Genomic DNA, 72,089 nt, shown 5'->3' on the forward strand with positions numbered 1-72,089 from the left:
TTTTCTGTTTGATTACTGATCTAGGGTCCATGACCTAGGTGCTCCACAGGCAGAACTTATGCATTGATTTTGCTTTAAAAAACACATGACTTTGGCACATCATTTCCGTGAGAGGGTTATTATGGTCAGCCAGGCATCCAGGCTTCACCCACAGCCATTCCTTGATCCCTTTTGGAGATGATCCATGCTCCCTTTTGAGCCCCATAGATGCAGATGACAGCAACTGGAAAAGCATGTACAGACATGGCTGAAAGGAGCACATCTCTTGTTGCATACAGTTCCTCCAGTCTACTTTTTCAAGGAGATAATGAACTCGTGTGTGTGTGTGTGTGTGTGTGTGTGTGTGTGTGTGTGTTGCACGTGCACATTTGCAGGAATACATTTCTTATTAAATACGAATGTTGAAAGAAAATTGTGAGTGCCTCATGCTTCCTCTTTGAAAATAGCTAGAATTCACTCCCTGAAATTAAAATGTGGGAACATGATTGGGGTCAGGGAACTGGAGAACTTGGGTTAGAAATAGCGATAGTGATGACGATCATGCATTGTTCTATGATGCATAAAACCAAAGTGTCACAGGAAAGAGTTTAAAAGTAGACTTGACAAACTGGTCTGAGAATGGAAGGTATAATTAAAAAGGACATTTCTCTACTACTTAGTATTCTGTGCTGATAAAAGAAGTGGAAAGGAAATAGGGAAATTTAATTTCTGGTCCCAATATTTTTCCTAATTGATGGACTCTATAACCCACAACAATGTGTCTTTGTCCCCTCATCTGCTTAACTAGTTAGTACATGCAAAGTCTTAGCATAAAGTCTGACAAATAAGGAATACTCAGTATGAACTATGAATAGTATCAACTATTAATATTAACTTCTTAAAGCCCCACTTTATCATAAAGGGATGGATTTCCAGCTTTAGAAATATATGGTCATTGTATAATTTCTTCAACTTTGAAGAATTGGTTTCAAGAACTAATTAATTCCCTCCCTTCTCTCAGAAACTGTCTAAAAAAGTATAAATACTCATTACTTATAGAATAAAAACCAAACATCTTACCCAGGCATTTAAGAGTTTTTGAAATCCAGGCCTATCTAAAAGTTCCAATCATGTTTGTTCACAAAACCTACCCATCAGAAAGGTTGGCCTCATCAGGCTCTTTCTTACATGTACTATGTGCAGCCTAATACTTCGATGTCTGCCTTCTCCTCAACTCATGATCTCAATTTTTTAAAATTAACCATCATTCAAAAGTCTAATGCTCAAATACCAACTCTTTTGGAAAAACCTTTTTGAATTTCTCACATGGAAGTAATCTTTTTCTTTAAAACCTTTTCCAGTACTCATTTGTGTCTCTTTTATGAAAGTAATTGTTTTCTACCCTGCCTTACAGCCAAGTTTAGGTTATAACCTTCTGTGGTTCATTAAAAATGGCCACAAATTCTTGACATTCTTCCCATTGTGAGGTGGGGTTTATATTCCCTCTCTATGAAACCATGTGGGCTCAGTGACTGCTTGACCCACAGACTATGTTGGAAGCGATGTGTAATCTTGTGCCAAATTTTACCTCCAGACCTTACAAGACTGGTAGCTTACACGTCGTAGCTTTTGAACACTTCTTCTGGGGAAAACCAGCCACCATGTAAAAAGTCTCATTCTGCGGTTACCATGTTGGGAAGGACATAGAGCTGTTCCTGCTGACAGTCCTCACTGAGCTCTGTCTTCCGGCCATCCTTTCCAAAACTACAGACCTGTGGACACAAGCCCACACACTGGCTAGATCCCAAGGTACCTCTGCTAGTACTAAGCAGAATAAAATAATCACATGGCTGAGACCTATCTGAATTCCTGACTGTGCATGTATGCCTCTACCATCTTGCATTTTATTAAGATCTATGATAATGCACCAAAAAATTTTTAAAATAAAAATAAAATAAGAAATAAAAAAGCAGTTAAAAAAAAAGAAAAATAATTGTTTTAAGTCATTGTTTGGGGTATCTAGATGTACCTTCCAAAATACCCTGTTGAAACTTCACTGCCAATGTGGCAGATGGCACAGAAAAGGAGGATCTTTAAGAGATGATTAAGTCATGAGTGGAGATTTCAGGAAGGAGATTTAGGCCTTGTAAAAGGACTTGAAGGAGTGGGTCTTCTAATTTTCCACCATGTGAGGACACGGAATTTGTCCCATTCTCTTTACTGTTTTGTCCCTTCTGTCAAATAAAGACATCGAAATGATGTCATCAATCAGAAACAAGTCCTCACTAAATACCAGATCCGCCAGCACCTTAGTCTTAGACTCCTTAACCTCCAAAACTGTGAGAAGTAAGTTTCTATTCTTTAGATATTACCCAATGCCAAGTATTTTTTTAAATAACAACACAGATGGATTAAGGCCAGGTGGTGTGATGCAGCCAAAGATAAATGCAATCCCTTTCTCCTGGGTTCTGAGCTCGCTCGCTAACATCAGGAAATCTATTGTGTTCACCCTTTATCTCTACAGCAACCACCAGTTGGCCCAGGACTTGCATAAGACTGGGTTCTGTTCCAGAAGTGTCCCCAGACTCTCCAGTGTTTTTCTAAGGCAGAGGTTTATATTCTTGGCTGCACATGAGATGCATAGAGATGTTTAACTCCTGGAGTTGGTCCCAGACAATTGTGACATATATGGTTATTCCTTTATAAAGTTGAGAAAGAGAAGAGTGAAGTAAAAAAGCAAAAACTTCTTTAACTTTTGTTTGAAAGACAGGCGAAATGACGAATTAAAATGTTTCCATTTGATTTCATGGAGGTCTGAGTGTTTCTTTTAAATTAGTAATTAGTGAAGAATCTCATTTTTCTCTGAGCTTAGCTTTTCTCATTACAGGAGATAATGGGTATTGCATTTAAGTTTCATAGATACAAATCCATCATTGGTAGACATTCATGGATTGTCTAGGAACCATTTGACCCTATAACAAGTGCAGATGGAAGATAAAGAAAATACCTGATACTGATCTTATCCTCAAGATGCTTATAAGTAGGTCTCATAACTTACGTTGAGGAAATAAAGTTCCTATACTTGACTCAATAAAAATGGTATTAGTCAGAATATAATTTTTTTTGTTAAACTTTGTAGTATAAGAATTGAAAGATCTCAGGGAAAAGAAGGTAAATAAAGGATAGAATGGTTAAAGATGTGAATGATATAAATAACTGGGCCAAGACAAGGGAATTTCAAGCAAAGAAAAATAGATGAAACAAAAAAAAGACAAAGTAAGATTGTATGTTCCTTTGTCAAAAGAAAACAAAGACCTGCTTGGAGAATGAGCATGCTGAGAGGAATGGGAAAATAAAGTCAAGCTGGTTGCATAGGATAAAATTATGAGAGACTATTCACCATCCTTTGGGTCTTTTACAGTGATACAATCCTACAATTCTATCATGTTATGGAATAGCAAATAAATTGTTTTACCCCTAAGTATTCATATAAAGGTAACCTTTTGCACAAGCAAATTAAACCTTTCTTAGCACAAGTTTTTTACTTCTTTTGCTTCACCTTTTGCCTCTTATGCCAACGAGGTAACTCCCTCACTCAGGTACAGCTTGTCAGGGACTGAGAGGGGACAGGTGCAGAAAGCAATTGTCCCACTTGGACAGTTGATCATCAGTCCATTGTCCAGCTTCTAGCAGATATCTACTTTTGATAGGAGGGCACATCTTTCCCAAGACACTGAGACCCTGAACACTAGGAAAATCCTTTAGGAATCCAAAGTGTAAGAGGCTGAGAGGATCTTTTATCTAGAAATCAAGATACTAAGGGGAGAATTGAGAATTCCATTAATTTTTAAAACATATTCAATTATTCGGTTACATTTGGGCTAAACAGCAATCAGATGTCATACATCAATTTTTCAACCGCTGTTAAGAACTCCAGCACGTCACTATCATTCTTGTAAGTGTATTTATGTGTACTTGAGTGTGTTTATGAATTTCAAGCCCCACATTTGCTGACAGTAGATCATGAATCAAAATAAACAGGATTTCTGTCCTTGTGGCACAATGTTCTGTCACAGAAATAAAGCATCTATCTCTGAGCTCTTTAACTAAAAATTTGGTAAGTGCTTTAGAGAAATATAAAGTACTAATAAAGTTTGCCAAAATGATCAACAGGGCAACAATACTAGTCCGCGTTGGAGATAATACATAAATGTAAATAAATTGCCATTCCGATTTCACATCACAATATCTGGGAAATCTTTTGTACTGTTCCTTGGGAGAGGGACCTGCTCACCTGCGCACATATAGTTGGGGAAAGGCAAATATGCACAGCCTAATGTAGGGGAGTGATCATGTCACTTTCTTTGGGGACCGACTTTGCACAGCAACAAATTAATCAGCCTTTCTCTACATGTGTCTATTCATTTACCAAGAGGGGAAAAACCCAATACATTTTTAAGAAAACTGATGGCAGCAAATGTCAAAACAGAAAAATGTTTTTATTCAGATGAATTAACATAAAAATTTAAGAAACCCAAATCTATGTTCTTTCAACATTTTGATTGATTTTTTTTTAGAATTTCTTCAAGATATTCGTCCTCTGAAGAATGAGGTGATACCTAAATAATTCTCATAATTACTAAAATTTAGTAATCTTTTAAAGAGATCTATATGGCATCTGAAGAAGTTGGAGGGTGGCTTTGACAAATGAACTCCTTTGCCTGCGAAATTAATACTATGCTGGCATTAGCAAGGATTCATTTTTTAAGCTCTGGTTTTGAACATTACCTATGAATATCATTAGAAAAACATTAAAGTATTGCCACTGTTTTTAAAAACAAAAAAAGTGTTATTTCTGTCCAGGGATAATGCATTCATTTGGGGAAGATTTGTGGTTCTTGTCAAAATATAATTTTATCTGACTTAACCTAAAGGTTATTTGAAAGACTTCGTATTACAAAACATGTAGGGCTTTAAAAGTTTGGAAATAATTTATAGGTAAAGGGCAAGGCAAATCCTAAAAGTAAATATTAAAATTGGCTGCTGCCCTAAGGGACACCTGTTAGGACTTGGATCACCTTAACCATAACTTGAGAGCCATTAGCGTTTGAATTGGTCTCTGTGTACTTCAGAACCCTTCCTCCTTACTCCATCCACGAATCCATGCCCTGGGCTTTATTTCCTTGAGCTCTTAAAGAAAAACCTCTCTCTCCCAGTATGTTAGTTTTCTGTGGCTGTCATAAGAAATGACCACAAATTTGGTGACTTGAAAGAACAGAAGTTTATTGGCTCATAGCACTGGAGCAGAAATTGTTTTTTTGTTTTTTTTTTTTTTTTTGGTTTTTTTTTTTTTGGTGGTAGTGGGGGTGGAACCCAGAGGCCTTCTATCTCCGGGATATACTCCCAGACCCATTTTATATTTTATTTGGAAACAGGGTCTCACTAAGTTGCTGAAAGCCTCACTAAGTAGCTGAGGCTGGCTTTGAACTCGTGCGATCCTCCTGTCTCAGCCTCCCAAGCGCGGGGATTACAAGCGTGCGTCACCATGCCCGGCTTGGAGACCAGAAATTTGAACTCAAGTTAGCAGCAGGGTCCTGATCCCTCTGGAAGCTCTATGAAGAATTCTATTCCTTGCTTCTCCAGTTTCTGGTAGATTCCAGAATTCTTTGGCTTAGGGTCATAACCTTTTAACCTTTGCCTTTTTCATCATTTTATACCCTCCTCTTTAGTTCCTTTTGTTCAGTGGGTCTGTCCATTCCTCTCTCATAAGGATGCAATGCTGTCTAAGAACCTCCCGAGGATAATACTCATCTCAAGATCCCTAATTTAATTCCATCTGTAAATAAGGTAACATTTACAGATTCCAGAGATTTGACATGCATGCCTTTTGGGAGAACCACTATTTTGACCTCCAGTGCCCACAAACAGAAGTTGGCACTCTTTCCTGTGGGTAAGTTTGTATTGCTTCAAAACTATAAACTTCTGGGTGATCAGAGCAATACATTTTTTAACTCCTTCACAATGTCTTGTATAGTAGTGAACACATAATGAGGAGCTAATGAATTCTTGCTAAATTCTAGGTAATATATTAAATAATCTTAGATACCATATATGAAGCTTATCTTCTTGGAAAAAAAAATAATTGTGTGTGTTTGCAAGTCTAAGTACCAGAAACCAGAATTGAGCATCTATCCTAGGGAATACTCACTAGCTTACAAAAGCATGATATATGAGGATTCTAAAACCCAGCTCGTTAAGCCAAGCCATTCTCATTCCAGCCATTCTGCTTTCCAAGTTCTCCAAGTGCTGCCACCACTTTGGGAGTGAAGTTTTATTCCCATTCACAGGTACCTTCTACCTTGGACTTTTTACTACTGTACCCCACCAGTGAAACTTACCCAACCTGACACTTAGCTGCTTGGATTTCTGCTAGCTAATCTGATAATCAAATCTAACAGAACATTTTGTTGATCAACTACTAAACCCCATCAGTAAGAAACTTCCAAGTAATTTTGCTTTGTAATCGCAGTCAACTTGGAGCAGTGGTGCTCCATTGTCAAAACGAGGGTCTCAGAGATACGTGGCCTTGGGATATTGTCAATGAATTTTCTAAAACACATCTAGTAAGTGGCAGGACTGGGTGTGGATTTTTTTTTTTTTTTTTGTACTGGGGACTGAACAGGAACATTCTACCTCAGAGATATACCCTAGATCTATTTTAATTTTATTTGGAAACAGGGTCTCACTAGGTTTCTGAGAGTCTTGTTAAATTACTGAAGCTGTCCTCAAAACTGTGATCCTCCTGTCTCAGCCTCTGAAGTGCTGACATTACAGATGTGTGCCACCGTACTGTGGATTTTTTGATGCGTGTTTCCCCATTTTATAGCAACTCCTTCTTATCTCTCGGCAGATAACAAGGTGCTATTAATCAGTCACGCTAGAGGATGACTCTGATTCAAAATTTGGGTTCATTTAACTTTCTCTTAGTCAAATATGCTTTCTCCTCCCTTCAGTGGGTTTAACATTTTAGTAGGGCATGGCTTCCTTTCTTCTTTTTACTTTGCAAGGACAGAAGGAAAGGAGGGGAATTGGTGTCCTGTGGTCTTGGTGGAAATATATTGCCACACCCACTTCTTAACATTTGAAGTGAGAAGTACAAAGAGAAACTTTGGGTCAAGTCAAGTCCTTTTTATGACACTCCCCCCTTTCAGTCATGTCATCTAACTTTAAAAATGCCCTAATCTATTTATTTATTTATTTTCCTTAAAAAAGTAGTAGAAAATTCCCTTCTGGACTTATTTTCCATGCGGTGTGTCTGAGCCTGGAGCACATTTTTTTACTGCTGGAAATAGGTCTTTATAATGAACATGCTAACACAACCTCCACCGCAGAGGTGCTAGCAGGCACCGCTGCAATAAATAATGTGGGAAATATTTTACACTTCAAGGCAATTACATGTTCAGCCATCTTGAGGATAGCTGGCCCATGAAGGGTAGGGATTAGGTTTCTCTGACAAGTGTAAAAGAACCATGACTCATGAATGCCAGGAGGTACAAATGAATTACAAGGGCGGAATGAAAGCCACAGGATCACCTACCATAGGCAAAATAGATTCTGTTTATTTGTAGGGGAGAGAGATGGCAGAATGAAGTCAGAGAGTTTTGCCCAAAAGGGTTTGGGTGTCAAAGGCTGGGCAGTCCTCTCGATGAACTCAGCGGACTCTGGTGTTACACCAGGAAGCTGGTTTTTATTCTTGACCTTTTATTCATCTGAATATGTTTTCAATGGACTGTGAAGTGTTGATTTATTTCTCTCAAAGGATGAGCGTAGTGTCTGTGCACCTGTGGAGAGTAGCGTGGCTAGGGGGGGCCTCGAGGCATCCACACGTGCTCCCTGGGCTCAGTCCTACTCCACTGTGCCCTGTCCAGCATGCCCCGGCCCATTTCCAGATCACTATATCCATACCTCCTGCTGCAGCTGAGAGTGACGGTGGTGGCTGTTCTGGTGCCTCCCCCAGAGGCAACTCACCTGTAAGTGGGGGAAGTTTGTTTTATTCTTCTTCCTCTTTAAGTGCCTTGAACAAACATGGGAATACAGTAACGAGTTCAATTGTGTGAGTTCCAGAGTCCTCCGTCTGGGTCAGATGCTCCATACGTTTCTAATTCTGAAACGTAGCACTTAAAACACGGGGTTCCTACAGTTTGTGGTCTGAACCTTCCCTTGTAGATGTGAGCTTCATGAATATAGACTACACATGCTAATAAAGCCTAGAAAAAGTCTTTGCATGTGGTCGTGTTCCAAATAAATAAAGGTTCAAGCATCTAGAATGTCCATTCAGTTTACAGACATTTTGCCTGATCCTGCGTGCAGGCATGGATTCAGTCGTTCTAGAAGAACTCTCACTGTAGAAGGGAGAGTAATTTAACAATCACAATATAGGCCAACAAAGGCATAAACAACAGTGGCACAGAAAGGAGCGGCCATTGTTAACTGTAAATGCTTGGTATTAGGCCTTGTATTATTAGTACTACTTTATATATGTGTTCTATCTCTCGAAATAACCATCAGCCTGTGTGTGTGTGTGTGTGTGTGTGTGTGTGTGTGTGTGTGTGTGTGTGTGCATGTACATCTGTGTGAGTGTGTGTGCATGCATGCGTGTGTGTTACCAACGATTCAACCTAGGAATGTTTTATCTCTGAGCTATACTCCCAGCCGTATTTTATTTTCGGTTTTGACTGGATCTTACTAGCATACTGCACATTGGCCTCAAACCTCCAATTCTTCTGTCTCAGCCTCCCAAGTAATAGGATTACTTCTGCGATACCTAGCACAGAGCTTGTTACCTCTGGGTACTGACTAAGACATTGTGATGAGAGTAGACAATGTCCCAGTCTGTTTGGGATGCTATAAAGAATACCACAGACCGGATGGCTTGCAAACAATTCATTATTCACAGTTCTACAGGTTGGGCAGTCCAGGGGCAAAGTTCCGGCAGATTTGGTGTCTGGCAAGGGATTGCTTCCGGATTCATGCACCGCTCTGTTTTTTTTTTTGTGTGTGTGTGTGGTACTGGGAATGGAACCCAGGCGCATTCTACCTCTCAGCTATACCCCAGCCTTATTTTTTAGTCTTTTTTAAATTTTTTGAAACAGGGTCTCACTGAATTGCAAAGGGCCTCACTAAGTAGCTGAGACTGTCCTTGAACCACGATCCTCTGGTCTCAGCCTCCCGAAAGCTGGGATTACAAGCGTGCGCCACCATGCCTAGCTGGATCCTCTTTTACAAGTGTACTAAGTCCATTCATGAGGACTTTGCCCTCATGACCTAATTGCTTACAAAGGCTCTCCCTCTAATGCCATCATTTTGGGGGTTAAATTGCAATATGCACATTTTGGGCAGGACAAAAGCATTTAGTCTATAGCAATGGATAATATGACTTTTATAGTGAAATAAATTACTTAGGAATGAAAACCAACCTCACTACTTACAGTCTTTTAACCTTGAGTTTATGGCTAACCTGGGCTAAACTTTTTGAGCACTATATTCCCTAAAATGATGTGATCGATTCCACAGGAGATGAATTATGTTTAGAAATTGTGAGTGTGGTGATGGCCTCAGAATGGCTTAGTGTCTTAGGGTGTTTGATAGTTTGGTAGTACTTAGTTTCGAATACATTATGTGATAGAATAACATTTGTTTAGATTCAGGATAGGTAGACTTATTTGGGTAATTCTTTTCATAACAGTGTACCTATAACTTCATCAAAACTCTCCTTTCAAGTTATAATTTTAAAAAATCACGAAAGAGGTGGTAATGTTGAGACACCATCACCACCTTTATCACTGTATTCTCTTTTTCTCTCTCATGCATAGGAAAGTATGGCTAATCCCAGGACAGAGAAGAGAGATCTTATTTCATTGACTAACTTCCTCCTCTTCTCCTTCTTCTCCTTCTCCTTCTCCTCCTGCTTCTCCTCCTCCTCCTCCTTCTCCTCCTGCTTCTCCTCCTCCTCCTCCTCCTCCTCCTCCTCCTCCTCCTCCTCCTCCTCCTTCTTCTTTTTCTTCTTCTTCTTCTTCTTCTTCTTCTTCTTCTTCTTTTTTGGTGTTAGAGATTAGACCCAAGGATATTCTACCTCTGAGCTACACCCCAAGCCATTTTGTTTCTTATTTTGAAACAGGGTCTGACAAAGTTGCTGAGTCTGGCCTCAGCCTTGCGATCCTCCTATTTTAGTCTTCCAAGTATTGGGATAATAGCACAAAGCATTGGGCCCAGATCATTGACTGATTTTTTTTTTTTAAGTTTCTGCCAGGTTTTTAGCTGCATTTGTTTTGTTTTGTTTTGTTTTGTTTGTTTTCAGTACTGGGAATGGCACCCAGGGGCATTCTACCTCTGAGCAACACCCCCATCCCTAATTTTTATTCTTTATTTTGGAACAGGGTCTCACTGAGTTGGAAAGGCCTCACCAAGTAGCTGAGGCTATGCGCAAACCGTGTTCCTCCTGTCTCAGCCTCCCAAATGCTGGGATTACAAGCATGCACCACCACACCCAGCCTGTTTGTTTGTTTTGTGTGGCACTGAGGATTAAGCCCAGGGGCATATTACCTTCGCTCTACACCCCCAGCCCTATTTTATTCTTTATTTTGAAACAGGGTCTCACTAAGTTGTGGAGGGCCTCACAAATTGCTGATGCTGGCCTCAAACCTGCAATCCACTGGTCTCAGCCTCCCCAAGTACTGAGATTATAAGCGTGTGCCACCACACCCGGCCGCTGCAGTTCCTATACTAGTGAGTCAGGACAAATGGGAACGGTGCATGGTGTGTGTGTGTGTGTGTGTGTGTGTGTGTGTGTGCTATGTATAACTGTTTATAGCCAGACTCAGAAAAAAATAGAAGGCCTGTGGATTTAATGACAAAAGTATCCATTCAGTTTATCCAACGTGGTGACACAGCTTCTGAGACTTCTCCATCCTGAACCACTCAGTTTGAAGCCAAGCAGGCTAATTCCTCAAAAAAGCGATTCTGTATTCAAGCTTCTTCTGGAGAAGAATAAGTGAAATCCTAGGAGCCACAAAATCATATTTATTATATTTTAACTTTGCATGGACACATGTAGTAGTTAGTTGTAATACACAGTTTGATTACCCACCCATTTTATGAAATGCACGATTTTTGAAAGCAGAGCACCTAGGAAATTAAATTCTAGTACTTTTCGTTTTTCTTCTATGAGTGGATTCCTTTATAAGCACTGTATTAAATTTTTGCTCAATAAAATTCTGAAAGTGAGCCAGAATATCTCAGAAAAGGTCCTCTTTAAATATTTGCAAGGCTGTAGGAACATATTAAAGTAATGCATTATTGCATATGTATACATTTTTCATTCCCAGATAAAACCATGATTAGTCAAGAGGTTTAAAATAACATGCACTAATTTATTTTTGCTAGTTATAAAGACTTTGGAAAAGTGCACTGAACATTATGTTAGCATTGATGTGTCAATCTTTTCATTGAAGGATGGCACGTCTGAATCCCAGAACAGCCTTAATTAACAGAAAATAATTAGCATTCATTTTCCCAGCAGAGACTATGAGGCTTTTTTTTTTTTCCAACAGAATCCATTGATTGATAATTAAGGAGGAGTTAGTTGTAATAAAACTCCCAGTATTGCAATTTCTAATTGGCCTTTCAGGACATTTTACAGTTACAGTTACTTTGTTCCAGGCGTTTTTCTGCCTTTTGAAGAGTTTTAATAAGAATCTTTCCTTTCCGAAGCCAGGCACTGCAGGTGACGCGGGGAGAGGAGGTGGCGGCTCGCAGGAGCACTTGAGTATCAGGTGGGCAGAGCAGCCACTGTGGAGCCTTTCATTTTCTTTTAAGTTTTTTTGTGGCCACCACACTTTGTTCCTTCAGGGCTAAACTTGTTTGTGGGACAAGGAGGACCTGCCTGAGGGTTCCTCTCTCTTTCTCTGCAGGAAGCATTCTGCAATCTGGGATCCTTTCTGTTGCAGAAGACTATCTAATAACTTTGTTTTGAGAAGCTTTTTTTTTTTTTTTCTTATTTAACACAGAGACCCTTTGCTGTTCTCAGTCTGATGCACAAATTCCTACCATCCCCTTTTTACGCACTTACAGCTTTCCTTGAAGACCTACAGACAGGAAACTGCCACCACACCAACTCTCTGTATATTCATTTTTATTCAGGGCACCCACAAGAAGACATTTTATATGTCTATTGTAGAAAAGTTGGAAAATGCAGCAAAGCAAATGAAAAATAAAAAATGCTTTCCGCTGGATATGTCTATATATAAAATTCTTAGAATTTTGGGACATATCCTTCTGGTCATTTCTTCTATGCCTACTTCTACAAAATTGAATGTGTGTGTGTGTGTGTGTGTGTGTGTGTGTGTGTGTGTGTGTGTAAGAGAGAAAGAGAGAGATTAATTTATTTATAATAAAATATTTTAATTTTGTTATCCTTCAAACCTGCAAAGCTATACTAATTTTTTTTGACTGAAGCAATTATTTGCTGTTTGAATTTGTTCTTTCATGATCCATTTGATTGAATGTAAGAATCCTGCTTTTCTTTCAAATATAATGTTTATATTTGTTTTTGTTTTAGATGTGAGACTTTAATTTCTCATAAATACAGGTATGCATAGAAATATAAATTACAGGTGAGATAAATAAATGTCAGAAGAAGAAGCATGATATTAGCCTTGTAACCATAATTAGAAGATACTTGTTATTTGTTTGAATTTTAAAAATCAAATGATACAATACAAAATTTATATGAGCCATTGATTTTTGAAAAGATAATAATCCTCCCATAGGAAACTGCTTGAAAGAAAAAAAAAAGAAATTAAAAATGAAGAAAGTTTAGGCATTTGATAGTTTGATTGAAGATAGATCCTCATAAAACTTCTCATAGGCTACAACAGATATTCAATTTTAACAAAAGGAAAATAAAAATTTTAAAAATGAAAAAAAATGCCCTAAAGACACAAATGCAATAAATGTATTTATTTACTATATGATTAAATTTTGTCATCTATAAATATTGACAAATGTACGGAAGTATTAAAAGAAAATAAAGTAGATGAAGTCTATATAATGGGACACACTGATGCAATAAATATTTAATGTTTTTTTGCTTTGATTAGTTTTGCAGAAAAAATATAATTCAGCAAAATGTTGATTAGAACACATTTGAGATCTGAATTAACATTCAATTTAAAATGTCTACTGAATTAAAATGCACATGTATTATTTAAGTGCTTAAGACTTTTTTCTTCTTTCTACACATAAACAAATGGTTAAATATATCACAGAAATCTACATAAAGGAACAGGAGGCAGTGGTTGATTGGGGCCAATGTGGACTGGAGGGTGTTAGCAGTAGTCTTCCAGGGCCATGAAGATATCTTTGTAATTTCCTTCTATCATGCTAGCTCAGAGAAACACAGATTATCTGCTGAATCTACAGGATGCAGGATGAATTAACTACAAAAGGTGTCTATATGTAATTGAATAAATTTGCTGACCATTATTATACATAATCAGTTGCATTTTTGAGAGGACCTCTACCCACAAATAACAAATAGCAATCATTGTAATTTCTATTGACCCACTTATTTAGGGCCTCAGTTCACCTCCTATTTTTGTAACTTATATAGTTGAGAACAATTTAAACCTGAATGTTGATTTTGCCTGTGTGTGTGTGTGTGTGTGTGTGTGTGTGTGTGTGGTACTGGAGGTGGAACCCAGGGACTTTTCTACCTCTGAGCTAAGCTCCCAGACTTATTTTATATTTTGTCTGGAAACAGGGTCTCACTAAGTTGCTGAGAGCCTAAGTAGCTGAGGCTGGCTTCGAACCTGTACAATCCTTCTGTCTTAGCCTCCCAAGGGCTGGTATTACAAGCATGCGCCACCACGCCTGGCAGTTTTGCCATTTTGATTAGCAAAAAATAAAGGATAAAAAATATAGCCAGGCATGGTGGTGCACCCTTGTAACCCAGCATTTGGGAGGCTGACAGGAGAATCACAGTTTGAGGACAGCCTCAGCTACTTAGTGAGGCTCTTTGCAACTCAGTGAAGACACTGTTTCAAAAATAAAGAATAAAAAAAAAAAATAGGGCTAGGAGTGTAGCTAGGAGGTAGAATCCCCAGTTCCACACACCCACACACACATACACATACACACACACACACAATATCTACACACACACACACACACACACACACACACACACATATATATACATAATGTCTTTGTTTTAACATTAGTATATATAAATATCTCACTTAGAATACCTTTCAAAAAGAGTTATGTAATGTGTACATGTACAGTACTTTACTGAATATGATTCTGTCAGTCTTTTAAGATGAATGCAGATCACCCAGTAAGAGTTTACCTGTTAAAGCACACAAAGTTCAGGTCAAGATTGTTAAGTAACCTTATCATAACCTTTTTTTTTTACTAGTGAGTCTAAACCATACTATCTTGAGTTCTCAATGATCTACAAAATGTGATGTTTATTTTTCTGCAGCTCTATCTCTTTTTACTAGTTGTTTATAGATATGTCAAATATTTTGGAACCATAAGGGCTGACAGAATTTTGCTGTCACAATTGTAGACCTCTTTCTCTCTCTTTCTGTCTCTCACACACAGGTATGTACATATGTATGTATGTGTGTGTGTGTGTGTGCGCCTGCGTGTGTATAAACACACATATACATTATGGTTAGATTACACAGTATAATATTAAGAATCCCAAATGACAGTGGTTTAAATACAACAAAATCTTATTTTCTGTCAGAAAATTTTCTAGAGTTTCTCAGCCCAAATCTGACATGAAACTCAGTTTTATCAAGTTCTCAGAGACCTGAGCTCCATTCTCCTCACCTCTCTGTCATGGCTAAGTTGTAGACTCCATCCTTGTGGCCCTAGGGGATGGTACCCATGCCAACATCTGGGAAAATGAATAAAAGGACAAGTAGTGTACACAAAAATGTTAATTCCTCAAAGCTACCAAAGGACAGGTTTCTTTCCTCTATACAAAACACAGTCCCAGGGTGAATTCATTTCGAGTCACCCCTCCATGCCAGTCTGGTATGGAGCTGTATTTCTATTTTCTGTATTTCTATCTTTCTAATAAACTTCTTTAAATCTTCAAAAAAAAAAAAAAAAAAAACCATCGTCCCATAGCCACATTGAGCTTCAAGGGATGACATGAAATGTAATTCTTTTTCTTCGTCACATTTTTGGTTTTGGAACTAGGGATCGAACACAGGGGTAATCTACCTCTGAGCTACACCCCACTTTTTATTATAAAACAGGGTATTGATAAGTAGCTGAGGCTGATTTAGAACCTATGATACTCCTATCTGAGCCTCCCAAGTTCTGGGATTACAGGTTCATACTCACCACGCCCAGATGAAATATAACTCTTTATACCAGGTGGCCCCATGAAAAGTTAAAAGTCTAATACTACTCTGCAGGAAAAGGGAGAAGGGGCATTTGAGGCCGCAAAATGCTTCAAAGGAACAAAAAAAAAAAAAAAAGAACCTTGTTTCAGATGTCTTAGAAGCAGAGCTCAAGACAATGAGCACGTGGATTAGAATAGGCGGGTCTAGGGAGAAACAGAAGGAGGCGAGGTGAAGAGAAGAATGAGAAGAATGTGGTGTCATTTCAGCTAGATCACTCGGAGTTCGGAAACAAGATCGGTCAGGATTTGGGCTTTCAGAATCCTTCCGGGGTCACTCGACGATCATGAGGGCCACTGCTTACTTTCTTCTCTCTCTCATTAATAACACGTTTATTAGTTCTTCTCGGTTGGTGATGCTGTAGAGGTGGGAAGGCAGGGAGATTTGGAGGATTGAGTGCTTGTAGGGATTCTTTGTTCTTTAGAACCATAGTGGCAGTATCAGGTTTTCAAGACTCAGTTATTTGATTGTATAATCTAGACAAATAAGTTTTTCATATGGTACATCCACACACTTGCCTTAAGTATGAAAAATCAGCTTTAAGAGTTCCAAAAACTGCTTCAGGCAAGACAACTCGGAAGCAACTGACTAACAAGCCCTTGGGGTTGTTGAATACGCTCAGGTGTATAGATTACTTGGCGTCTTTCTTTCTTCTCTGTGCTTTGAGCCTGTTTGTTTGTGTCGTTTTGTCGCCAACCTAAAGGGGGAACTCGAATGGATATAACTGTTAGATTATTTTTCATCAATAAAAAAAATAAATGAATAGTGTGCTCTTGTCCATAAGACCATCAAAAACCAGTAGGAACATTTGGTGCAATCCATCTATTACAAACCAATTTGATAGCTATATAATGAGATCTAATTGCTGCTTTATTAGTCTGGCTAATATTAAAAGTGTCAGTAATTGCTTTGCATTTAAGTTGCTTTTCCAATTTAAATTGCATGTCCAATACATTACCATTAACTTATGTACTTCTTTTATTTAATAGATTTTTCCCTTTCGAGTCCACGTTTATTAGAATTTCCTATTCCTAACTAGCTAAAAAGGGAGAAGGATTGGAATGAGGATAAATGAGAATTTTATATAGTGAATGCTTATATTTCTGCAATGTTATAATATATTTTCTGATAATGAAAACCTAGTTGGAATTTGAGGTATTTTTATGGCCTTTACCATAACTACTTGCAAAAGAAAAGCTGGATAAGTAAACAGTTTTGTCAGACAGTATAAGAAATGAAATTAATGAAAATACTAGATAAGTCATTTCTGATTCAGTTTATTCAATCATATTAATTAATAGATCAAAGTAATATTTAATGAATTATCTCACTGATGGACTACTTAGGACATCAAACATATTAGAGGGAGTGTAAGAGACCATTTGTACAGTTAAAATGCTATGAAAATGTATCCCATCTTCTGAGTATTAATCACCAGGTTTTATAGGCATATTCTTGGGAAAAACTTTCCTCTTCCTAAAACAATGGATACTTAATTATTTGTTACTCCATACCGCCTTTAAGGAAGCTAACTAAGGTTTCCATGAAAGTCAGTGATAATCTATTTTTATTTGTGAGGAAAATTCTGTATTTCGCAGGTAATTTACTGAACCTGAGTTTTCACATCAAGAACAATAACAACAAAAAGCCATTTGAATTTCAGTTTCGTCTGTCTTTGAATCGTCCCTGGTGATTTTTGTATTTTTAGAATAGTTTTTAGAAGGGTAGAAGTTTTGATAAAAATTTAACCTCCCTGATATTTAAAATTTTACAAACTCTTTAAGCTGTACCTAAGTTACCTTATTGATACAGCTGCAGGGACCAGATCATGGACTTGAGTCAGATAAGCCAGATTAACATCCTGGATCCTTCTAGCTGTGAGTCCTTGAGTAAGTTACTTAACCTTTTATGCTTCAGTTTCATTATTTATAAAAGAGAGATAATAAAAAACTATTTCTGCACCGGGCGTGGTAGCGCACGCTTATAATCCCCACGCTTGGGAGGCGGAGACAGGAGTATCACACAGGTTTAAAGCCAGCCTCGCTGGCTTAAGAGACCCTGTTTCCAAATAAAAATATAAAATAGGTCTGGGAGTATAGCCCGGATGTTAGGGGTTAGGGGTTAGGGGTTAGGGTTTCCATGAACCCCAGTGGCACCAAAACAGAAAACTATTTCTTAGGATTGTTTCAGAGTTTCAAAGAAATTCATAAGTACTCTAAATATACAGAGGCTTGTATTAATATTATTATTGCTTTTGTTTTCTTGAAACACCATGCTAGCAATTAAAAAACTGCTGAGATATTTCAATGACATTTCTACCAACACATGGGTGACTATTTCAGATGTAGTACCCAATATCTATTATACTCATACCATGTATTTTGCATGGCCAAAAGAATGCTCAGGACCTAAGATAAAGTTTGTATTGAGAAGCCTTGCAAATCTACTTTATCTATACCTCATATAATAGATTGTTCAAGCTGAGACCATCTTTGACACTGAATCTTTCAGTAGCTCTCTCCTAATCTTTCACTAAGGATTGCTAATGTTAGCAAAAATTATTACTCTCATCCAAGAGTTACTAATTCACATATAGCGTATGAAGAGGGTGGCTAGATTTCTGTTGTTATGCCTCCAAGTTTGGAACAACATTTTAGAGCAGCGACAGGATGCTCACTGGCTCCCACTCCTCCCACCCGCCCCTCTTGCCAGTTTAGCCTCTCTCCATCCTTCATGTCTCCGCTGAGATCCTTTTCATATCCTTGCTTAGATCGCATGTAGGGCATGCGACAAAGCAAAATTGCAGAGGGGTATGCAGTGTACGTATTTATTTACGTAACTCTAGTTCTTTAGTAGAACATATTTATTTATGTAACTCTAGTAGACCGGGGTTGACATTTCCAGGGGCGGACAGCAACTTTTCCCATTTTCTTCACCCTTTTAATCCCCTGACCATTCATCAATGATGAAAACACACAAAAGGGATGACTATGAATCAGTTAAGAGAAACTGGAGTGCATCAAGAGGAGTTTCCCACTTAGAGTTTAATTGCTATGTATGTGTTTGAGCAAGTCACCCACTTTCCTTGGGCATCTTTTTTTTTTTTTTTTTTTTTTTTGCTTTCAAACTGAGGCAAAAAACTAAGATTATTTCTGAGGCTTGACCAAATATTCATCAATTTTTATTTTTTTCTTATTCTTGTCTCCTAAATGATTTTATTATCTCAAAGGCCATAGAAATTTGAACATTCCTGGGGCCTGTGACTTATTCTGCTGAAAATTCTTCCAGAGACTTTGGCCACAAATACATGATTTGGTGCATGTACCTGTGAGAAATATCAGATTCAAGAATATATTATGTACTTTTACAGTTCCCATCAATGTGCCATTTAATTGTCACTGAAGTACAGTGAATATTCGGAAAATGCATGCTTATATGTTATACTCCCAAATCCTAGCACTGTGCCTGATAATTTTAGGTACTTAAGATCATTTGTTGAAATTATTAATGAAGGCAGGAGCTAAAATCCTGGGCATAATGGAGACTCTGGAACACAACCGTATACACCAATTGTAACATCGCTGCTCTCCTTTACCCCAAAATAGTGGTGACTGAAACCAATATGAGAGTTTAGAAGATCAATATTTTTCATTTTTTCTTATTCTGGCCTCCTAAACGCCTTTATCATTGAAAAGTCCACAGGAAAAAAAATCAAGAAAAAACTTAAAATCTGATATCTAAGGTAATTAGGTTTATTCCACCTCGACCCTATCATCAGCTGAGTCCTTGGCTTCTGTCAACAAAAATAATCTAGAAAGAAAATGAAGATTTTTTTAAAAAAAAAGTTACTTGACTTCAGATAAGATTTTGAAAGCAACCACTTTGGGGCCTTTCTTTTCTTTTTTCCCTGCCTGGTCTGGTCCTGAGTCTCCAGCCAACATGCTGCGATGCTGGTAATTTGTTAAATATCGTGCAGATCCTCAGCTCTGAGTGAGGCTTTATATCTTGCACATGTTGGGTAGTAATTGGGGATTTGTATTTTCCACGGGGAAATTTATCTGAGTAGTGAGGTTTGTTTCTCTTTTATGAAAGGATTGCTTTTGTTCCCCCTGGACTGGCTGTTATGATCTCAGAATGGGTATTTTACGGGATGACCTGGGCCACCCCAGTATGGTGATTATGATTTCTAATGCTGATTATTTACTGCCTTAGGCAAAGGATGCCAAGGACCCCCTCTGTAGAAAGAAGCATTTCAGGGACCACTAAGAAAGGGTAGCACTGGCTTCCACATAGCCCCCAAACTGAAATAAATTGTCCAGTCGCCTTTGTAATGTTTATTAGAGAAATCAAGTTAAATATCTATATAATTATTCACATAACGGTCATCTTTCTTGTTAGAATTTTAGCTTCTTGAAAGAACCCAGATTTGTTAAGTATGCTTAATGTGTCTAGATATTTGGATAAAGAAAAAAATCACCTTCCATTTTTGGCTTAGTTAGACATTCTTGTGTGTGTGTGTGGTACTGGGGATTGAACTCAGGGACATTCTACTTCTGAGTTATACTTTTTCTTTTCAGAAAGGAGATGTCTTAACCACATCATTCTCATATGCAGAACTAGGTACAAAAGGCTCAAGCGAGGGCAGTTAATTTGACAACTAACATCAAGAAACAGGAGTGAATGACAGGGAAATAGTAGAATGAGGTAAAGAAGGGAAATCAAGCCCCAAACTGGGTGTGGTAAAGTAGTTCTGAAACTCTGGTACTTGGGAGACTGAGACAGGAGGATCACAGGTTCCAGGCAAAGGAGAAGGAGGAGGAGGAGGAGGAGGAGGAGAAGGAGGAGGGGGAGGAAGAGGAGGAGGGAAGAGTGGGATGAGAAGGGGGAGGAAGGAGAAGAGGAGGAGGAAGAGGAGAAGGAGGGGGAGGAGGAGGGGGAGGAGGAGGAGGAGGAGGAAGAGGAGGAGGGAAGAGCGGGATGAGAAGGGAAAGGAAGAAGAAGAGGAGGAGGAGGAGGAGGAGGAGGGGGAGAAGGAGGGGGAGGAGGAGGAGGAGGAGGAGGAGGAGGAAGAGGAAGAGGAGGAGGAGGAGGAGGAAGAAGAGGAGGGAAGAGCGGGATGAGAAGGGGGAGGAAGGAGAAGAGGAGGAGGAGGAGGAGAAGGAGGGGGGAGGAGGGGGAGGAGGAGGAGGAGGAAGAGGAGGAGGAGGAGGAGAAAGAGGAGGAGGGAAGAGTGGGATGAGAAGGGGGAGGAAGAAGAAGAGGAGGAGGAGGAGGAGGGGGAGGAGGAGGGGGAGGAGGAGGGGGAGGAGGAGGGGGAGGAGGAGGAGGAGAAAGCCAATATAAGGACTCATTACTGAGTTGACCATTGTTGTGGATACATGGTACTCACTGCCAGTGAACCCTCTAAGAAGTACGGAATGCATTTTCAGAAAAAAAGTAAAGCTTTTATGAATTTGTCGACAGAATATCTATTCAGAAAAAAAAAAAAGGACAAAGAACCAAAAATATCCGGCCCATTAGCACATGTCTGTAATCCCAGTACCTGGAGAGCTGAGACATGTGCTGCTGGCCTGGAACTTAATGAGGCTGCATTTCAAAATAGTAAACACATAGGGCTGGGCATGCAGCTTGGATGTAAAATGCCCCTGAGTTCAACTCCTATTAAAACACATAGACCACGTACACACACACACACACACACACACACACACACACACACACACACCAGCCCCCATGTCCCGCACACCCTGAAGCAGAACAAATGAATTTAGTAACGAAACTATTTAGTTATGACATTTTCATTTAAACAGTAGACTTACTAATTTTAACATGTATATTTATTAATTCTTTTACAAGACTTCTTAATATAGGTAATACTTTTTTCTATTATGAGCATACTACCTGCCAGCTATTTTATTATATGAACTTGGATTAATAAAACTGTATTTTCTTCAAAATGCTCCTCTCTATTGAGATTTTTCTTGTATTCGGAATGGTCTCACCATGCACTAGTGAACCTAGTTAGGGCAAATTAATGAGGCTTTATTAGGTGATATGCAAAGAAAATGGATGATACATAGACACTCTAGCCTTCTAACAGAGATATCTTTTTCCCAAATTAACTACAAAATGATTTCAGACCTGACAGCCTCATTATCTGTGTCATACAAAGTTCTCACCACAATTATATCCTTGATTTCTGCTTCATCCTCTACATTTAATCTCTATGACTAGTTGTTTTAAAACTTTTTAATTTTTTATATTTGAAAATATACTTTTATCGGTGCGTTATACTCTTAAGTCATAATGGAGTTCAGGGTGATAAGAACACACAAACAGCACTTGGCGAGCTGCCCGGGCTTTCTCCCCACTTCCTCCCCTTCTCCATACAGGATTCTGAGGTTGGCACTGGTAATTTCACATATGTGCATAACTTCAGTGGCAGTATTTCCTTCCCCTTTCCCTGCCCCGCAGAATATCACCCTCCCCGTGGTTTCCTCCATTGCTCTACTGAGTTTTCTTTTTCATTACCTAAATTCTGTTGGTCTGAAATATTACTTGCTCGGTAAAATTTTTTGTGAATACACACACACACACACACACAGGCTTAGAAACAGTGCCTGGCACACGCTAAGCTAACCTTCCGTCTCTGTGTAGCTTCCTGTGTACTTGCTTGTCTCCCCATCATCCAGCACTCCACTCTCCGCCTTCATTAGCATTATTGTGCCTTTTAATGCCTCTTAGGTGAATCTATTTGTATTCTCACAAGGTTCTAGATTTTTTTCTTTTCAGTCTGGAGCCCTGTGTGCAACTTATAGCTTATAAATGTTCCTAAAATTTCTCTTCTCTTCCAGGATTAGAGTGAAATATGACATGTTCAGGTCAATGTTTTCTGCAACCTAATCCCAAAGCGACATTTTTGCCCATTTCCCAAGACATGACCAGTCAATGAGTTCCTGAAATCATTACTTTCACATTTTGTAGTTTCTTTTTTCTTTTTTTTTAACTTGGAGTGGTTTTAGCACGACATTTTAAAAATAAGCTAGAAGTAATGCACACATGTATTAACCAAAAAGGGAGACAAATAGATTAAAGAAACAATAAAAACAAAGTTACCAAAATTGACTTGTTGAATAGTCACAAAATGTCTAAAGGAACCAAATATCTACAAGAATCATATTTTCAATTGTTCTTGTTTCAGAGCACAGTGTCTGACATCCACTATGATACAATCCCTATAAACTCAAGAACTTGAGCAAGTCATGCAAGTCCACATGCAGCGTCCCCTCATCTCATGTTCCAAATGCAAAGAAAAATACTGGGGAAAGGGATCGCTATCAACTGAGAAGCAGTTAGTTAACTCTGATAATCAAATGCAAGCTTCTTTGGTCCGTTTACTTATCCAAATATAAGGACTTCGGAATGATCCAAACAGAATTCCTAATTTAAATTTGAATGTTGCTTACAACCTACACTGTATACATGTGGCTCAAATTTCTTTCTTCTACCAGAGCTAGAGTGAAATAAAAAGTTTGATTCAATGTTGCTTAGAGCCATTCTTTGACTAATAACAATACATTCATTTATCTTGCAAGTGATGTGGACTTAGTATTGTACTATCTAAAGAAGTGAGCTAAAATATCATTTCCCTGTAATCTATAGCCTGTGCTATTTCCCTAGAAGGAGGTGGGGTGAAGGTACTTCTTGTGATGTACAGTCTTCATGGATAGTTATGCGTTCTTGAAAAAAAAAATGATGTGACACATACTTCATCAGTGTAAGGCAGATTAAAAATTTTAGTAAATACATTTAAATGCTTAATAATTCTTTTTTGTGTTTTGCCTTTTAATTTTTTATTGGTGCATGTAGTCATACATCTTAACGGAGTATTAAGAATCTTTAAGTACAGTGAAAATAATGTTATGAAGTCACTCATGCCCAGGTGTGTGTGTATGTGTGTGTGTGTGTGTGTGTGTGTGTGTGTGTGTGTAGAAACTAATAGCATTGGATTTGTAGAAATTTAAATATTGAAAAAAATGTTGTTTTTTTCTAAGGAAAAAGAGATGTCTCCATTCCTGGGCACATGGGGGAGAAATCTATGCCTTAGTAGCAGACTCTTGACATTTGGCTAGTCCCAGTTTCTGCTCCAGAGTAAAACCATATTGAGTAAGATGACCCTCTTACCTTAAAGGTTACTATTGCTTAACAGATTGCAGATTTATCCTGGGGCCAGCATGGGCTGGAAGAAGGATTTCAGAACGTGTGGCCAACAACACAATCAACTCCATTATGTGACTTGCTTCATGTAACAGCTGTGATTGAGTTCTCTCTTAACACATTTGTTTTAAAGAGATTCGTGTGTTTTTGCTCCTCTCAGGAGGCATTACTGTGGTTCTTGTTTTCCTCCCAATTCTCAAAAAACAGATCAATTTTAGAAGTTTGCTTTGTAGGCATTACCATATTGTTCGCTTGAAATTGCTGGAAGCCAATTAAAATTCCTAGGTTTTTTTTTTTTTTTTTTAAAGAGCCACAGAGCCATCTCCTCTTTTGGAGAGGGTATAGATGCTTTGGGATAAAAAAGAACTGGTGTAACTGACAAGAAATGTTTCATTTATAGGTTTTAGTAAGCACATGTGGTATTATAATAAATTATCTATTTGTTTGCCTATCTCCCACATTTGACTCTGAACTCATAGAGCAAAATCTGATTATTATATATCTGCATATCCTCAGACCTCATGCGGCACATAGTGGGTATTCCATACATATGTGACAAGATAAAAGAAACTTAAATGATTTCACCCTCTCTGAACTTTGTAGAGTAAAAAAAAGCAGATGTGATCATGGAGCCTACTTTTCCGTTTAACAACATCCACCCCAATGAGTGACCATCAAAGTGTTATCATAAGCCGAGTCCTCTTCATAGGCATTAGCAGGTCAGTCACAAACACTTGAGCTCACAAAGATGTGTAGACTGAGACCCATAAAGCTGCAAAAACAAGGCACACAGCTTTCAGAAAGTGCTACCCTTGTCTCACCAAGAAGGTAAGCTAGGGTCTCAGTGAGATAGTTTTGCCACGAGATACACTTAATCCACCACATCTAATGTAGGATGATCTAGCAGGCTGTTAGGTGTTTGGAGCTTACCTGAGAAATAACTTCATTTATTTAGTCACTGAACAAACATGTATTAACTCTGATCTCACCAGTTCCACAGTAAATATTAGTAAACATTATTAACACAAACTGGGTATGCCACACGATGGGCAGACTTTGCCTCACATTATGGAGAATTTGGTGTTTTATTTATGAACTTATATTCAGTTTTTATCATATAACTGAGTGAAATTGAAGATGATGTAGTATCTGCCTTCGAGGGCTTAGAGTGGAGCAGTAATGTGAGAGGAATACATCCAAGCCCACGTCAACAAAGTCTAATAGGGAAAGTTGTCTCAGTAGAGGGAGGTTGTCAAGAGCAGTGGTGATGAACTCCAGATGAAGGAGGAGATACTGTAGATGAGCAAGTAAGGTGACCTAACTGAGGGGATGCGAGGGGGAAGAGGGAGATTCCCTAATGTACATGACGTACGTTCACAAACACATCAAAGTCAATCACTAAGCCAAACAGGAGGAGGAGGGAGGGGGAGGGAATGGGGCGGGAATTGGGAAAGGGCTGGTTGGGTGATGTATGCCTGTATGCCTCTACCAGCTTGTACTCCACTAAGATGTATGACTGCAATGCACGAATAAAAAAATTTTAAAAGATAAATAAAATTAAAAAAAAAAGAACTGGAAATTTCTAAACACTATAGGCCAGGAACTTTGATTGGTTCAGTGTGGTTCCTAAATGAGGGAAGAATTTAATATTTTGTTCTAAAGAAATTTCACACAAGGAGAAAAACGTTTCAACACAACCATCTGCTGGCTGTATAAACATGGATTAAAATCTCCAGATATTTGCTTGAACTAGAGGGGCACTAGGGCATTTTGGAATTCTGCTAGGCCAATATGTCAGGTTTCTCCAGTAAAACAGAAGTACTCGGATATATAAAGATGCATGAGAGGGGAATGGTTGTTGGCAGTGACAAAAGTGGTTATAGAGGCTGAGCTCAGGGGAGCTGGTGATGTATTTCAGTTCAGGGCTGAAAGTTGGAGAAGCAGGGAATTCATTGGTGCAAGTGCTGAGAACCTGGAGTCCTGATATCCAAATCCGAAGGCAAGAGAGTATGTATGTTTCAACTTCTGAAGAAAGAATAAATTCTTTCATGCTCTACCAGGTCCTTTGCATATGAGATTATCATGGCCCACATAGTATATCTTTACCCAGCCAGTTGATTCCAAGGCCAGTCTCTTCTCAATAACACCCTCGCATGCAAACTCAGAAATAAATAACGTTTTACCATTCCTCTGGGCATCCTGCAGTTCAGTTAAATTGGTACATAAAATTAGCCATCATAGCCAATACACAGATGCACATCATAAAAGAGCCCTGACACCATAACAGAACAAAATACATATGCTTTCTTGATTTATGCAGGGGTATTCTTGTGTGTGTGTGTGTGTGTGTGTGTGTGTGTGTGTGTGTGTGTGTGTGTATATATATATATATATATATATATATATATATATGTGTGTGTGTGTGTGTGCGTGTGTGTGTGTGTGTGTGTGTGTGTGTGTTACTGAGAATTAAACCCAGAGGCATTCTGCATACAAACTACATCCCCATACTGATTTTATTTTTTATTTGGAAACAGTGTCTTGCTAGGCTGCTGAGAGCCTCACTAAAATTGCTGAGGCTGTCTTCAAACCTGCGATCCTCCTCTCTTAGTCTCCAAAGTACTAAAATTACAAGTGTGTCCCACCACACCTGGCTGCAGGGTGGTGTTTTGGCAATATCTTTTAAGGAAAAAAATGCTGTAACTTGAAAATGCATTCAATGCATCTAACTTCCATCATATCTGAGCCTCACCTACCATGAACATCCTTGGAACATATATATTACAGCAAAGTTATCTAACTGAAAACCTGTTTTTTTTGGTGGTACTGGGGTTCCTGGAAGGGCTTCCTGGAAGCCCTTCTACCTCCGGGCTACACTCCCAGACCTATTTTTATATTTTTATTTGGAAACAGGGTCTCTTAACCCAGTGAGGGTGGCTTCGAACCTGCGCGATCTCCCTGTCTCCGTGTTTCTAGTGCTGTGATTACAAGCATGTGCCACCATGCCCTGAAAACCTGTTTTATAATACAGTATTGACCATCTCATACAATTTATTGAATATATTTTTCCAAACAAATTCTGGCAACATAGTACACTGTAGAACATTGGTTATTTACTCTTACAACCTCATGGCTGACCAAAGTCTGTGGTTCCCTGCCACAGCCCAATATCCAGAGATAATGTCACACTGAGTATTCCCCACCCAGAAAAAAGATCAGATCTGAAAACTTGAAGTATAGTTTTTACCAATTGTATATCACTTTAGCACTGTTATAAAGTAGACCAACTACAAATCAAATCAAATCAAATCATCATAAGTCACGGGCACTCTTTATAATCAAATCTCGGATTGAGAGGTCATAGAGTTAAGACCGCACTCCGAATCGAGAGAACATTCATGATCTAAGTAAGCCCAGCTGAACTTTAAATCCAAACAGAAGATGTTAATTGAAGTGCCTCGCACAGTATAATTTCCTAATGAGATGACATTCGGGAAAAAGGGTAATGCTAGGGCACCCTCAGTCGCACATTTTCATTAGATGTGAGTCAACATTTAGTGAGTGATTCCCACTAAAAGGTTTTGGAAAGCAAGATAACATCAATGTCTCTAAATTGTGTAGAGAATCCCATTTTCTGCACACATGCCGCCGTCTTATCTCCGTGATAGTCATAACTTGATAAACCATTAGTGTCATGACTTAACCTGTAGATAAGTGATCTACTGGAATTGAAAGTTAGAGGTGCCGTGCCCATGGCATTATTCCTCTGGAGAACTGTCTGTTCCCCTCTTGCATGCTCTGTGCAGTTTTGAGTCCCCCCCCCCTCTATTAGAGGAATATGGTTTTGTGGATCACTTACGCCAAAGGAAGGTGAGTGTTCTAACTAATCCCATGCCATCTGCCTTTGTACCACCAATGAAAATGGCCCTGTGCGTGGCATTAATTTACTGTTCATAGACTTTTTAGTTTAGCATTCATTGCTAAAATTATTGAACTTACTCTCAGTCTACCTATTTTAAACCTGAACTTTAAGCCTTCCCTACTATCTCTTAAAAATTATTTCTTAGAAAAAAATATATGAAATTTTCATTTTGCAAGGTGCTTCAGAGTGTCCTGGCCTAGCAGTGCCAGTAATCTAGCCTATTCACTCTGAGGACACTGAAGGTGATTCTGCCCGCTCACATTTCTTTTGTAAAATTGTTGCAAAATATCATCAAGCATTGAGGTAAATTGTCTAATCTCACTTTCGACGATTGTGTTTCTCACTTTACAAAAACTGGGTTGATATATGGACATTTTCAGGTTATGGGTACAATGGTTATAATAGACTTTTGACATTATTCACAAATACTTTTAGTCCTTGAAATGAAAACTATGGCGTTTGGGCACTGTGCCCTTGCTAACCAGCCAACTTAATATTTTGCTCAAGGCACCTTTACTCACACTGCTCTGGAGCCCCCTCTTTCCCCTCTTCTGAGCTTGCTTCCCTTTTCCATACCCTCCTCTAAATTACCTATGTCCCTGGCAAAAATTATTTACCTTTCAAGCTTTTGCTTATGTATCTCTCTGTTTTTATTCCAAGAATATGTTGCCCTGCCCAACCCACCGTGATTACCATGTCATGCTCTTTTACATACTTGCAGCATAGAATTGTTAGTCCTTTTTCATTAAATTGAATTATATGCCTAATGCCTTAGTCCAGTGTGTCGTATTTTGTGAGCTTGAAGAAGGACATTCACCATGTCTTCCTAAACTGTTTTTTTCTCTTAAAAGCTACAGTATCTAAACACAGGAGGCAATAAAGCTCATTGCAAAAGATCATGAAATAAGTAGAATCCAGCCTCAAATATGATTCATCCAAGATGCAGTAAATACTCTGATTTATACTCTGCTTTTTCTCCTTATCTTTGTCTTACTATATAGAAGTAACATGACCTTCAGATTATAATAGGGAGATACGTGGTATACATTTCAAGATAGGATCATAGATGAGTTTGCATTTTAAACATGGCAGGACATCTGCCCCAGTGAATGTCATCTCCTTCCATGCAGCCGTCTTGGGAAGTTGAGTATGTGGTGAGAACTTGTTACAACTGCTCAAAACAACAGTCTTAGAATTTTCCCCCAAAACTGTGTTTCTAGCCCCTTTTGAATATCTTCCACATGGCAGGTCTTGATTTTCTAAGGTTGAATTAAATTTCTTAAAGTAGCCAAAACATTTTGGGAGCTAAAGTTGGCAGAAAAAGTAAGTGAAAGCTGAAGCTGAGTAATGTCATTTTTGGCTATTTTGGTATCCAGTGCCTCAGGAGAATAGTGCCTTATATAATTGTAAATTGCCTTCATTGGAGGAATAATGAGAATAATAAGGTAACAGCTGGCCCGTTTCCTCTCTTCTTCAGAATTCCATCTTGTGTGGTCTGCTGTGCATTGACCTATTTCTACAGAGTTAATAAACAATTGCATTTCAAGTTATTTTCTTACTATTAGAATGCACACACACACACACACACACACACACACACACACACACACACCGCTAGCTCTCACTTGTCTAAGTTTGCTCTTCATAATGATAAGAATGAAATATTAAAAAGAGCCCTGCTCTTAAAAACCACGAGAGTAGACACTTTGGAACCATTCGTTCTTAACAATTGATTAGCTGTGAGCCTTTGAACAAGTGACAGCCTCAAGTTTACTTATCTTTAAAAATATGCATCATTATAAGCTGTGCACGGTGGCACATGCTTGTAATCCCAGTACTTGGGAGGCTAAGTCAGGAGGATGGCAGGCTGGAGTCCAGCCCCAGCAATTTAATGAGCCTATCAGTAACATAGCAAGACTTTGTTTTAAAATAAAAATAAACCAGAGAACCACAGTAAAATACACACACCCGTGTTCATAGCACCACAATTCGCAATAGCCAAAATATGGATCCAACTTAATTCTTCATCCACAGAAGAATGGATTGCAATATTATGGGAAATAAACACAGTGGAATTCTACTCAGCTATAAAGAAGAACAAAATCATTTCATTCGCAAGAAGATGGAAAGTCCTGGAGAACATTAAGTGAGATCAGCCACGCACAGAAAGAGAAGGGACATATATTTTCTCTAATATGTTCAGGCTAGGGAGTATTAGGGATACCAGAGGGACTCCAGATAATGGAAGGGAAACCTCAGTGAAGCAGGAAGGAGGGGAAGCAGGAGGACGGATAGCCAATGTGTAAGTAGAATCTACAATTGGATTTTATAGGATCTAAGGATACTTATGATGAGGAGGAAGTCCAAGATGGTGCTGTCCTGAATCTGACCCAAGTGTCCACACCTGTTGAGCCAATAAAGACCAGTCTGGTTGCCTGGAGGCTATATAATCTGCATACTGATGTCATTTGGGGATCAAGCTTGAGACTTTAGTTTTCTCGGCCCTGCCAGTGGAAATAAAGGCATTCTCCTTCCCAACCTAGTCTTTGATCATCATCTCTCTGAGACTGCCCTGCAACAATTACAGTATAATTTAAGATGCTGTAATAAAAAGACCACAGAACACAGAAGTTTTAATAAGATATGAGTTCCTGTCTCCATACTAGCCCAGATGTAAGCAGGAAGTCTAAAAAGGTAGGCTGCTATGCTCCAAGACGTCACTTGGAGGTTCAGAGACCCTGCCTCACTACTGTAGCATCCAGATGTAGCTCTCCTCCACATGTTCCAAGCTGGCTCATCATCATTGGCTCCAAGAGGGGAAGAAAGGAAAAGGAGAGGTGCCCTTCTTGAGAAAGCCAAGCCACTTTTTTCACCTCTGAGATTCAGTAGAATCTGCACCTGAATTTTCTTTTACTTATGCAAAGGTTTCTGTTACTAAAGAAAGGGAGAAAGAACCTGGGAGAAAATTAGCTTCTCTTCCACAAATGTTAATTACCAAGAATAGTGGCAAAGTGCTTGTCTTCGTCTGTTTTATGTTGCTAATAACATCATCACAGATTGAATAGATGCAAAGAATAGAGATTTGCTTTGGCCATGGCTCTGCTCCAAACTGGTAGGGTAGTATCTGATGATGGCCTGGTTGAGGGCAGAGTCTGAAGATGGTGCAGGGTGTTACATGGCCTGTTTCAGGGAGTGCTCAAACACCTCAGCCTAACCAAACTGGTATTTATAGCTGACCCATTCTTGGGATAATACATTAGCCCAATAATCCTATATTTCATTATTACCATGAATAGATTAATCCCATGAAGGCAGAGCCATGATTACTTCATGGTCCTAGCTGGTTGAACTTCTTTAATGTATCTTATAATGGAGATTCAATTTCCACCTGATATTGCTTCTTTCTTCTTCTGTACTCACTTTCTAAACATCGATTTATTTCTGCCAAAGACTTGGGCCTTCGGTTTACAAATTATTCAGGAATTTTGTCTCTTCCTTTACTACTGGAGCCCAGTGCTTGAAACAGTGTTTGGCTTGGCGCATAGTAGAGCTCAGTAAACATCAGTTAAGTGAATGCATACATTATCAAGCTTCCGAGAAAAGTGACAGCAAATATTGTGCCTCTTTTCTGCTTCATACATTCCCTTTCAGCGTGTCCCTGGACTTTTGTCTCCTTATGTCTTCTTTTTGTGTTAGAATCTTGTAATTGCTCCCTGGTGGGAAGACTCAGCAATTGTCTTTATGCGAGCTTATATAATTGTATATAGAGTAACATTAACTTAATGAACAATCGGCCCATACATAAAAAAGGTGTTAATCACCATGTGAACTTTCTTCAACTAGACAACTAATACAGACAGCTCCGTTTTTACACTCATTTTCCTTAGCACAGCTTTTTTCTTTGTGTAACTTGAATGAATCAAGCAGCAATTCTAATGATAAGGTTCCTACCAGAGAACTATAAAAATCTAACTTCCACTGTACTGTAGTCATGCACTACCCTTGCCATCCTTACCAAATGGACAAAGAACTTTCTTTGCAGCATGCTTTCAAGTCGGGGAGGAGAGATCTGGCAGTATGACTGCAGCGGGTTTCAAGTGGCCTAAGCTGTCCGCACAGGAAAATAACACGTTCTAATCTCTTTAAGGGCCTTTGTAAGTAGTCAGGTCTCCAACCCTTAATCCATCTCATTATGCCTAGGTACTGAAGCATAGCGAGTTTTAGGTTCCTACAATTACTGGCTGATAAGGTACAATGACTATCAAAAGACATGTTAGGCAATGATATTCCAGAGACAGCACTTACAGCCGGTGCCCACGTGACACAGAGAGCTGTGAGCCGGGCTGGGTGAAGGCTGAGAGAGCGTATCTTCACGTACAATCTGGTCTGGATTGGCCTAAAATGTCCTCAAGACCAACCACAATGTAAGGGGCTGGCAGTCACATCCTCACTGAGTGGCAGGCACTACTGATATCTCTAGAAACTCAGGCATGGGTCCTCAGGTGTTAGTTCCACACCTTGTGAGCCAACTTTTCTCCTGCAAATAGCTGTGACAAATATTTTATGTCCAAGGCCTAGCCCTGATTTCTAACATTCCTCCATGTATCTTTTAACTAACTACTACTACCAATAAATAAATAAGTGCTGCCGACAAAGTCTTACCATAGAGTATAGTTCAGTATCTAAGGACTAAGCCAGGACCCTGGTCAGCAACTCCGTGGTAACAACCCCACCAGATGCAACTGAAATATAGACAGGCAATGGAACACACTCATGGATGTAGGTTCAGTAGGTCACCAGCCCTTTCCTTTCAAATATATTCTGTAGCAGGGCATGGTGGTGCCTGCCTGTAGCCCCAGTACTAGGGAGACTGAGACAGGAGTTTCACCAGTTACAGATTGGTCTCAGCAACTTAACTGTGACTCTCAGCAATCTAGAGAGATTCCGTTTCAAAACAAAATTAAAAAGAGTGAGTGGTATAGCTCAGAGGTAGAATGCCCCTGGTTCAAAGCAGGGCAATATTCATGAGAAAGAAGAACATTTCAAATGTACTTACTCTATTGTGGGCCAATAATAAAATAGAATTATCTCCTTGCAAAAAAAAAAAATTCTATCAGGAACAATGTCAAATTATTTACTGAATTTTTCTTCAGGTTTTACTCTGGTAAAATAAAACCTTTGCATGGTGTTGGCATAAATCCTTAGTCATTTTTCTCTTTAGGATATACTTGAAGCTTTTCATTAAAACTTCTTTGATAATCAAATATGGCTACCCTATATCTGTTAGTTGGTTATTTTTTGTTTATTTCATGAATTGTTACTCAAAATTGTTTACCCTTCTTATGTACTGATGATTGAACTCAGAAGTATTCTACCTCTGAGTTATATCCCCAACACTTTATTATTTTGTTTTGAAACAGGGTCTTGCTAAGTTGCTGAGAGTCTAAGTTGCTTGAGGAGAGCCTCAAAACTGATCTTTCTGTCTCAGCTTCCCAAGTACTGGGATTACAGGTGTGTGTCATCACTCCTGGTAATATTTATCTTTAGTCCTTATTAGCGTCTTGGTGGTAGAGTCCTTGCCTAGCATGTGTTAGGACTTGGGTTCCGGCCCTAAACTTTACCAAAGTTAGGATTATATTTCCTCATGTCTTGAGATCTAAATAAAATAGAAGCAAAATTGGGACTGTCATATTTTGTTGTAAGTAGTGATTTGTGAGACCTTGTGAATTGTTGTTGGTATCTATTATAATGTAAATATTCTGATTCTGAAATTTGCACTTTCTCCTTATTTTCGAAGTGTTTTCTTATCAAAGTAGGTACATAAATAATGTCGCAAGTAAACGAATACTGTTAATAAAAGTGCTTTTGGTTACCACGACCCGGGGTGTCTCTTCTTGGGAGGTAACCAATGTTTAGTTTGAGTTCTACTGTCTTGTGTATTTGAATGTGATATAATGCCACATGATTCAGATATTTTTTTATTAAGTCAAACCGACTTCCCACTGCATAGATGCACACACTCACATGCTCAAACAGGAATACTATTAAAGGTTTTGGTGCTACAAAGGCTGTTAGGGTGTAGCTGCCTAGATATTCAGATCCTCAGGATTAGGGGATGGTGTGGGAGTATTGTAGTTGAGAGAGTGTGAAGAACACAGCAATGGTATTTTGTTCTTCGCTTTTTTTTTGTGTTAATCTTCTCAGTAAAGGCTCCAGCATGGTGAAGCCGGATTTAATTTTTTTTTTTAATTTTTTTACTTAAACCTCTGGGAAGCTGGCAGGCCACACAGGAAGGATTTTTTTTTTTCAGCTTTGGGGCATCTCATCCCTGTAAGAGAAATGTGCTATTTCATTTAGTGATGTATATGGGTGGCGAGAGGGAGGTGCACTGGTATTCTGCTTTACTATAGCTTTCTGCCCTAACAAATGTCTTGGGGTCTCATATATGCCTTTGATTTCCATGGTTATCAGGAGTTTGCCTAGAGAGGAAAGTGATATGGTAACACCTTTTGCTCCAGATTCCCTGGTTCTTCTTTCTGTACAAATCTCTGATTTATGTCTCATTATGACTCACCACTAGCAAAATTTATAATTGCATCCAGGCAGGTGGTAGGCAGTTGCATGCTGTGAAGCCCCCACTCCTCCTCCTGGTAAAGGATATTTTAACAAACACCTATAGCGGCAGTGGAAGAAGGTTCATGTATCACGCTAACCGCTAAAAGAAATAGTTCCAGCTTCACAGAAAGTAGCTTTTATAGCATGGCACATAGGAATGAGAAACCATGGCTTAGTAGTGGGCTTGGGAAGAGTCACTGTTCAGTCCTAAGTGAGTGTCAGGCACTTATTCCTAGATCCCATTAACTTTATTCAATTTAGGTTAATTGGACTGAAGTTGATGTTGCATTCGAAATAGAAGTCAAAGCGACACAGTTCTAGAATGAGGTTTGGCAAGAACTGAAGAAGATGGAATAGAAGATGATTGTTGCTAGGAATTTGGTCAGTGAAAATCATAGTAAGAAAGTACAGTGCTTTCTTGATGGAAATAAATAAATATTTTATTTCCATCACAGTTTCTATCTTGTTTTTTATTATATATTAGCATAAGTTCATATATGTATTCAAACAGTTGTTAGAGTGTTACATCCTGATGTTCTATTTCCTGGTAATTTTTACCTTTATAAGGACTTTTTAAAGGCCATGTCTTAACTGCTACAAATAAGTCTCATGGCAAAACTTCCATATACAGAAGAGGCTGGCAAAAGAGACATAGTTGAAAGACAGAAGTCATGCTACTCCTCATATAACACCACGTAAGCATGAAACATTTGAGTTTGGTAATGGCCTTGCAAAAACTCACTACTCTGTCCCTGGTGAGCTCATGAGAGCAGATAGGACTTTCAGGGCACAGGCATGGGAGGCACATTCTGTAGATGGAAGTAATTATACACAGAAAACGTTAACCAGGGTAAGATTTTTTACGTATTTATAATATAAAGACTCAAGAAGACTCAGAGGTTTGGTAAGAATTTGGAGCCAGATGGGTAAGGGTCATTGCCGGTAATTTGGTCAGCTCCTGTTCTGAAGAAGGGCTGCAAGTGTCTTTAATTTAGATCAAGCTGGATCATCATGGAAGGGCAGTAATATGACTTCTTTGGAGCACTGGATGGGAAGATTAACAGTTTATTGAGTCAGTCTAGTCTTACTCTAGAGTTCAGCATACCTTTAGAAATTTAGGAATGGCCAAAACTATAGTATAGTACTGGTGTCCACATTAACACATGATAATCATGAAAATGATCAGCTAGGTGGTTAGGGAAGCCTTCTGATTTTATAAGAAGCCAATCCACATGTAAAAAACAAGGAGAGAGCAAGAGAGAGAGGAGAGAGAGAGAGAGAGAGAGAGAGAGAGAGAGAGAGAGAGAGAGAGAGAGAGAGAGAGAATATGAGAAAAAATCCATCAGCTTAATGGAGAATACCAATAAACTCCCTTTGTGGGTTAAACTCTTGACTATAGTAAGGCAGTGGTGAAGTATTAACAATTGAATGAGAAAATAAATGAAAATGTCCAGACATTCTTATTAGCAAAGTTTTCCATTTATATCTATAATATGTAATGGTGTTATTATGTTAAACTATTACAGAGTCCCCTTGCATGCTTATTTTTGTCTCTAGTATTATTGCTATTGCAATTTATACCACATTTAGTATAAGTGATTATATTGTAAAAAGGAAGCACATTTCAGGCTATTGTTCTATAGTTAATTATCCTTTAACTAGGCTGAAAACCACCATAATACTATTAGTTCAATTAAAAAGACATTAAGTGGAATGTTTAAGATCTTTGCATTTAAATACATAAAATATTTTGGATGGGGTTTTCATGTCTTTTGTGCATAAAGTATATTTTAGGGCACATCTTTGATCGTGTAGATGCAACTAAAAGTGGTAAATAATAAAAAAGTAGTAAATGTTTATATTTTCTTTCTTTGTATATTTTCTTTATAATGATGATTTTCCCCACCATTGTATGTGTTACGCAATTTACATTCTATGTATTTGAATTGTATATCTAAAAGAAAAAGAAAAAATAAACATATGATTGCCCGACCAAGCCTTTAATGCTTCAAAAACACATTCTTCCATTAAGAAAATTTAAGTCAGTCTTTAAACAAATAAATTTTCAATAAAGTAGATGATGAACCTAGTATATACCTTTCTGAAGCCAGTAAACTTTTACTATATGAAGTTTACAAAAATAAAAAAAATAAGATCACATTATTTCTGTTTGAATTTTTGTATTAAGATTGAGAACATCTCTATTACTCTCTAGTTAATGTTTTTTTCTTTAACATGACTTACTATTAGTTATTTCACATATTTAAAAATTAGGTATAACTACTTTGGTCAATGTCACCTGTCCACAAAAGATTACTTATTATAGTTGAAAATTGTTTTGTGTTGGGCACGGTGGCATGTGTCTGTAATCTCAGTACTTGGGAGGCTGAGACAGGAGGATCACAAGGCTGAGGTCAGAGCTAGGAGTGTAGCTAAGTGCTAAAATGCTACTGGGTTCAATTCCTAGTACCACACACATGAAAAAAAAAGGAAGAAAGAAAGAGATGCGAGAGAGGGAAAGGGAGAAAGAAAGAGAGAGAGAAGGAAGAGAGGGAGAATGAACGATTCTGATAGGTCTGTCACTCCCAGAGCCATTCTGCCATTAATGCTAAATGGCCTTGTGATCCAGGACATGTATGCACTTGGTCTACAGGTGAAATTCAAGTGAGGCTACAGCTGCCCCTACAGTTTTCAGCCTACTGCGAGGTGTCTCACCAGCAGGGTGCCATCCTCCGAGGAGCTTTATAAAATGGGAGAGCCCAGACTTCTGCCCTGATTTCACTGGTCTGGGACATGGCCCAGGCACTGGGACTCAAAAAGTCTTCCCCAAGGGATTTGGTGGGGTGGCCAAATTTGCAAAGTATGATATAGAGAAGTTCTTGAGCCCTCACAATACCCGAGTCTTATCCCAGCTTGTAGGTTTGAAGGACTCCAGTTAGTGTCAATTAGGGCGGTAGATAGAGGAGTGGATAGCCACAGCATCTAGGGGGACTTGAGGCGCATTCTCAAGCTGTACCACGCCACAGAACCTCAAGAGCTCCCCAGGGTACCACTCAGCTAATTGCCAGGAAACGCTCTCATCTACAGCCTGCTTCTATATCACTCCCCACAGATTTCCCTTCCCTCTGAGCTCCTCTTCCTACCTCCTCTACAGAAAAAAAAAAAAAAAAAAAAAAAAAAAAAAGGCAGAGATTGAGAAGAAACTGCATGAGAAGGTTCTTAACCAAGGAATCAGAAAAAAATCTCCACGTGCAGGCACAATTACCTTGGGATAGCAAAACTCCCTTGCAAAGACTGTAAAAATGCCAGGAAACCTGCCTTCCTCCATACATAATAACTATTGATTCTGACTCACATAGGTGTCACAGGTAATTCTGATAAGCATGCCTGCTGTATTCATCCACTGATGGGTTGGTTCCTGAATAGGCTTTAAGAGTTCTGTGGGATTTTTTCTTCCCACAAAAGATAAACAATTTTTTTAATTTTTATTTTTTTAATTTTTTGTGGGTCTGGGAATGAACGCAGGGCCATTCAACCTCCGAGCTACATCCCCTGCTCTATTTTTTATTCTTTATTTTGAAACCGGGTCTCACTGAGTTACAAAGAGCCTCGCTAAGTAGCTGAGGCTGTCGGGGAACCACGATCCTCTGGTCTCAGTCTTCCAAATGCTGGGATTACAAGCTTGTGCCACCATGCCCGGCTAAAGATAAACAGTTTTTATCGCTTATGCCTTTTATTTATATATAGAAAATAAAATATTTATTTATTATTATTATTATTATTATTATTATTATTATTATTAGTGGTGGTATTGGGGTTCCTGGAAACCCTTCTACATCCAGGCTACACTCCCAGACACACACACACACATACATATATATATATATATATATATATATATATATATATATATATATTTTTTTTTTTTTTGAAACAATGTCTAAAGCCAGCAAGGCTGGCTTCGAACCTGCGCTATCCTCCTGTCTCCGACTTTCAAGAGCAGGGATTACAAGCATCCGCCACCATGCCCAGTGAAAATAAAAGACTTTAAAAAATTGAATTAGTAGCCAGGTGTGGTGGTGTATGCTTGTAATCCCAGCATTCGGAAACTGAGACAGGAAGATTATGGTTCGCGGATAGCTTCAGCTACTTTAGTGAGGCCCTTTGCAAATCAGTGAGACCCTATTTTAAAATAAAGAATAAAAAATAGGGCTGGAGGTGTAGCTTAGAGGTAGAATGTCTCTAAATTATATCCCCAGTACTTCAAAACAAAATATTTCTCCCATTTAAGAAACATTTCAATATATTAATATATATATATAAGCCTATATATAAATCTATATATATACATACCAGAAAAAACTCATTTTCATAAAAAAAAGATAAGACAACTTCTCTAGCTGTTAAAGTTAATAAGACCTTTTAACTGGGTACAACTCAAAATTTGTTTATTATAAGAGATTACATTGATTTATTAAAGAGATTACAATTTATCTAAAGGATACTACAATTTATTTTGTAAAAGAAGTTTTTGCTCACATTTAAAAAATTCATACTTTTATTGGTACCTTATATTCTCGCATCATAATGTAGTCCAAAGAAATTTATTTTTAAAAATAAATTAGTCATTTCAATAATTAAATACTAATTCATTAGCCACACACTCTTCCATAGTACTGGGAAGATAAGTTTGTCTTCCTCATTAGGAAATGTTCAGTACTGTGAGAAAACTTTTAAGTTTACTTCAACGCAGTTCTAATTTCCTCGTTTTTATATTATAATCTCTATTTTTTAAGTACAGAAAAATGTTTGCCATGCTAGGCCCGATGCCCCACTTTTGTAATCCTCGTATTTAGGAGGCTGGGACAGGAGAGTCATAGGTTTGAGGCCAAGCTCAGCAACTTAGCGAGGCCCCCAGAACTTAGCGAGACCCTGTTTCAGAATAAAATAGGGGTGTAGCTCAGAGGTAGAATGTCCCTGAGCTTAATTTCTGGTAATCCACATGCACACACATGTGTGTGTGCCAGTAAAATAATTCAAATATAGTTATCTTCACTACGCCCTCTTCTCTCTCCCCTAAAGATGATGAACCCAAAGTGCCATATGTATCAGGAAAGTACAAATACGTACAGTGGGAGTATATGTGTGATTTTGAAAATAAAAATGCAACCACATCATTCAGTTTGCTTTTCTCACTTAATATATTTTGTTGGTTGGCCGTGGTGACACACATATGGTGGTGCATGCTTGTTATCAGTACTTGGGAGGCTGAGACTAGAGAATTGCAGGTTTGAGGACATCCTCAGCAAATAGTGACACTCTCATTAACCTAGCCACACCCTGTTTCAAAAATAAAAATAAAATAAGGCTGGGGAATGTAGCTCAGAGGTGGAATGTCTCTGAATTCACTTCCTAGTGCCACATTAAAAAATACATATAGCATATTTTATAGTTTATAAAACTGCTTTTCGAGGGTGCAGCATTATTTTCCGAGATCATCAGAATTCTTATAATGATTGTGCTTTCTCCTAGGTGGAAATGGAAAGACGGTCTTTGAATACCAAAGTCCAGTGTTTTCATCGAAGCCAGCCTTTGCTTCCCCCTCCGTCATCTGCGCATGCTCCGCAGTCCTTGCCATCCGCCTTCCTCGTTCACCAGGCAGAGGAAGAGCCCCAGTGTGTGGGGTCCTCTCAGGAGACACTCACAGGTCTCTCCGGTCGCATCCCGCCAAGGTCTGCTTTCCAGACAGACTTCATTCAGAAACCATTCCATCAACTGAATTTACACTCCGTGCTTTCCATTGCCAGCAAAGAAAAAAAAAATAGATTTAGCGCTAAAATGTACCATCTGTGTCAATATGCGCCAATATGTGATGGTGAGGATTTAAATCTGAGCACATTTGTTATTTTTAATTCGAAGGCATGAGGCGCTGCGGTCATTGTTTTCTTCTAGTGCTCAGAAGAAAGATCTTCCCGAGTTCACCAAATCCCTTCTTAGAAGCCAGGTCAAAACTCTGCTACAAAAGACTTCTCTTGGGTAGGAGCTACGCAGGACCTTCCCGCCTGGCTTGGTCAGTGAGGCTTTTTATGCCCAAACCAGAATTGTGTGAAAGGCCACTGAGAACGGAGGTGAGAGGGAGCTCCTTTTATTACCCATACCATGAATCCTTTCTCTGTTGCCTTATGCTTTATATTATGCCTCGCTCCAACACAGTTAAGAGGAGCCTTTACCCCTTTGACATTCCCCTGTTGAAAAGAGTCTTCCTCTTTGAGCCAGGATCACAAGAATGTGGACCAGCCAGTGACATTTTAATTGGATTACACTCCGTGTGTCCCTCCATCCGTCCACCTACTCACTGGCAGTGTTCTTGACAGCTTAACAAGCATGATGTGCAGCTGGGAGTTCCTGCATTCCATGGGCCACCCCCTACCTCACCTGGGTGGGAGGATGCACCTGGCCAGCTGTGAGGAGCCCACAGAATGACCCCACTCTGACACTGTCACCGGCTCTCCGGGCTTTCTGCACTTCTGAGATGAAACCGAAACCTGAAATTTTAGCTGCTCAAAGTGATTGGATTCAGCAGGCGCCACCCGAACGAACTCGCAGTAGAAGCGCCAGAGGGGAGCAAAGCCAGTTCCCTGGTCTTTAATTCCCTCGGCCAAGAAAAATCAAAATCTGTCCATTTGGCATGTTGGAAAGGGAAAGAGGGCAATACAAATTTTCCTTAATAAAATAATACTGGCTATTACAGAGGAGTCTTGCCGATGTCATTTGACGCCCTTCTCCCACAGGGCTGGCGGGCACGGGCCAGGGTGTGGGGAAGCGCAATTGGAGACATTAGTTACACCACCTTAGGTACGGTAGCAAAATAATATTTGATAAATGAAAATAAATCCAGGCAGACACAATTTCCAAATAGTTTTTAGAAGTACCTGTCACTTGCAGACTCTCTTCTTAAGCGTAACCCTTGATGAGCGAATCCATTTTATCGCTTCTTCCTGCCAGAAAATTTCTGCGTGCGCTTAAAAGAACAGTGCTTCCAGAAAGAGGCTGATGTTCAGAGACCGTCTAGGAAAGCATCTTCCAGAAAGTATTTTTCTAGAGCTGGAGTTGTTAAATAGCTATACTTTTTTTTCTCCAAGCTCTGGGAAGAAACAATCCTCTCCCCGTGGACTTCATCAACAGAAGTGTTGTTACCTCAAATAGCTTGGACAGGAAGCCACCCATTTCATGCAATAATTAGAGTTAAAGTTCAATCTTTTTATTTTTTTTATTCTATTTATCTATTTAGTTAGTTTGATGGTACTGGGGTTCCTCCCTTCTACCTCCGGGCTACACTCCCAGACCTATTTTTTTTTTTTTATATTTTTATTTGGAAACAGGGTCTCTTAAGCCAGCAAAACTGGCTTCGAACCTGCGCGATCCTCCTGTCTCCGCCTCCCAAGCGTGGGGATTACAAGCATGCACCACCACGCCCTGCAAAGTTCAATCTTTAAGAGAGGTAGAGGGGTCAAAATCTTCACGGAAATATAAAGAAATATTTGGTCCTGTCCTAAGGCGAGTTTTGGTGTTTATGTACCAAGAGGAGGTAAATACAAGGGAGGATGTAACTTTGGAATCCAAAGATAAACTGCCTATACTGACTTCCTCCTAGGCACTTACAAACCAGTCTGATAACTCGAGGGAGATTAAAAGAAGACTTCGAGTAACTGAAAGATAGAGACGGGGAAGAAAATAAAGACAGAAGAATAAAAGTTAATGTGACGGTAGAGCAGTATCTGATTGAATACGGTCAGAATAAAGAATAGAGCAGCTTTGGACTTTTCCATGTTTCATGTTCATTGTATCCCCAAAACACTGAAGAATATGTTAGACTGGTGCTATTTTTAGGGTTTTTCCGTTTCCGAATGGTGAGAAAAGTAAAATTCAATCACCGGAAACTGTGCCTTGAATTTTGAATTTTGCTCTTCCGCAGGCTAGTGACACACAGCACAGTATCTCTTGTGATCTCAGGCACCCGCAGTAGCGAGCCTACGTGCAGTAAGCCATACAATCACAAGGGTGAATACTTTACACATACTGCATGGCTAAGCTATGATGTTTGGTAGGTGAGATGTAATGAATACATTTTTTTCATTAATGCACTGCAATCATACATCATGCTGTTCGGAGTGATGGAGGCATACATGGACAGGGCACTCGGTGAGCCCTCCCCAGCTCCCACCCCACTCCATCTCCCTCCCCACCTTCCCATGCATGAAACCACTATTGGCACTGATGGGCTTGTGTATGTTCATCATGTCCATTGAGGTGTCTCCCTCTTCAAGTGCATCTTTAACTTACGATATGTTCAGTTCATCACGGGTTTATCCTCATTGTATTTCACAAATGCCGAACAGGGCTGGGGAATGTGATTGCCCTAGAAGTCCCAAGTGGTATACTGGAGGGGTGTCTATCAGGGGACTTGAATTCCAGTCCTAGTTACGACTTATGACGGATCAGTTGAATAGCATAGCACCTAGCATGTCATTGGCACTATATCAATTATAAACATCTCAATATGCTGCCTCAGTCTTTTTTAGGGAAGTTTAGTTTCTTTACAATCTTAAGAACTAAACTAAATAATATACGGAGAGTAGCAAAGATTCCTCTTCCTCTTCTGTTTTCCTCCTCCTCCTCCTCCTTTTCCTCCTCAGATTCCTCAGCTATAACATTTGGCTAGGAATAGTACCTACTGTATAGGCTATTGTGAATTTTAAATGAGGCACTCCATTTTAATTGTTCAAGAATTAGCTGGGTGTGGTAGCACACAATTGTAATCCTAGCATTTGGGAGGCTGAGACCGGAGGATCGCGGTTCACGAACAGCTTCAGCTACTTAGTGAGTCCCTCTGCAAATAAGTGAGACCCTGTTTCAAAATAAAGAGTAAAAAATTGGGCAGGGGATGTAGCTCGGAGGTCAAATGCCTCTGGGTTCCATCCCCAAACCTGCAAAATAAATAAATAAATAAATAAATAAATAAATAAATAAATAAAGGAATGGATGACAGGTAGTCAGTAGCAATTATTATCAATATTATCAGGTAGTTAACATTACAGCTATTTGATTCTGTCAATTCTGCATTGTGGTTGGGTCTGGCCATAAGGACAGAGGATTTGTCTCTATCTTCTGTTTAAATTTCTGTCCTTATGTGAAGGAATTTGGTCTTAAGACCACCTTCAACAATGCAGAAGCCACAACTTTGGGACAAGAGCTTCCCATTCCACCCTGCAGTAGGTGATATGGGGCATCTGAACTCAAGAGTCAGGCAGGAGGTAGAGTCATCCCTTTCCTATTGAAAAGTGGCCCAGATGTGGCCTCTCACCTCACATATAACACAATGAGCCCAGACAACTCTTCCTTAGACTCCCAGAAGATCCTATTGCTAACTCCCACGAATCATGAAAAAGAATTCCAAAAGAGAAGACAAAAACCTTAAAGGACCTCCATCCCCTGAAAATATACCTGTCTCGTTATGCGCCTGAAGTCTAGACAATCCAGCCTTCCTGGAATGCAGTGAAAGGAATTTTACTGTTATCTTTACTGAAAACCTCTAAAAAGTAAAACCTGAAATGCTGGATTGATGACAGTTGACATAAAGAAAGACAAAGAAATATTTAAATGAGAAATTACTTGCCTGGGTTTGTAAGCCCATTTTAGGGTGCGATGATTAACTTCAAGGCGTCTCTGAAAACATTTTAATTATAAACAAATTTTAACAAAATTTAGTTTGCAACTAAATTTTAAACAAAATGTTTACAACAAAAATGTTTAAACAAAAATGTTTACAACTTTTATTTAATGTACAAAAAGAAGGTCTGAGACTTCAAAAGGGTTAAGAACTCTGGATTAGACAACAGTATATCGGTGTTTATCAATAAGGATCATTATCTTTTTATCTCCAAGTTGCACAAGAAGGCTCCAAGGGTGCCTACAATAACTTGGCATTCTGGCAAGAGAAATGTTGCTTTTTACTTTCTAGACAGCCCAGAGGAGCTGTGGGAGTGGGGTGGCCTGGTCTAGGCCTTTGAACTCCTCTGAGGTGCCTCAGTTTTCTTGTGATAACTGAGTGTAGGTGTTTCTGACTGCTGTCCTAGGCTAAGGTAAACACCCCACAGTGGCCATGACTTTAGTCTGGGTCCTCAGACTCCCTCCTATCTACATCAGACCTCTGCAGTGACTGCTGAAGAGGCGACCATCTTAGAGCTTCTGTTTTATTCCAGTTTCTGCCATTACCCTGGGACACTTTGTGTTTCTACTGGTTCCAAGGAGGACCGAGCTGGACAGTCAACACCTCATCACAACCATTCCTTATGTGGAGACTCACAAGCAGGAGAAAATGGGTCATAGGAGAAACTAGATGAAGAAGAAAAAAAACATAGGTAAGCAAATAAGGTGACCTAACTGAGGGGATGGCAGGGGGGGAAGAGGGAAATTTCCTAATATACATGATGTATATTCACATATCAAAGCCAATCACTAAGCCAAACCTGAGAAGGGGGAGGGGATGGGGAGGGAATTGGGGAAGGGCTAAATGAGTGATGTGTGCATGTATGCCTCCACTATCTTGTACCCCAATAAGATGGATGACTACGATGCACCAATAAAAAATAAATTAGATTTAAAAATATGATACTAGAATTAATAAAATAATCAATAACAAAAAAATAAAGACAGATTGTTAAACAGGGTGTCTTATGTTAAAAGCAGCATGAAGAATCTTACTTAATGTTAATCATTAGTGAAGATTTTGGTGATTGCAACAAACCTTACAGTAGACATTTGATATTTTCCCATTGAGTCCCTTGGTCGATCCTGAGTTTGATCTAATTTTCATGTTGTAGATGTGAGTCAGGACTCCCAGAAGTTGAACAACTTGCCAAAGGTAACACAGCTAGCAAATGCCACAGTTGGAATGCCTACCAGTTTGTAAACTCATTCTTTGGTAATAAGCTCTTTCTTTAAGCTGCAAAAAAATCCTACAGTTCTGCATATCCCTAGTTTATTTTGAAACAAGTATAACTGTTTGGTTTGAAAGAATCTTCTCTAAACACAGCTGTCTGCATGACCCTAAAACAACAATTGTATGTTCTGTGCCTTTACCTGTGAGTTACAAACCAAGATACCTAAAGGCAGGAAAATATAAATTAATGAAGGGAGGAGGCTGGGTACCGTCCATAGTCTTTGTATCAGTCAGGATCATAGTTAGCAACCTAAGGGAGTATCTGAAAGACTTTATTTCCATACCTTTAAAATATGCTTTTATTGGTACATTGCATCAGACAGACATCCACTTTCACTCTTAAATCCGTATTGGGGCATCCATGGCCAGGGCTGGGCTCAACTGGACTCCCAGGGCAGGGCTCCTGCCAGCCTCTTGCTTTGCAATCCTTGGCCTGTTTTGTCTTCATGTTCATAAAATGTTTAAATGACTGTGCCTCTGGCTAGTGTGTCCCTGCTCCAAGAAGGAAGCGTAGAAATAGAGAATAGAGGGTGTGCCAACCAGTTTTGTGCCCGGAGCCAGTTGCATGGTCAATGCCAGGCTGGGGAGGTGACTACTGGTTCTGAGCACTCTGCCATTGCAAACAAAAGCATAGTTCTGTGAGTGTGGAAGAAGTGGTGGAGAGTTGCTGCACAGGGAGTCCAGGGGCAGCCACACTTCACAAAAGGAAGCAGCCTCCAGGTTTCCATTTTCTATAGCTGCAAGGTACCACTGACACCTTAGCTACAAACCCTGGAGACTAACTAGCATAGCTGCTGCTTACATATTGCATGGCCCCAGGTTTTTGTCATGGGCTATCAGAAATACAAAGGATCCTTCAAAATAATGAAGCTCATTGCACACCATTGAGAAAGCTGAACTTGGATTCAGAAGACCTGAGTTCAGGTCCCTCACATGCCATGTTCTTTCTTTCTTCCTTCCTTCCTTCCTTCCTTTCTTTCTTTCTTTCTTTCTTTCTTTCTTTCTTTCTTTCTTTCTTTCTTTCTTTCTTTCATTTCTTTTGTGGTACTGGGGTTCCTGGAAGCCCTTCTACCTCCGGGCTACACCCCAGACCTATTTTATATTTTTTTATTTATTTGGAAACAGGGTCTCTTAAGCCAACAAGGCTGACTACGAACCTGCGCGATCCTCCTGTCTCCGCCTCCCAAGTGCGGGGATTACAAGCGTGTGCCACCACGCCTGGCACACGCCATTTTCTGATGGTGTGACCTTAGGTATATCATGAACCTCAAATTCCTGTGCAAAGTGAGATGGTACCACCTAAGACTTGGGGTTGCTGTGAGGTTTAAGTGAGACGATGTGTACAAGAACACCTTATGAAAAGTTGAGCATGCATGTCACCTAGGATGACTGTGATTTTTAATCGAAGAGCACTCAATTTGGTCACTTTATTTGTTTCAATATGGAAGTCACTTCATTTTGACAAACTTATGTTTAAACCCATGCTTTGCACAAAGTGTCGTGCTAGGCACCGGTTATTTAGAAAGAGAAATGTGTAGGGTGGCAAGGAGGATCCTTGGCATCCTCACATCCCCAGATGCTGGTCTCCTGTGCAGATACGCCATTCTCTAGCCTCCTCAGTGAACTCAGTCCTCTGCAGAATTCAACACTCGGCTCATGTTTAATAGGCATCTCCTCCGGTGGCTTCTCCAAGTCCCCTTAGTCTTTCTTATCCCATTGGTGTCCACGACACTTCAGTCCCCTGGTTCCTCTTGTGTTCTTATTTTTTGTTGTTGTTCTGTTTTGTTTTGTGGGTTTTTTTTTTTTGTCTCTTTTACAAACCACGGGTACAAAACGTTCAAAGCTGAAATCTTCTTTCCCTTGTGGACTTGGCTTGACCTCTGTCATCTCTATTTCAGGTAGCTTTATAGTCTACCCTGTTGGCTAAGCTAGAACATTATGAATCAACCCTTGTCCTCCATCTTCTCCCACATCCAATAATTTCTAAATATTTTTCCATAGATCTAACATTTTTCCCCTTTTTTGTCGCTATTGATTTGGAAACTTTGTCTTCTGCCTGTAGTGTCTTCAGGGATCCCGCCTCACCCTCTATGTGATCCCACTGCTCATCAGTAGGATTTCTCAGCTGCTAGAAAAAGAGTGGCACAACCAAAATAAAGTAGATGAAGGAAGTCACTCCTTCACTTGGAGTCCTCTGACAGCACCCTCGGGTGTCCCTACATAGCATTCCCACCACATGCCACAAGTCCCACTTAGAAACTTTGAACCAGGGACCTCCACGAGTAGCCCAAGGTCTCATCCAGGTCAAGACCTCTCGATTTCAGCCAGAGTACACATGTGTGTAGAAACTCATGCTCTCTCCCAGGGCTGTGAATCATCTTTATCCCTCTGTCCAGGGCTTACCATGCTGGGCTGCACTGATTATTCAATGTGTGCTTTTGTCAAATGGTTTAGACTGATTATTTTCATCTTAGCAACTAAAATACTCCATGACGTGTTTTACAGTTCAACAAACTTCACTCTGTGAAGATATGGTCTCTTGTGCCCTCGTATCCTGCAAACCTTGCATAATATTCCAAGAGAAAGTCAGGTAAGGACATGACAATTGAGAAATCGATAAGAAATCCTAAACATTTTCTTGTCCTACATTTACATTTTTCCTCCATATTAGAACCCGTCAATATGAAGAGCCTGTGTAGTCAAATTTAGGCATTCCCTGAGACCATGGGAAGGAAAAGGATGTCATTGATGTTAACATTCCTCACAGGTGTAAGTACCCTAGTTGCATGAGTGCTGACCTTTATTTTTGTGTGAATGGTTTAGACTAAGATAATTAAGAAAGGAATGAATGAGTCAGAGGAAAAAGTGGTTGACTGGCAGTAGAGGAGGAGTGTTTGCTCTTGACTTTACATGTGTTTGGGGGCAAAGTAACAGGTCGTATTCGAAATCACAACCTCGCACTGGGCTCTGAGTTCAAGGTGCAGTTCCGGGTTTGGTAAATGGGGGACAAGGCTTATTGCAGGCAGTTTTGTTTGCTTTTTAATTAAAGAGGAAGGAAAACTTTAGGCCCACCTCACAAGATAATAACAACAACAAAAAAGGCTTGCGATGCCTTTTCTAGATAGGGTAGACTACGTTGCTACCCAAACTCAGTGATTAAGTGCCTGGCATATTGAAGCACTCCCTTTTGGGGAATGACATGTTATGAGTAATTTCAGTATTCATAACAAGTTTTTAGATACCTGAGGCAAAAAACTGTACTCTTATAGAGTATATAAGAATGTCAGCCTTAAATACTATGTTTCCCATTTTAAAGAAGTTAGTAAAATGTTTATATGTTCCTTTCCTCACTAGAAAAGTTCCTGCCCAGTTGTTCTTCACTCATCATAGTTAATATCACCTGTTAAAAATGCAAATCTGTTCATAGTACTTCTTGGGTTGAAACCTGTTGATATCTACAGGATAAATTCCAAACTTTATAGATAAAACCTTCACCCTTCAGGGGCTTAGTGTATCTTTCCACGCCTACTTCCTCCTTTTCTCAATTTCCTCATTTATACCATGTAAGTAATATATACACATGTACAAAAGGCATAGCACACAAGTACATGCCCATGGACACTCACTCATACAAGGATACATACCTGTGTACACAGAACTCACACACATACTCAAGGATAAACATACAAACATGTGAGATATACATAGGCACCCGTATAAGAGGACAGACACACACCTATATGTTCATACACAGAAATAAACATGAGTGCATAATACACAAACATGTGTACATATATGCACATGGCTATATTACACATGCACATGTGGTACACATCAAACACATCTAGTCACATGCATGCATATATGGAAATTTATTAAATATTTATTAATATAGGGACACACATACATGAGCACACTCAGGTGTACAATTACACACACTCATGTGGCTACATAGAAGAACACATGGGGATATTCACACACACATACAAACATGGGCAACATCCAACACTCCACCTCATGCAGATTAGTCCTTGTTGCTTCCTGATCTCACCCCCAGCAAGGTGGCAGAGCCTTTGCTTTGGTTCATGAACTAATCAGGCCTCTTGCTTTTCCCAAGAGCACATTAATGCTACTCTCATTTCAGCTGATCGCTAAAGCATCTGGCACGCTCCCTCATTCTGCACAGAGAAGTACTCATCAGAGACATTTGTGACTCACCATTGTGCAGAGATGGGTCTGCCTAGAGGATAGCAGAGTCACTCACATTCTTTACAATCCTCCAGATCAGGGGTATCCCAAAGAAATGTAAGTGCCAAGGAGCTAAGATGCACATATAATTCACAATTTCAAAGAAGCTGCATTAAAAAAAAACATAAGCATGTAAGAATGTAAACTATATTTTATTTAATCTATTATAAAATATCGTTTCAATATATAATCATAAAATTATTAATGAGATAATTTACATTATGTGTGTGCTGGTCTTTGAAGTGTAGTATGATTTATACCCCCATATCACAGTTTGCACTAATAACATTTCAACTGCTAGTGCCTGTCCTACTGTGTGGTACAACGTAGAATCTGCAAAAATCCCTTCTGGATCAAGTCAAATCAAGAGAGAGCCAAGCAGTGGTGGAATCTTAAAGCCAAGTGTGTGGCCCTTCGCTGGCAAATCTTTCTACGGAACTCAAATTGAGCCTCTGGTAAACTTATCTGAAACCAAGATTCATCTATCTGTTTTGCTTCTTTTATTTTTTTCTCGGCGTAAAATTTAAGTTACCTGTTCCTACTTTTGACTTAATATATTAAATGCATTTAAAAATATCCAAGTTCTTTTGTGTTTTTTTCTGATATTATAATAAGCATCATAAAACACGGAAAACCCAAGAAAAAATGGATATTTTTCCCTAGCACTGTGATCCTAGATATTTGCCTCTCAGGGAAACAATCATCTCCCTCCTTCCAGAAGGCAAGTAGCTCTTTGCTCTGTGCACGCAAGGGGCTTATCATTCTGCTAAAATAAGAACATCTATGTTGCTAAGCATCACTGAGTTATGCCAAGCCAAGCAACAGATACTACAGACCTCACATTCCAAAGCTTTGTTAGTAACACACTAACACAAAAAGGATAGAAACCAAATAAAAACAGCAGATTTGTATCCTCATAATAGGGTTGAAATAATGAAGACTAAAAATAGAAAAAAATCTGTGGAACTTAAATTTGAGGAAGACTCGAAATTTACTTGTGGAAATGGGTAGCTGAAGGGATTAGCTCCTGAGCCGTGGCAAAGTAGAGAAAAGTGACCTGAAGTGGGAGGTTCATGGCGGCACCATATGGCTGCGGGTCAGTGCAGGTGTGTGCATGTGTGTCCTCAGGGTATCCCTACACTGTTCAGTTCATCTGGGTGCAGTTTTCCATGTTCAACTAGTATTTATTGCACATGTGAAACTCACATGATACTTAGATTGTTCCCTAATTAGCTAACTGTCGTGGCCCGGGCCAATAATCCTAGTATTCCGGAGACCAGGAGGATTACAGGTTCAAAGCCAGCCTCAGCAATTCAGGGGCCGCCATCAACTTAGTGAGACCCTGTTTCAAAATAAAAAAATAAAATAGGGGTGATCATATAGCACCGAGGTAGGAGGCCTCTGGGTTCCACCCCTAGTACCACACACCCCTAATTTGTTCCCTTGGAACAAATTTGTGTCTATGAAAACAAGCACTATAGTGTAATTATGATATTTGCATATATTTGGCTATGTTTGCTTTCACAGTATCCTCCGTTTTCTGGTCTAGACTGTGAATTCCTTCACTGTAAGAATTGCGTCTCCTCTTTGTATCATATTTCTACTATCTGTCTCTCTTAGCCTCACTCACAGGAAGTACTTAATATATCATTAAAATATTGTTAATCTAAGTTATATTTGACTAAATTGGGAGTGGAGGCTCACACTTATAATACCGGTACTTGGGGGGCTGAGATAAGAGGATGGGCAGTCTGCGGCCAACCTTGGCAACTTTGCAAGAACCTGTTTCAAAATAAAAAAATAAATAAATAAAAAGAGCGTGTGTGGGGGCGGAAAGCTTAGTGGTAGAGAAGAGAATCCTTGGGTTCAATCCCTAGTACCAGTACCACAAAATTAAATAAGTAAACTCATAATTTATATTTGACCGTTCCATATGAAAGTGTGAATTCACGTACCTCTTCATATCCTGAGTAATTTCAGACTCAAGTGGCAGCAGACCCACACACACTGGGTACCCTCTGCTGCCCGTTCTCCCATCTCACTGGACACTCACCCCATGGTGACAAAATGGTTCAGTCAGTGGTTTAGTCAATGGAGTCAGTGTCTTAACAGAGCAGACTCCAGGGAGCCAGTGCAGGCCAAGGAAACAATGGTTGGCGTTGTTTTTTCAAGTGCTTCTCCAATTCCTCCCCCAGCAGGGAAACCCTTCCAGGCTACTCCCCAGATAGGGCCCTGCTCGCATCAGGACTGTGGAAACGCAGGGCCATGGAATACAACCAGAGACAACTGTGTTCTTTCCCCATTGGCTCAGCTGGGATCATTCCTCGCCCTGGGAAAATGGGCAAGTGATAATTCAAGCTGAGAATTTTCAAGGCCAGGTCTACAACTGGTCACATCCAGGGAGTCTAACGTTCTTCCTACACATGCAAATTGTGTTCGTAGAACTGTCGCAGAAAGGAGCCGAACAGCGGAATGCAGAAAAGTCAACTGACTTTGAATAATACCAGCGTTTCTCACTTTTGAATTTATGGCTTCAGAGTGGAACAAGGACTATGAATAACCACGTGTGTGCCATTGCCCTCTACTGGAAAGACAGGGTAACACGGTTTCACTACCTGCTCATACATTTTAATAATATGTCAAACAATAGTTGGCATGTTTGACTTTTTGTGGTTTGAAATGTTTTTACATATAGCATTTTAATTTATCCTTTCAATAATGCTGTGAAATGACTAAGCTGGGTTCATTCCCATTTTACAGAACTGAGATACAGGTAAATTTTTCATCCAACACGCATAAGGTCAAGAAAGCTATATGTAAGAAAGTTTGCTAGGTGATTTACGAAGGTGAATTGGATAGTGTTTGCTTCCTGAAAGATTATGGTATATTACTGAAAAGATTTATACACAAATCACTATATTACAAGTAGAGTTACAAGATATACAGGAAACTAAGCCAGACACACATTTATGTTGTTTTATCCTCATTTATACTCTCTTTGTATTTATTATTTGTCTTATTATTTATTTTATATATTTTATATTGTATATTATTTAATTTATTTTATATGACTTATTATATATTTATTATATATTATTTATTGCATATGTCTTATTATTTATTATGGCAAAATCAAGGTTGAGTGTTCATAAGCAATGCATGCTCATAAAAGTCACAGGATGTGAGAAGAGAGAGCGTTGGCACTGGTGTAAATCAAGAAAGTCTTTATAATGAAGGTGGTATTTGAGCTGGAGCTTAAAATCTAGGCAGCAGAACACAGGGAAAGCTCTGCTCAGGAAGCTCAGCCCGGGCTTCCTTGGGTGATGCTGGAGCATGCAGGCACAGTGAGGCTTTACAAGAAAAGAAGTGCTTCTGGTGCAGAGGACATATGTGAAGGCAACCTCAGGGAGAGGCATAGAACCGGGGCTGGTCCAGATCTGCCTCCCTGTGGAGTGAGGATGAGCCCTGGCAGGTGCTGGCAGGAGGTGGTGCAGTCTGCCTAGGAGCAGCCAGTGACGGAGCCTGGTTTCTATTGCTCATGGATGTGGTCACAGGTCAGTGGGAGCTGGTGTGGGAAGCGAGGGGGGCAACTGCAGCCCGTGCTCCTGGGAGTCGGGAAGGAGAAGCGCATAACCCAGAGAAATCATTCACTTTCACTTTAGAGGTTGCTGAACTGTGGCACCTCCTCTTTCTTTTAACAATCTGGACCAACAGCCTCAAAAGCAGCATGTAAAAAAAATAATAAAATAAAATTGAAGACATCATAGCGAGTGAAACAGGGCTCTCTTTGTCCTTTGAACGTGACGCTAAGCCTCATTTAGTCGAGTATGTGGGTGATTTTTGCCTAGAGTTTTCCTTTTATACCCAACAATTTCCACAAGCCCTCCAGAGTAAACCCGTCCCACCTCCCATGTACTCTGTTTCTGGCAGCCTCACGGAGAATCTCAGGGTCAGAGTAAATGATAGGGACCACAGGCTCTTCTCAGAATTCACAGGGCCGTCATGGCTTTATCACCAGGGGACTGCCAGGGCTGTGCATGGGGCTGGAAAAGAATAGAAAGGAGAAGAAACTAAGTCCAGTTACAGGAATGGGTGGGATCTTTTGCTTTATAAAAGAAACACTGGGTTGAAAATTCCCCACCTCCAAAAACTTTTGCTCTGCAATTTCTTCAAACCAATGAGAATTAAATATAGGAGAGAGAGAGAGAGAGAGAGAGAGAGAGAGAGAGAGAGAGAGAGACTGACTCAAAGTCCTCAAATATTAATAGATCCAGAGAAAAATGAACAGATATGTAGACAAAGAATGATCATGCCATTTTATAATTTTTTCTAAAGAAAGGGCTGCTTCTACTGACTCAGTTTACACCCTCAAATTATACTAGATTGGACATTCGGTTCTTCCTTGCAAGCATGTTTACTAAAGACCTCTGGTACCTCTCCACGTGCTTATTTACCAAGGATCTATTCGTATGCGCTTTGTACCAGGTGGAGAATATGAAGGAGAATGAACGGAGTCTCTTCCCTTAACCAGCTGGGCGCCTTCGCCTTGAGGGGTGCTGTGTGCACGGAATGTTTAACAAGGGTTGCATGGAGCTACACCGGCGTTACCTCAGCTTCAGCAGGGCCAGTTCCACCATTTCATTGATGTTGCAAGACAATGTATAATCACCAGTCAGACAGCATTTGGTGATCCCTGGTCTTCTTGTTAGGATCCAGTGCTAAGTTTTGAGTTAAGGAGAAAGGAACACGTCATAGGCATAAAAACCAGGAAGACAGAAAAGTCTAGGGTTTTTTCTATATATATGAGCCATTAATTTTTCTCTTTGAAACCCACCACCACCATTACATCGATGCGCCTCTGTTAATAGCCAGGCAGACCCAGGTGGTGAATGCCACTCAAATGAGATTAGTTTCTTCTTCAGTTATCAAAACACCAAGCTCTCTGCCCTGTCTCCCCGGAAACACATGTGTTTTGGAGAAGGTGAGGACTGTGTAGGTTGTTGATGTGGCGGCGGGGTCCAGATGACCGCTGGCTTCCACCTTTGGATCATGAGAAAAACCAACAAGCGAAGGTCCCTTGTTCATTCTTTCAAGGAGAGAAAGAAACTAACTTGTAGTTGTCCCCCATTCCATTTTGTTGTACGTTATCAACAGTTTTGCCTTGTGTTTCTGTTACTGTCATTCTTCACTTGGCTTTTACCTATATATTCATGAAAGACCTCTAAGAAGGGTAAAGTTCCAGGGAGATCACAGAATAAGGTATTTATTTTTTCTGAGGGTTTAGCAATGTTAGAAAAAAAAGGTGGATGAAAGAGAATTGAAAAAAGCATATAGAAAAATCCAGTACATTCAGAGTTTTTCCTTTTCCAAATTACACTGTAAGTTTCCAGAATTTTTCACATCTCCATCACTATAGTGTTAGGTGGATAGGCAGAAATCAGGAAAGAGGAGAGGGGAGAATTAAAACTTTCTCCACTGAGGCATGAGGAAAGATCACTGGACTTCAGATGATGGAGGCCCCAAAACGGCCTCCTTTTTGGCTTAGGTACTGATGGGAAACTTTTCAATATTTCGGAATCAGTGAAAGATACACCAAGCTGTGACTACTCCAAGTATACAACCCATGAAGAGAAAGGCTTCCAGAACAAACATAAAAATGTGTCATGTGGAAGAGTCTGTGTCACTTCCTCTTTTGAAATAGTCTCTTGAAATGGAACATGATTTTTTGGGGTATATGTTACTTTCATTTTTTGAACAGGGTCTCCTCGCTTGGGATGGTCCCCTTGATTTACTTAATAAATCCTTTCTGCTTATCCTATCTGCATCACTGGACTGAAATGTTTCTCTTGGGAAGGTAAGAAATGAGGAACTCTTGTCCCGTAACAATACCAAGATCTACTGCAAAATGTCTGATTAATTAGTGCTTCTCAGATTTTGGATTTCAAGACCCACTTAAAATTTAAAAATCAAGTGTGGTGGCTCGTGCTTATAATCCCAGTACTTGGGAGGCTGAGACAGGAGGATCACAGGTTCACAGCCACTCTCAGAAATTTAGTGAAGCCTTCTATAACTTAGTGAGACCCTGTTTCAAAGTAAAAAACTAAAAGCCGAGCGTGGTGGCGCACGCTTGTAATCCCCACACTTGGGAGGCGAAGACAGGAGGATTGCACAGGTGTGAGGCCAGCCTCTCTGGCTTAAGATACCTTGTTTCCAAATAAAAGTATAAAATAGGTCTGGGAGTGTAGCCTGGAGGTAGAAGGGTTTCCAGGCACCCCAGTAACACAAATTAAATAAATAAATAAATAAATAGGGCTAAGGGTATAGCTCAGAGAGGTAGAATTTTTCTGGGTTAAATCCCTAGTACCATAGAAATATTTAAAGAATCAAAACAATACATGAAAAACTGGTATTAATTATCAATTTTGACTTTACTTTTCTTGGAAAATTGAGAGTTAAAATAAAAAGAAGAAGAAGAAGAAAGCAACAGCTACAGTTAACTAACACCATCATTTCCTGAATGGATATTTAGCATCACAAGAGGAAAAAGAAAACAACTTGATCTAAATAGACAATCTTTTCAATTTAGACTTATGAAAAGTTCATAGTATTGGCTTTGTGTCTATTATTTTGCAGCTGACCAGGGACACATCACAGGTCAGTGCCGGACCAACTGCTGGAAAGTCCTTGAATAACAGTCTCACTCAGCTAGAAGGAAGGGGGTTAGTGTGGGCATCGAGTCCACCCAGAACTTCCTCCATACAATCCTGCCAACGGTAGGTTAAATCTTGGATAAGTTACTCCTCGTCCCAGTTTTCTCATTTGCAAAATAGAGGTGCTACTATTGCCCTGAGAACTAGTGTGTGTGTGTGTGTGTGTGTGTGTGTGTGTGTGTGTGTGTGTAGGGGTTCAGACAGTTAGCAGACTGAAACATAAGAGCAAAAACCCTCATCACAGGTCCACCGGGATGTGACTGTCCTTATCTTCCTCCCTTCTGAATGGTAAGACCAGCACCTTTCTTCTATTTTTTCTTTCTTTTTTGTAGTACTGGGGATTGAACCGAGGGGCATTCCTACCTTTGAGCTACCTATTTTATCCTTCAAGACACCTTGTAGAGGGCATTGGTAGTTAGGCGGTACTGAGAACAGGCTTGCTAAAGTGAATTTGAATGGCTCTCATAATGTAGCATGTATCTTATTTGTAAAAAGTCAATTACTTTGTTAATAAATTACCTCATTCTAATTGTCCCTTTTCTTGTTTTCCTTGCAAATTCTACGGAACTTTTGGATTTAGAGATGGAGCATCCATTTTTCTACTGCCATCTCCTCTCACAGTGCCAAGCACAGTGCAGATTACATCCTGAAGGCTTTGCAGATATTTGATAATTAGTCAGGGCTTAAAGGAAACAATCCGACCCATTCTCCAGATACATTAAAAAATGTGTGTGTACATGTGTGCGTGTGCTCATGGGAACATGTACGTGCACTCAGACTTTTATTTCTAGAAATCTCAGTCCGCCCTGGAACTCTGGCGATAATTCTCAGTTTATAGAATTCAGTAAGAATGATCAGATTGCACTTTGGAAAAAATCTATTTGAGTGTGATAGCTTGTGTGCCAAGGGCAAGGGTTCTTTCTTTTGCTGCTAATAACTCAACAGGGACAGCAGGCAGTAGTGTTGCTTACCGGTTCTTCATTCTTCACAAGTGAGAATAGTATTACCTTGTATAGGCAACTACATTTTACTTACTTACTGCTGATCTGATTAGCTTGATTGTAAGCATTCTAACTTTGCACTCTCTGTGCCCACAGAGATCTGGGAAGAATGAGGAGAACCTATGGAAATATACATCTAATTGTATACTGCGGTTGTATTGGTAATTTTAGCTTAACCAGCTTTACTGCTAGTTCTGGCGAGAAGTAAAATGACATGCAATAATAAGAATTTGAAGAAATGGATATGATATATAATACAAGAGTTTTCTTTGATTAAATAGCTACTACTAAGGACATATGAAAATCTAATAAGTAGAGTTCTTATTAAGGATTATTTGTTCAGTAGTCAATAACAGAGTCACTGGGAAGGGCACACTGAGGGAGCTTGTACTATGTCCCTACTTCTTTTTTAATGGGAATGATGTTCTTCTCTTTACTACCTCTCTGGTCAAAGAGTTCTTAGAGACTGGGTTGGAGAAAGAATATTCAAACATGTTTTGAATATATTAAAACTCAGAATCTTTATAGTTACTTGGATTCAGTTTCACTGGTGCCAGAAAATACTAAAAAATGATTCCATAAAATTAAAAAGCTGAACATGCTTATTGGGTTTAATTTGTTTGCCTTTTTGTACAGGATAGTTGGAACCAGGGATTTTTCAACAAACAACTCCCATGATTAGCAAAACTGCTGTTGAATCATGTTGCACCCAACCAGGTTCCTAAAAGTATCTTCTGTGGCCCTAGGAAAAGTCACCAAATTTTTTGTCATCCAGTTTTTCTTTGGTAATATTTACGGAGTGTTTTATGCTGGGTACAGCTTGAACAATGTTATTAATTTTGAAGTCTTTGCCTTTGTGCCAATTCTTTTTTTAGCACATAAAGGGACAAAAACTTATGAAAGTACCAAATTAAATTTGACTAATTCCTATCAACCCCTGACCCAGATCTTTCTATTGGGTCTACAGGGCTTTGTAGGGGGAAGAAGACAGTTTTCCTTCATTAAGAAATGGTGGATATGCCCTCAACCACACTAATTTGTTATTAACAATTTGATATGTAGTTCTCATCTTTGAATTTATCTAAACTCTTCCTGAGCCAATTTTTACTTTCAGCTCATATAAATAAATGGTATAATAAATTCCACATGTTACTGTATTTGTAGTTAAGAACTTCCTCTCAGACTTCAGAAATGTTTCTCTAAATTGGCAATCATAAGATGGGAGAAGTCGGGCGTAGTGGTGTTTGCCTGTAATCTTGGTATTCAGAGGTTGAAACAGGAGGATCACAGGTTCTAAGCCAATCTCAGCAACTTAGCAAGACTCTGTTTAATATTTTAAAAAATGCTGGGAGTGTAGCTTGGAGTTAGAATGCTCCAGGGTTTGATCCTCAGTCCTAAAAAAAGGTCGGTGGGATAAACAGTGTCTCTAATAATTAGCTCTCCTAATTTCTACCACTCTCAAATTATACTTTAGAATCTCAAAATTTTCCTGGCATTGAAAACAACAAAAACAAGAGCATTTTAGGAAAATTTTATTTTAAACTATAACTATATCTAAATGTTCAATTCAGTCATGACTTACAGAGTTGGGACTAATGGCCAGGCTACGGCATGCAGATACAGAAAAAATAAAACATACCTCTTGGCCCCTGGAAGCTCCCAATCTGGCCAGAAAAACAGAGTATGAACAGATACACAGAAGAAAAACACAGCTGAATTATGTAAAACGATGTAGTCAGAAACACTGTTGAGGGAGAAATTGTTCCTGAGACAGAATCTATGAAAGGTTCAGACTTAAGAAGACTCTTGCACTTTGGAGTTTAAAAGACCAGTGCTAAAGAACTATAGAAGCCAAGGTTAAGAACGTGGGGATTGCAATCAGAAAGAGCTGGATTTGACTCACGTTTCTGATCTTTCATAGATGTGTGTAACCTTGGGTCCATTGCTATTCATTTTAAAACCAAGGTTTCTTCTGATGTATGATGAACATGATGGTTCATGCATATTGTTTGGAGGATGAGCTGCAATGCTGTGTTTGTTGTGGTCTGCATATGTGTGTGTCTCCCCTGATTCATATGTGGGGACCTAATACCATTGTGATGGTATTAAGAGGCCCATGGGGAAGTGATAGAGTCAGGATGACTCTGCTTTCATGAATTATGTTCTTATCATTTAAAGGAGATGGAGGAGAGTGTTCTAGGGCCTCTTCTGCCATCTATGGAGGCAATAATAAGATGCCCCCAGCAGATACCAACACTTCCAGCACCTTGAGTTTTTACTTCCAAGTTTCTGCCACTGTGAGAAATAATTTTATATTTTTCCCCAAATTACCCAGTCTAAGCATTTTGTTATAGTAGCAAGAATAGACTAAGATGGTGTGTATAGCCTTTAGCATAGTGCATGGCACATGTAAGCATCCAGGAGATAATTATCATCATCATTGTGGTCATTATCATTATGATTATCCAACTTCTGGCTTCATCCAAAGTCTTCAAGGTAATATCCAGTTATCGTTTTCCCTTTCACGGGGCTAAGGAGATGCTGATATAAACACATACATTCTACTTAACAAGTGGACCCTATATTGAATCACCAAGTCCACTTGTTAAATATGCAAGTCCACTTCACATATGCAGACCAAACCCTTCCACTAACCTTATCAGAATCTCTGGGAATGACACCACAGAATCTATATTTTTATTCTACCTAGCACAGTTTTTATACACATATGAATATTGAAAAAAATCCCTTCTTACATAGACTTTGCTCCAACCTCCCAAGGACTCTTGATTTACTAGCCATTTTCCCCAAATCCTACATTTCTTCTGCCTTTAGCCTCTTGCCACCCTTTCTGTCTTAAAGACCAATGATTTATGTGTTGCAAAACTAAAGAATTATGTCTTAATCCTTTTAAATTTATGAGTATTTTACAGCTGTCTTTGTGATTTCTTAAACTGAGCAGTTTTAATTTTTCTAGGATAATGAGATCACGATTTGCAGCATAACTAGCTACTAGTTCATAAATCAAATGATGCTGATTTTTAATCTGAGGCACTTGAAGGAGAAGCCAAGGGGTATAGTGAAGGAAACTTGAACTCAGGGTCAAAAGCCTGGAATTCAAATGTGGCTCCACCTTTAATCAGCTGTGGGAATGTCTCCAAATCATTGCTTTTCAAAGTTTCAGAGTATCATGTCTATACCCTAGAGGCCGGACCAGAGGGTAGAGAGGACTTTTTCCAGTTTTATTATTCTATGTCCACATATAAGTTAGTAGTTATTCTCAAGATCACACTGGACTGTGGATTATGATCATCATGTAGTTGGGGGAAAAATTGCTAGCATCCAACTTAGGGTTGAGGGCTGTGTTTTTATATAAGGTATTTATAATTTTAAAAAGGAGCTTTAGAGAAACTGGATTTAACACAATTTATTTGAAGAAAGAACAATTTATGCATTGGTCAGGAGTTAAGATCAGAAAAGGTTTAGCGAAGCTCCCCTGGCAGTATAAGCAAAGATCTTTTATAGGCCAAATACAGACACAAAATTAAAAAAAAATCACCTGATTGATCAATGCTAGGTGCCTGCATTTTGATGCCTGTGATTGGTTGAAACCAGAATTAATTAATTAATTAATTAACTTACTTATTTACTTATTTCTTTATTTTTGCAGTGCTGGAGATGGAACCCAGGGCCTCTTACGTGTTAGGCTGGCACTTTAGCACTGAGCTACATCCCCAATCCAGATATTTGTTTAATATAAATATATGTTTAATATAAAAATAAGTTTAAGTTTAAAAACTACCACTATGTTAGGTTTCAGCTTGTTGATTTACTAAATTAGGTTGTAGTTTGTTTCAGGAGAATGATTTCCTGCTTATTTGAGCAATATCAAATGATAACGCATTTAATGAATAGTATGCTTCCTATATGGTATTTATACATTGCTTTATAGTTTTTTTTATATTTTCACAAAACTTATAATCAAAACAACACGTTGTAATCTGTTGTGTAGAAATTGTCTATTTTTAAGAAGAAGCAACTGAAGCCTGGAAAATAAAATGGTTCACTTCAAGCCACACTGCTAATACGTAGCAGAGGCAGAGCTTAATATAGTACTCCTCGCTCTATGCCGTATAACTACTCAGACCCGAGCAGAGAAGATAACTTTTCTTTGGGCATAAGGTAAGTGTAATACCCCTGAGGCTAAAACTTCGCCTTGAGTAGCGCTTCAACCAGCCATGGTATCTAATGAGTTAAACAGGAATTACAGCAATCCACAGCTCTCAGGAAGATGAGGATATCTCTTAAGGCCTCACATTTGTAAGATAAAAAGTAAGATAAAAATGAAAATATCAGATATTGGCGTATAACACCATCATTTTCAAAAGATACTCAGTGTATTACCATTTTGACTGTTTTTTGTTTGTTTGTTTGTTTTTGTTTTTTGCAGTACTAGAGATTGAACCCAGGGGCATACTATTTCTGACTACACCCCCAGGCCTATTTTCTATTCTTTATTTTGAAACAAGGTCTCACTAAATTGTAGAGGGCCTCACTAAGTAGCTGAGGCTGGCTGTGAACCTGCAATCTTCCTGTCTCAGCCTCCCATGTGCTGGGTTTACAAGCAGACACCACCATGCCTGGCTTGACAGTTTTTAAAAATTTTTTTTTTATTGGTGCATTATATTCATACAACTTATTGGGGTAAAAAACTTGTGTGTACAAACATGTACTCATCGCTGATTTAACCCCTACCCAAATCCCACCCCATTCCCTCCCCGTCCCTCCCTCCCTTGCTTGGCTTAGTGATTGACTTCGATATGTTTAAGTACATTGTGAGCTTTAGAGATTTTCCTCTTGACAGTTTTTAAAAGACTCAAACAAATTATTGTAGGTAAGAAACTGAAGCTTGGATGCTTCAGTTGGTGACAGGCTTGGATCAGATCCAGGTCTCCTGGACCCTAGGTCCACACCACCTCAGAGGTTGATCCACTCTCCTTGATTGCGAGACTGATGGACTTCCCAGGACATAAAACCTCCTGTATTACCTCTGTAAAATATCCTGGTGGGCTTAGACGAGTTGCTTACCCATAACCATGATGCCTGAATTGTAAGGCATGTTGTCACGGTACTGCTTCGTAACCAGGCAATCAACAGTTAAGTCAGCAGGTCTCTGGGATCACTAAGTGACCCATCTTGTTATCAAGATGAAACAGGAATAATAATGATAATTGTGTAACCAAGGTCTTGATTATGATACTAATCAAAACATGGGCCATGACAATGTCAATTATCATTAAACAGCGTTTCCTTACTTACAGCGTGGGAACCAAGCCAACAATATAATAAACCACCCACGATGGAGCAGGGGGGAATGTTGTCTTTGTTTTGGAAAAGGACCACATAACATAAGCTGTAGAGAATTATTTATAAACTGGTGTGATAGTGTGTGTGTGTGTGTGTGTGTGTGTGTGTGTGTGTGTGTGTGTGTGTAAATGTTAGGACCTTTAGGTGCTCTTCTATTCATACCAAAAGCAAAAGGGTCATTCAACCAGAACAGCAGTGACTATAAAACACAGCCATCTGAAGCCACGCTTCTCTCTCCAGTCATCAATGGAAAACAACTTTTTGGAATTTTTATCATTATTGTTTCTTTCATGACAGTTACCAAATACTTAAAACTACCCTCATACTTTGGATGTATTTTAATTTTTAGTCTCACAATTTTAATACAATTGGCGATTTTTTTTTCCAGTTCTGAGCTCTTGTTATTTGTGTCAGCTTAGATCAGGTCAAATTAATTCTTATTTCAATATTGACAAAGATTTTGTTTGACAGCAAGAGTGACCTTTGGTTGCCTCCAAGAACATCTTATCTATAGAAGAATATCATAAACTCTTTCTGAGAAGATGGCTGAGACATTGAAAGTAATTTCTATGAAAACTAAGTCAGAAACATAAGAGAAAAGACTTAAAAACCCTGGCTCTGGACATCTAAGTTAGGCAAAAGGAAGGACTGTCTGGTTTAATGTTTAGCAAATTCTAGAATTTATCTCTCATTTATACCAAGAAATTTCTTCAAGTGGAAACATTGAAGGGGATATAGAAACACAAGGTTGATTTGGGACTCATTAAAATTAATAATAAAAAATATTAGAGGTGAGCAAGATATGAGAAATAAGATACTCATGTGAAGAGGAGAAGGTAGATATATTTGTAAAGGTTATGATTTAATCAATCCCTTTCTGTGTTGGATCTAAAAAGCTGAAAGGTGTCACTAGACCTGTCTACTTTCTTTCAGAATGGCTGCTGGATTCTTAGCTTTTGTCTTTTATATGAGATATATTTTTCTGGTTTTTCTTCCTTTCTTCTTATTTATTTTATTTTTATTTTGCAGTACTGGGACTGGAACCCAAGGGCATTCTAACTCCAAGCTATACTCCCAGCCCTATTTCTTTTATTCTTTATTTTGAAACAGGTTCTCACTGAATTATGGAGGGCCTCACTAAGTAGCTGAGGCTGGCTGCGAACCTGTGATTCTCCCATCCAGCCTCCCAAGTACTGGGATTACAAGTGTGCACCACCACACCCGGCTTTCTGTTTTCTTAAAACAATATTTAAATGCAAAGAATGATGAATATTAACTACTGGTATGCCTTCATTTTACAGATCAGGATTCATAGACTCAACATACGTCAAGTTACTTGTCCAAAGCTATGCAACTGGAAATTTGCAGAGTAGCCTTGAACTTCTTGTCTCTTCCTTCTGTGCCTTTTCACTTCTCCTCTCTTCTAATATTATGCACAACACTTAAAAGGTGTTTTTTCAGCAGAGTGTGGTTGCATACACCTAGAATCCCAGTCCTTGTGAGGCTGAGATGACAGGGTGGCAGGTTCGAGCCAGTCCCTGCAACTTAGGAGGCCTTCAGCAGCTTAGTGAGACTCAGTTTCAAATTAAACATGGCTGGGGGTATAGCTCAGATGTAGAACACACCTGGTTTCAATCCCCAGTAACACACACACACACACACACACACACACACACACACACACACCAACAACAACAACAAAACAAAAAAGTGAAGGATGTTCTCTTATCCCAATTGAATGGTCTAAGCTTATGACAAGAATTACAGCAGGATTGTAATCTTATAAAAAAACAAAAACAAAAACAAAAACAAAAGCACCATCTGCCCCCACAGCTCTGGTTGGTTGGAGGTCTTGGTAGTGCTCACTTTGAAGCTCTGAGCCTTTGTTAGTCCAGCTCTGATGCTTCAGTCAGGAATCATATGATTACACTAGCGCGCCGAATGAGGGGACCACTTTGTTCTGCACAATTATTAGGGAATAAAATCTCTACCACAAAATAGAAAGTACATAAAGACCATGAAGCCAATTGTGTGAACACATATAAAATATGACTATAACATAATAAAACTTATTTCTGAAATACACATGACAGGAGGTGGCTGGTTAAATGAATATTATTCTGTATATCTAGTCCAATGATGTTTGCACAGTGTGGGGCTCCACTTTAGAAGGTACTGCCAGTTTCAGTGTCTTGAGGCATAAATGCTATCAGACAGAGAACCGTAATCACATCTAAATTTAAACACGGAAGATTGTCACCCAGAAGGATCATCCATCTTTTTTGCAGATTTCTACTTGCTCATCTCTATCCTGTCATATGCTGTGAATAATATATTTTTGTTTAATTTAATCAAATTGAATGCAATAGATGAAAAGTTGACACTAGACAACTCTTGACTATTACTCAAAGTTAAATACATCCACAGAGGGAATGTGTGAAAGTACCAAAAAGAATGTACATGGGATCTGCAGAGAGGATTGACAAATGTATCTGAAATAATAAGGCTGAGCTTTTGGAATGCACGTGTCAAGCTCAGAGTGGTGATTTTGAAGGATAGCATTTTTGATGTAACGTTTCTGGGATTTTGACTGAAGCCTCGAACTGTAATTGCTATTAAGGATCATTTTAAATTGGTTTAAGGATGACAGGGTTATTAATAGAGTTAGAAAGCACGTTAACTTTCAGTCTCATTAGATTAACAATTAGAGCAGGGACTATTAATTAAAATTAAGTTTTGTGTGCTTGGCATGATAGCACATACCTGTAATCCCAGTATTTGGGGCAGGGGGCTGAGATAGGAAGATTACAGGTTCCAGACCAGTCTCAGCAACTTTGTGATATCCAGTTCCAAAGTAAAACATAAAATAGGGATTGCGTTATAGCTCAGAAATACAATGCCCCTACTGGGTTAAACCCCGGTATCCCCCCCCCCAAATTAAAAGTTTTGTGAACTCTTGTGTTTAGTTGTTGAAACAATGCAATAATACAATGAAAACTGAACTTTGATCTGAGGTCAGGAAACATAGACTCTCTGGTTGGTCCAGTCTCTGCAATCATCCAAGATCAGATATTCTTAATGGCTTAGATAGATGTATCTAATTAAAATGACACTCCATAAAAGCCTATTTAAAAATAAAGCCAATAAAATCATTTGCTATATAAGCACTCATATACATATATTATTTCTTAACTATTAGCTTATCAGTTGGGTAGAAGTCATCTAGCCTCTAGTGTTTAAACACAGCATCACTGAAAAGTTGTGCACAGATGCTCAGGGAAGAATTTTTTTTTTCTTGGAGAGTTGTTCCATGTTTTTTAAGGTGTGTGGCATCAGTAACCACACACTAATAACCAGAAGAACCCAGGCCAAAGATGTGACAAACTAAAATGCTCTGCACATTTCCAAATACTCCTTGAAGAGGTCTTTCCTGCGGTTGAAAACCACAGATAAAATATAAAAGGCTGAGAAGACAACATGGAGTTTATTATTCTTCATGTGGCCTAGAGCAAATTGCTTATCACCAGCCTCAGTTTCTTTCTTTGTGTAATGAGGACAACAATAAAGAACCTCCTAAGATGATTGTTTATGTGATTGTAATTACTTTGACAATGCATATAACAGCCCGAGTGGATCACCTCGTAAATAGTCAGCAAACAGTATATAACAAATTGGTATATAACAAATTCTATTGCTTTCCAATTTAACATTTTCTTTGGATGAAAAGGCTGTGTTTGGCACCAAGTAAAGGGCCTCAGAAAGTCAGGCATAGCATGCAGCTTCTCCAAAGACAGAGTACGCTCTCTAAAGCCTATTCAAGTCTCACCTGGCGACCTCTTTATGCACAGTTCCCTTGCATGAATATTTAATTTTCACCTGAGTGATATCTTTTCCATGATGTCCAGCAAATCAGGTTTTCCACTAATGGGTTTTATCTGTCACAGGCTGGTTGGGGTCAGCAGTAGATATATCACAAAGCAGAAATAACGTTCAGATTAAGTCATTTCAAACAGCTGTGTTTTTTTCCCCCTCTCCCTATGGTACTAGAAACTAAAACCAGGGACATTCTACCTCTGAGCTGCACCCTTAGCCCCCCCCCCTTTTATTGTTTATGGTCTGAAACAATGTCTTGCTAGGTTGCTGAAAGTCTCACTATGTTTCTGAGGCTGACCTTGAACATGGGATTCTCCTGTCTCAGCCTTCCAAGTACTAGGATTACAGGCATGTGCCACCATGCCCAGACAAAGAGATTTTTCTGATAAATAAAAAAGAGTTAAAATGAATATATCATGTGTCACTTTTCAAAAATTTTGACTTTTAGAGAACAAGAAGTGGAAGGAATCTCCCCAAATTCCCACTTATGTCTATTACTCATTACCTTGAAGTGTTATAGATGTGAACTCTCCTCTATAACTTTTAAAGTTTACCATGTACTTTAAACACTGTGTCATATGCTGAAAATCCTGGAAATTTTTTTTTCAATATTGTTTAGGTTGTTATAACTTGTTAACTGAAAAGGGTTTTCTAAAAATTCAAAAGTGGGCTAGGCGTGGTGGTACACTCTTCTAATCCCAGCATTTGGGAAGCTGAGACAGGAGGATCATGCTTTGCAGACAGCCTCAGCTCCTTAGTGAGGCCCTCTGCAACTCAGTGAGACCCTGTTTCAGAATAAAGAATAAAAAATAGGGCTGGGGGTGTCGCTTGGAGGTAGAATGTCCCTGGGTTCTATCCCAAGTACAGCAAAATAATAATAATAATAATAATAATAATAATAATAGTAATAATAATTAATAACAACAACAACAACAACTAGTGAAGCTCATGTAATCATCCTTTGAGGGACTTATCATTATTGTTTCTATTTTACAAAAGTTGACTGAAGGGCTGGGAAACTTAGGCATGTTATTTACATCCAAATCATACGATTAGTAAAAGTTGTGGCTGGGTTTAAGGGATGCATCACTGAGTTCATTCTTCCTCTCCCCTTTAAGCTTGTACTTATGCTGTACACTGAGAATCACCACCTCGCAGCATGAGGCCAAGAATTCATAGATGCTGCCCATAAGGGCCAGCATCCCCGGAAAAGAGAGCAGGGCAGGAATTATGGGCAGTGGTTCTAAAAAGCAAATGAATAGTCTGCATAATACAAAGTTGATATAAAATTGTTTGAGCACAATTTTGAATGATTTGGGGTAAGCTTTAACTTTGGAAGAATTTCTAAAGGTCAAGGGCACTGACTGATAGTAGAATACCTAACTCTTTCCCTAGAAAGAAGATTATAAAACCATCGTTATATTGGATGGGAATCTGGTCCCAGATGTTTCTGAAATCTGACTCCACACAAATACAGTAGTAACTTAATACTAGCTCACGTCGAGCAGGTTCAAAAGTAACTTTTTTCAATTGCCCCTAACTTAATTAATATTTTCATAATTAGCCAGGAGACTTCCTGAATGAAGATGAGATATAGGGATACTTTCTGCTATTAGTGAATTATCTTAGTATAGAAACAGCCCTATGTTTCTCTTAGGCAGAGAAATAAAATAAGTTACTTTCATCTGCTTCTAATTCAAAAGTAGACAGAGTGAATTTGATTCAACATTATAAAAAATCACCTTTGGCTCAGATCATGCATGGGAAAATTCAATCCCAAAGGACAGAATTTTGGAACAGAATATGGAAGCAAAGAAGCGGGCTGGGTAAAAAGGACAGAAGAATATTTTAGTGGAAATCTGTAAATAATATGAACTTACCTATTCACGTTCACTTTTGCAAATAAATTAACAAGAGGTTTATACGCTACCACTAAGGAGCACAGAAGACCTACCCCTCCGGAGAAGCTGAGTTGGGCTTAGAAAATTGGACTACTGAGTCATAACTATAATAGTTAACATTTGTACTTGTCCAGACACTCTAATAAACATACTTATTTAATGTTCACTACATAAACTTAGACTATTACTGCTTTGCCTTACATAAAAAGTAATTAAGTTTTATAGCAATTAAATGACTTTTTCAAGTATCTATATCCAATGACATTGTTGAGCAAAGAACTTTTTGACTTTACAGATTATTTGTGTTTTTTAAAGAAGTAAATAAAGTAAATTGTACCAAACATACTTGTCTCCAATGATTTGAATTGATTTAAATATCCAATGCATGTGAAGAAAATTAGCTGCTGATGTGATGGTGAGCCCATGAGTACATCACTTGTCTAACATGGGCAAGGTGTGGGGTTTAATCTTTAGCAATTAAATAAAAGCTAATGGCATATTCTCTCTGTAGATACATAGTGTCTCTCTTCATTTTCTTTCTGGACTTTAGGAGCTTTTTATGAAGTCAGAGTGCAGAGTGGTTAAGATAACCACAGGGATACTTGTTGTGAGGACTCTGGGATCAGCTGTGATCATCAGAAGACTGACCTTGACCTCATCAGTGTTTAAGGAAAGCTGCCCCTGGAACTTTGTGCAAAGAGACCAATGCTTGCCCAGCAATTCAACAAGATTGGTAGGTAGCTTTCCTTGGTATGCCTCTTCCTAAAAAATGGAGATTCATCAATGGAATCACGTGAAAATATATGTGTTGACTCTAGTATATTTGGCATCAATTAGTTAGCATAGGTAAAATTTATATTAATTATATTTTAGTTTAAACTGTCTCTTGAGGTTAATATATTTATATGTATTAATCTTGTCTAAAATCAGGAACCTTGTCTTTGGCATATAAAAAGAAGTCTTGTAGCCAGGCATGATGATCCATGCCTGTAATCACCAGTATTTGAGAGGCTGAGACAGAAGGATTTTAGATTCAAGAACAAACTCGTCAGTTTAATGAGGCCCTCAAAACTGAGTGAGACCTTGATTAAAACAAAACAAAACAAAAAAATAAATAGGGTTCGTAACCAGAAAAAAAAATAGTCTTGGTCCTATGAAAAGTCTTTAAAACATTGTTAGTAATCGAGTTATTGACTGCATGAGGTGAATATTTCCAAAATCTATATTTTTATGATTAATTGACCTTAATCAAATCCCTACTAAGTTTTATATTTATACATTGAAACACACTTATTAATTTAGAAAGGCTTTCTGTGTCAATAAAGTGCTGTTAATTCCATCCATGCCTTCCTCTTTTTTGCTCTGACTCTATCCATCGATCTTAATATATATGCATATATAATGTACATGAGGTATGGCATTTGGGTCTAAGGCAGTGAGAACACAGGGTTGTGGTGGTACAATTATTTACCCCACTGATGCCTGAAAGACCCAGAAGGCCAAATAGATGGTGTACAAAAGATCTACCCTCACCAGGGATGCTGGTGAGAGAGAAAGGATGCATCTTCTCCCTCCTTTTCTGGAAGGCCATACTCCTGTGCACCTCACGTCTTCCTAGACACCAGCACTGATGCAATGCCTTTCCGCAGTTCTGTGGAGTGTGAGGCAATTGGAATTGAAGGGAGCCATTTGGCCCTGACATTGGACCTCTGAGTCCTCTTGAGTGCTGCCTCATCATCCTTCTGGATTCTCTCCTTTGAGAATTTGCAGAATCAGAAACATTATCTTCAGAAGAATCCTCACTAGAATATTTAGCGTATTTTGTCACCAGAGAGGGAAAGATGAATTTGTGATTTGTAAGTAAATAGACTTTCTTCTTAGGGCTAATGCACAGTGAATCATTGTTATAAACTAATAGAAAAAAAAACAGAAACACTTCCCAAGAATTTAAGTAAGAGGATGTAGAAAAATATAAAGGTAAAATATAAAATTGAAACTAGAATGAAAAGGATTTTTGAAAAGTAAAATAAAACATAAGCACTTCTTCAAAAGGTATTATTTTTGAGATTTTAAAGTGGACAATGAGGGAAGTTTTCTCACATAACTCCCTAGATCAGATCTACATAAAAATTTCACAGATCTACAAAATCTCATTTCTGTAGGTGGTAGGCCCTGTAGTTAGTAGAAAAACTTCCTCATTAACACAATATGAGAAAGCGCATGCATTTTCCCTACTGTAATCTTTCTTCGCTGCAGGGTCAATGTTTTGAAATGTAGAATCAATGGTTCTTTTATATGTGGTTAGAATGGCAATGACTTGACTCAGCTCATCTTTCAGTCTGTTGGCTCTCAGGGGTCCTGAACCTGTGTATGAAGAGTACATTAGAGAAATTCCCTATGAAATGAGAGACACATGTAAAATAGGATGTGTGCAATGAATTCTTCTTTACGAAAACTAAGATGGCTAAAAGCAGAACTATGAAATTTAGAAAAAAATTACCTGCCATTTTAGTCTACTAAAATTTTGTAACTGGGGTTGTAAAAAAAGTAATATGCTTATAGAAATGAAGCATTAAAATAGAAAACTGAGTATTCAAAGAATGATGAACTGGTAAGAGTGAATATTCAGCAGCTGAGATAGCTTGGCATCGTGGAACATAAGGCTAGGTGTGTGTGTTTATGTATGCTTGCATTGATAGAACTCTCCCAGGGACCATAATGCTTTGATTTAGAATGTCCTCCTATCCCTCATAGAAACAAGACAGCAATGTTGGAAGAGGGTTTGGTTGTTAAGGAGGAGTCCCTGGGGGTGTGGCCTTGGGGATGATATATTGGTTCCTCCTCCCCCTGAGCTCTTTTCTGAGCTCTGTAGACCTGGCCTCACATGGACTGGACCGAAACCTTGAAATTGCCAAAAGCTAGCTGTGAGCAAATAAATATTCCTTCCTCTACCTTGGGTGATTAGTCATTTTGGATTACAGTAGTGAGACAGTGACCAAGTCAGGGACCAAGTTACTTGACTCAGTAACATTATAACCTGGATAATAAGATTGCTCTTTAACTGGCTAAGCTTATTGGACTTTGACATAATATTGCCTTGGTGAGCTAGATGATGGCACCATCCTTACAATTGTGGTACTAGTAATGGCATAGTTAATGGGCATTAGCATAAATATACGCATTCTAAGGTATACTTAGAGTGTGGGAGAGGTTCACATGTCTGGATAGCTGTGTTCTGCGGTGCCTGGAGATTGTGCCTGTGTCTTTGAATCTCTTTGCTTGCTTGCTCTGTCTGGCTTTGGCCTCCATGATGTGAGAGCAGACCCTTGCTGACTCGTCCTCTCTGCTTCAGCCTCCATGATACAAGAGCAGGGTTTCCTGTTCTCTCTCCACTTTCGGTAGCCAGGCCCTGAGCTCCAGACCCTGGCTTCATGTAGACTGAACCCTGAATTTCCAAAAACTGTGAGCAAATAAATATTTCTTCTTCAAAGTTGGGTAGACAGCTGTTTGGATTACAAAGGTGAGAGTGTTCACGGAGACACCAGCTAGAGAGGGGTCTCATTTGTCTCTGAGATCCAGAAAAGCCTATAATCTGAACCTCCCAGAGTAGTACATTGACAAGATACCCCCAGTGAAGGTTGCGGTGGACGCTTTTACACTATCCTGGGAAGGCTTGCCTGGCCCAGCTGACCCTGGAGGGCATGACGGGCATCTATCTGAGTTGTCTGTCTTGCTTCCAGTCCCCAAGAGTAGGAAAGGGTTTCTGTAGGTTCCT

Source organism: Muscardinus avellanarius (assembly GCF_963383645.1).
Source record: "Muscardinus avellanarius genome assembly, chromosome: 8".
In the NCBI taxonomy this organism is placed as follows: Eukaryota; Metazoa; Chordata; class Mammalia; order Rodentia; family Gliridae; genus Muscardinus; species Muscardinus avellanarius.